At 42.4% G+C, this 72,089-nt stretch overlaps 1 pseudogene; it reads left to right on the plus strand.

Annotated features, from left to right (window-relative positions):
* Positions 1-12,192: 12,192 nt before the first annotated feature.
* Positions 12,193-12,844, plus strand: LOC138848237 (high mobility group protein B2 pseudogene; annotated as a pseudogene).
* The last annotated feature ends 59,245 nt before the right edge of the window (positions 12,845-72,089 follow it).

Consider the following 72,089-nt stretch of genomic DNA (forward strand, 5'->3'; position numbering starts at 1 on the left):
CTATGCTACCAAGTCTTTTCCATTGAACTATGTGTCTGTTATTATATCAGTGCTAACACTTCTTCTTTTTTTTTTTTTGCAGTTTATTTATTTGAAAGGCAGAGTTACAGAGAGGTAGAGGCAGAGAGAGAGAGAGGTCTTCCATCCACTGGTTTACTCCCCAAATGGCCACAATGGCCGGAGCTCTGTTGATCTGAATCCAAGTGTCAGGAGCTTCTTCCAGGTCTCTATGCAGGTGCAGGGGCCCAAAGACTTTGGCCATTTTCTACTTTTTTCTCAGGCTATACCAGAGAGGGGTATAAGAAGTGGAGCAGCTGGGAAACATACTGGCACCCATATGAGATGCCGGCACTGCAGACAGTGACTTTACCTGCTTTGTCATAGTGCTGACCCCTGTAATATGTCTTAAAATATGGTGTGATGTCTCCAGCTTTTTTTTTTGCTTTATAATATTGCTTTAGATGTTAAGCATCTCTCATGTTTCTATGTGAATTTTAGCATCATTTTTTCTAGCTCTGAGAACATCGTTGGTATGTTGATTGGGATTGCATTGAATTTGCAAATTGCTTTTGGTAGTATGGATATTTTGGTATTATTCTTCCCATTCACAAACATAAGTTTTCTGTGAGACTGTCAAAAAGCCTTGACAAAAATTGGACTTTATTACACAAAAATTCATCACTTTTTGGGATCATTTAAATCCATAATTTTGCACTAATATTTGATAAATCATTAAAGACTTTGAGCATTTTAGTAGGAGAAATTAAAATATTTATCAATTTATTCAAATATTGTTTAGATGTGATATTCAAATATTGTTTAGAGCCATTGTCTGTATTCCCTCTAAATTAGGATCTTTTTGCTTTTTGCCTGTTAAACTTGTCCCTTGACTCAACAACCCTTTTTAATGTAATGTAAACTGAAAATGTCATTTCATAAGCTAAAAAAAATGACAAAGAAGGAAAAAGAAGGGAGGGAGGTTGAGTATATAATTATGTTCTCCGAATTTTTTCTATAAAACATATTGAATCATTTAAAAGCTAATTAAAATTAAACTCAAAATTGGACCATTATGACCAATATTTAAAACAAGTGATTAAAAACTGTAGATGTCTTCAATTTTGATTATCATTCTTCTTTAGAATATCTGAAAGAAATCCAGTTTCTCACTTTAAAATATACCAGTGTGTTAGAATTCAGTATTAAATGACTTTGTTTAAAAGTGTTATTTAATCTATTGCTTTAAGTAGTAATACTATGGCCATTGTAAAACAAAATCCTTATCATTTTTCATAAAACAGAAAGGGCCTTTAAAACATCATCACTAAAAATATTAAGAGACCTAAAATATAACATTCTTAAAACCCAAGTGATACCATTCAAAATTTTCAAATATGCAGGGATAGTTCGTGTCAAGTAACTAAATAATTGTTAAGTGTATATATGGAATAGCTTCTATAAATTCTTTTGGCAAGGGCTGGCACTGTGCCATAGTGGGTGAGGCTGCCACCTGCAGTGCTGGTGGCATCAGCACATGCCCATAGGGGCATCAGTTCAAGACCTGGATGCTCCACTTCCTATCCAGCTCTCTCCTATGGCCTGGGAAAGCATTATAAAATGGTCCAAGTGCTTGGGCCCCTGCACCTGCATAGGAGACCAGGAAGAGGCTCCTGGCTCCTGCCTTCCAGTCAGCACAGCTCCAGCCATGGAGGCCAACTGTGGAGTGAACCAGTGAATGGAAGACCACTCTCTCTGCCTATCCTTCTCTCTCTGTGTAATTCTGACTTTCAAATAATATAAATAAATCTTCAAAAAATTCTTTTGGCAAATAGATGAAGCTACTTGTTATACATTTCAAATAAATAGCAAACATACTAGAAAAATATATTGAATAAAATTTAAGCAACTCATAGCTATACACAGAAATTTCTCACCATAACAACATAGCAACCACTAAATTTCCAAATTCAATTTTCCACAACTTAGAATCTTTAACTCCAGATGGACTACAAAATTGACAGAACAGTGGCCTATGTATCAGGATACCTAATGCTAATACAGAATTATCCCTGCCACAACTTACCTATGTGACCTTGAACAGTTCACTTAACTTCTCTGGGCTTGGCATTTAGCATCCTCATGTGATAAAGGAGGCTTGGATAAGATCAGTTGTACTCTATCTTGAGACTTCAATGATCTCTCAGTTTCCAAACAGGCACCTTAAGGGAAAGTAAACCTTTAGATCAAAGCTTACATTTTTAAACATAAATATATTTTAAACTGTCTCTACAACTAGTACAAAACAACACATTCAAATGTGTACCATGCCACTTTTCAATATTTGGGAATAATTAATGCATCATTTTAGAGCATTGTCTTGAGGCCAGTGCTGTGGTGTAGCCAGTAAAGCCACTGCATGCAGTGTGGGCATCCCATATGGAGGCCGGTTCAAGTCCAGGCTGCTCCACTTTCCATTCAGCTGTCTGCTATAGCCTGGGAGAGCAGTAGGAAGTTGGCCCAAGTCCTTGGGCCCCTGAATCTGCATGGGAGACCCTGAAGAGGTCCTGGCTCCTGGTTTCAGATTGGCATATCTCTGACCTTTTAGGCCATCTGGGGAGTGAACCAGCAGATGGAGGACCTCTCTCTCTCTCTCTCTTCCTCTTGTTCAATATCTGTGTAACTCTGACTTCCAAATAAATAAATAAATAAATCTTTTAAAAAATCAAAAGAATATTGTCTGGCACACAGTGAACCACTAAGTACAAGATATTATTAGTAATATTAGATTGAAATGTTGAAATAAAGTAGGCAATAAGCCTTAAGATGCAAATTAATACCAAGAAATATAATCTCAAATTTCTGTGTTCAACAAGGTAGTCTCTTTTCACTACTAACTTTATACTAAATAAGATATTTTGATATTTTGTTAAGAGTAAATTTATCGGGGGCCAGCGCCGTGGCTCACTTGGTTAGTTCTCCACCTGTGGTGCTGGTATCCCTTATGGGCAAAGTGTTCTAGTCCTGGTTGCTCCTGTTTCAGTCCAGCTTTCTGCTATGGCCCAGGAAGGCAGTGGAGGATGGCCCAAGTGCTTGGGCCCTGCACCCGGATGGGAGACCAGGAGAAAGCACCTGACTCCTGGCTTTGGATGGGCACAGCTCCAACTGTGGCAGCCATTTGGGGACTGAACCAATGGAAGGAAGACCTTTCTGATTTCTCACTGTATATAACTCTACCTGTCAAATAAAAAAATTATTAGTTTTTCATAAAAACTGCAGTATTGAAAAAGTTCTAAAATCCCTCTAATTCTAAATGTCTGTGACTGCTAACTCATTAGCACATATTGCATTCTTTACATCTGGGTAATCATGACAATTCACTTTTAAATGATTAACAGATCTGCTGTTATATATAAATACATGCTTTTCCGAAAATCATACAATAAGCAGGCTACATACTGTACTTCAAGTAAAACTGCCATATCCAGTCCTACAATTGTAAATAAGACAGTTTCAATTGTTCAGCATTATCAATTATAAATTCCAATAGTGTAGCAATAGTCATAAGAATAAAGGATCCAATGCTGTGGTGTAGCAAGTAAAGCTGTGGCTTGCAGTGCTGACATCCCACATGGGTGCCAGTTCAAGTCCTGGCTACTCAAATTACTATCCATCTTTTTATGCAAGTAAGACTTACTATCCAGCAGTAGAGGATGGCCCAGGCCCTTGGGCTCCTGCACCTGCATAGGAGACCCAAAAGATGCTGCTAGCTCCTGGCTATGGATTGGCACAGCTCCAGCCATTGTGGCCAAATGGGGAGTGAACTAGTGGTTGGAAGACTGCTCCCTCTCTCTCTCTCCTTCTCTGTGTAACTCTGACTTTCAAGTAAAATAAATGAATCTTTTTTTAAAAAGGATGAAATAAAAAGGAAGATGAAGATTACAAAATTGTTTAATTTTTTTAATAAATATAAATTTCCAAAGTACAGCTTTTGGATTACAGTGGCTTCCCCTCCCCAAAACATCCCTCCCACCCATAATCCTCCTATTTCCTGCTTCCTCTCCCATCCCAGAAGATTACAAAATTGTATGAAGGACATTTGTACAGTAAACAAATATACTGATTTCCAATGCAATATTTGAATACTTGAAGCAGGAACGCTAAGTACTTCTTTGCCAAAATAACATGTTTTGTCCAGTGTAAAACCCATTTGCCATCCCAATACACAAAGGGATTTGGGGCAAGAAGGAAAAAAGAAGTCCACACATGCAGAAATTTTAAGCAAAACAAAATAGAGAATGTATTTAGTTTCATGAAAATCACACAAGAATTAATAGTATTCCACCCATTTCCAACAAATATTTTTAAGTTTAATGAATGAATAAATTTTCAGTTACATAGCAGAAAACTTCTACCCTCTCCCATAAAACTGAAAAAGAAACTTTTTAAAAGTAAAAACTGATGAAAGAATTCTGCAATACATGTTAATGTTAAGTAGCCCAGCAGAGTTTATTTAGAAATACAAACACACACACAGAAAATAAATACATTAAAATCTTACTGAATAGTCCAGTAATAGTTCAGGATCCAATATGTGTGCAAAAGATTCTGGATTTCCCAGTCACTTTGTATAGGAAATGATGTGCTTTGCTATGTAGCATGTACCTTTAGATTCCTGAACACCTCCACTTTGCTTCTTACCCTGAGTCCCAGCAAATACAGGAACACAGCTGTTGAGTCATTCATTTTCTGGATTTGGGAATATCAAAGAATTAATGAGTATAGAAAGTTGTACAGCAGAGACCAAATATCCAAGGGAGTTCAGGAAAATCAATTGAACAAGTCAAACTACTATGAATGTATACTGAATGCTCTGTTTTTAATATGTCTTACTTACCTAAAAAGACATGAGGGCTATTGCTCTCTCTCTTAATACAACTAAGGAGAAGATATCACCAATGCTCAAGAAAAATGAATACACAGCAGAGCTAATACAAAATCCCAAAATTCCAAAATAGAAAAACTGGATATGCACTCCTTACACACACCCTGAAGTGACAATGAAGTAGAACAAATCTAAAATTAGAAAAAATTCTTTTTTTAAAGATTTATTTATTTATTTTAAAGTCAGAGTTGCACAGAGAGAGGCAGAGAAGAGAGAGGGGTCTTCCATCCACTGGTTCTCTCCCCAGTTGGCTGCAATGGCCAGAGTTGTGCCAATCCAAAGCCAGGAGCAAGGAGCTTCTTCCAGGTCTCCCACATGGGTGCAGGGGCCCAGGACTTGGGCCATCTTCTACTGCTTTCCCAGGCTTTAGCAGAGATCTGGATCCATATGAGCTGCCAGCACTGCAAGTGGTGGCTCTACCCACTATGCCACACCACTGGCCTTGAAAATTCTTGTCAAATTAAGAACATTTAACCTTTGTTTTAGAGTGCATTATTAAAATATCTAAACTGGGGGAATACATAATTTCTTTCTTTAGAAATCAGAAGAGAAAAAGAACACTTCAAGCCTACTGTGACACCACACAGAAGGAATGGAGAATCATGACCTCAATTAGCCTAGGGACAGAATAAAAGGGAGGGAAATAGGAACAACAGAATTAAGATGAATAAGCTTTGAGAGCTGAGGGAATCTGAATGTAAAGAAAAGGCATGCAGTTAACTGAAACAATAGAGATAAGTCTGAGAGGAAAAAACATTGTTAAGTCATATTAATGGGGCCAGAGCTGTGACTTAGTAAAGTAAAAAAAAAATCTCAAATTTGTTTTTAAATTATATAATTAAAAAAGATTAAAAAAGATGTTCAATCTTAAGTCTCTACAGCATAAGATATACATCGATTTTCCCAGGTTCTATTTGCATTTATTAACAAAGTTTCATGGGTATAATCACTAAAGTGGCTCCAATAAGTCTTTTTATAAAAATTATTTTTTATTTTGACAGGCAGAGTGGACAGTGAGAGAGACAGAGAGAAAGGTCTTCCTTTTTCTGTTGGTTTACCCCCTAGTGACCGCTGCCGCCAGTGTGCTGCGGCTGGCACATGGCGCTGATCCAAAGCCAGGAGCCAAGTGCTTCCTTCTGGTCTCCCATGCAGGTACGGGGCCCAAGCACTTTGGCCATCCTCCATTGCACTCCTGGGCCATAGCAGAGAGCTGGACTGGAAGAGGAGCAACTGGGACAGAATCTGGCTCTCCCAGCAGGACTAGAACTTGGTGTGCCTGCACCGCAGGTGGAGGATTAGCTTATTGAGCCATGGCGCCTGCCTCCAATAAGTCTTAACCTGGGATGCAACTAAATTTAACAAGGATACTCAATAGGAATTTTAGAAGAATTCCAAAATATGTATCAGAATAAAAATACTTTACTTGGTACATCTCATTTTAACTATACTATTGTCTAAATTTCCAAATGTCAGATGTACTAAAAAAATCCCCAAAGCAGCAGAGTTGGTCCGACATGATGAGGAATAAAATAAAGAAAATGAGAATTCGCAGATCCCAGATTAAAATAACCAAGAAGGCCCAATAACAGAAAACTCAATGTCTTCATACACTAACATTTATTACCTCAGATTTATTTAACAAAAAGGTGATTATTCCAGCTACATCCCATTAGGTAGCCCAATTTTACCTGCTAAATCCATTTAAAAAAAGCACCTCATGATATATTACTAAAATCATATTGCTATATGCCATCCACCATGTCCACTGTACCTTATACCTAATGTTAACAGATTTGATGAAAATCAGTAGATAAATGATGTGTTTTAACCAAGTGTGGGAAATGTCTTTTGTTCAACGTTTTTCCAAAAACCCCTCAGTCTCAGTTTGCCTTCACATTGAAAAGACACTTCTGAGGTTTACTAATCAGTCCAGCTTCTTCGCGCCTCCCTCCAATGAAAGGGGCTAAAATCCATCAAAATAAACTCTAGGCACTGTCCTTGTGCTCCCAGTGACTTTTTCACTCTAGGGGCTCACAAACCTTCTAAATTCTTTAGATCACCTGTGATGTCCATTAGTTCTCAAAGACTATGATGCAAGTAATTTCCCCTCTTGGAACCTTGTTATTAACTGTGCTGTATGAGAAATGAAGTCTCCTACACACCTTGTGCTTACGATTCTCCAAACCATGTTGCCTGCTAGGACTTTGGCCATGAATATAGGACAGCAATACCTGAACATGATTACTGAGATCTCCTTAATAAAGGATAGACTGGGGCCAGCACTGTGGTGCAGTGGTGTAATCCTTTACCTGCAGTGCTGGCACCCCATATGAGCACCAGTTCTAGTCCCCATTTCTCCTTTTCCCATCCAGCTCTCTGCAATAGCCTGGGAAAGCAGTAGAAGCTGTTCCAAGTGCTTTGGTCCCTGCCAAAATGTGGGAGTCCTGGAAGCTCCTAGCTCAGATTGGCCCAGCTGCAGACATTGCAGTCATTAGGGGAGTAAATGAGCATATGGAAGACCTTTCTGTGTCTCTTCTTCTCACTCTCTGTAAGTAAACCTGTCAACTACATAAATGAATTCTTTATATATATATTTACATTTATTTATATATATTTATGTATATAAATATATTCATATATAAAATATATTATGCTTTATCATATAATATATTATATAATATATAATAATTATAAACAGATAATATTATATAATTTACTATAACTATTATATATATTATATATATATATATATTATTGAGATGACTTCAATAGCCAGAGTGTGGCCAGGTTGAAGCCAGGAGCTCCTCCTCCAATGTGTGTGGCAGCAACCCAGGCACTTGGACCATCTTTCACTGCTTTTTCAATCCATTGGTATGGAGCTGGATCAGAAATAATTATATATTTATATATAAATAAATTCATATATAATATTTATATATAATTATATATTATATATTTATGATAATTATATGTAATTCCATATTATGTATAGAAATATATAATATATATTATAATATATAAATATATATACGATGGATCAAAATGCGGCATTCTCCATTTGGCAGAAGAGACAGGCTCCAATATCTACTGTCTATGTCAGTATGTCAGTATATTGCAGGAGGTAACCCCTCTACCAAATAAGAAAAGCTATTTCAGTTCAGCTGGACATCATTCTGCTGACTGTTGACCTTATTACTGTTAGTCTGGATGCTTTCATTGGTTGCAATCCAGAGACCCAATTTTCCCATAGATATAAACATCAGCAAACATGAAAATTTGGTAAGAAAAGCTTAAACTGAGAGTTATGATTAATAACTATTTTAACAAAATTTCTCAGAACCCATCTAATCCAAACCTTGGACAATTGGGAGCTGTTGTACTTAGCCCACCCATAATCAAAATGGATTCTAAATCCTTCAACTGCAAGGAGAGTATCATAGACATTAATGCTCCAAACGGATCCAGTTCCCTGCTAATGTGTCTGGAAAAGCAGCACAGGGTGACTCAAATATTGGGGCTCCTGCACCCATGTGAGAGACCTGGAAGAAGCCCCTGGCTCCTGATATCAGTCTGTCCTAGCCACAGTCATTGCAGCCATTTGAGGAGTGAACAAACCAGGAGGAAGATCCATCTCTCCCACTCTCTCTTTCTAGTGCTGCCTTTCAAATTCATAAATAGACCTTTAAGAAAGTCGATCACTTCAATAAATTTGCCATTGCTCAGTCATGATGACTTTTACTACCTTAAGTTCTTTTTCAAAAGATTTATTTATTGGAAAGCCAGAAAGAGGAGCTGGTGGTTGTGGTGCAGTGGACAAAGTTGCTATCTGTTACATTGGCATCCTGTATGTGCACCAGTTCAAGTACCAGCTATTCCATTTCTGATCCAGCTCCTTACCAATGGACTGAAAAAGCAGGGAAAGATGGCCCAAGTGCTGGGATGCTGCCACGCACATCGGAGGAAAAGCTCCTGGCTTCAACCTGGCCACACTCTGGCTATTAAAGTCATCTCAAAAATGAATTAGGTGGTGGAAGATTTCTGTCTCTCCCTCTCTCTGTAACTCTTTCAAATAAGTAATTAAATATTTTAATATGATAAAAAATGGCAGAGAGACACAGAGACAAAGAGAGAAGGAAAGAGAAGCAGAGAGATCTCCCATCTGCTGGTTCACTTTCTATATGGCTACAACTGTGCAAGACCAGGTTTCAAGTCCCCATTGAGGTTACAGTTCTCCAAATTAGATGACAAGAAGGAAAGATTTTGAGCTATTATCCATTTCTTCCCAGGGATATTAACATGAAACTGATTTGGAAGTGGAGTACCCAAAACTCAGATTAGCACTGCAATATATGATGCGGGCACCTGTTGTGATGGCTAACAAATTGGAAAACCTAGAGGAAAAATCAACAGATTCCTGGACATACACAATATACCAAAATTGAGTCATGAAGACACATAGAAAAGCTAAACAAATCAAAAACCAAGACAGAGATTGGATGAGTAATAAAGACCCTCCCAAGAAAGAAAAGTCCAGGATCAGACAGCCTCACTATTGAATTCTACAAGTCTTTTAAAGAACTAATGCTTCTCAAACTATTCAACACAATTGAAAGAGAGACAATCCTCTCAAACTCCTTCTATTAATCTGACAATGACTGATTCTATCATTTATTTATACATAATGTTGAGAAAATCAGAAGTATTTGTTAGGACTTCTGCTAAAATGCACTAGATTTATAATTTTTAAATACATCTTTCCTAGATGTAATGCAGTCCTTTGCTACTTTAGAGTATCAGAAATTTAAAATGTTGGACTGGTGCTGTGGTGGAGCAGGTTAACACCCTGGCCTGAAGCTCCAGCATCCCATATGGGGGCCAGTTCAATACTCAGCTGCTCCACTTCTGATCCTGCTCTCTGCTATGGCCTGGCAAAGTAGTAGAAGATGGCCCAAGTCCTTGGGCCCCTGTACCGATCTGGGAGACCTGGAACTAGCTCCTGGCTCCTGGCTTCAGATCAGCACAGCTCTGGCAGTTGCAATCAATTAGGGAGTGAACATCAGATGGAAGACCTCTCTCTTTCTCTCTGGCTCTCCTCTCTGTCTGTAACTCGACTTGTAAATAAATAAATAAATAAATCTTTAAAACAATTAAGAAATTTAAAATGTGAAAGGTTTTTAAAAAATGTATTTCTTTATTGTGAGGCAGAGTGACAGATATAGAGAGGAAGAGAAAGAGAGGTCTGCTATCCACTGGTTCACCCCTAAATGGCCAGAATGGCTGGAGCTGGGCCGATCTGAAGCCAGGTGCCAGAAGCCAGGAGTCAGCAGCTTCCTCCAGGTCTCTCACATGGGTGCAGGGGCCCAAGCACTCAGGGCATATTCCACTGCATTCCTAGGCCATTAGCAAAGAGCTGAATTGGAAATGCAGGAGCAGGGACTCAAACTGGTGCCCATGTGGGATGCTGGTGCTGCAGGTGGATGCTTAATCTACTATGCCACAGAGTGGGCCCAGGGAAAGGTTTTAGGAAGACATCTTTCATGTAGACTAGGCTGCAATATTGCAAGGTAAGGTTTAGCTTTTATTTCCACACATCAGTATTCATCTTTTAGCAACTATAAATCCTGAATATCATACATATAAACATAAATATAGGTAACTGCAGATTTTGTTGTCATTCTTTCTAATTCTCTTTTAATGTCTGCTAATAGGCCATCTTATGGATTATTATATTGATGTTACCTGTACACAACCATCAGGCATTTCCACTGTTGAATGTGTTTATGTGTACAGGTAGTTTTGTTTGTGTGTACATGAATGCACATTTGATGGAGATAGCACTGACAGTAATACTGTGAGAACTCCTAATGCTGATTTCAAACTTTCTGTCCTCCGCAGAGATGGCTGTCATTGAAGTAGACCACAGGGCCCCTTTGCTGTTGTGGACTGAAATGTGCCTCCCTAAAACTCAAACACTGAAGTGCTAACCACCAACATAACTCTACCTGAAGAAAGTGCTTTTAAGCAGATCAAATGATAGATGTGTCTGTCACATCAGAGAAGGGCTTCTGGAAAAATCGAGCCTATTAGCATCTTGATCTGATATTTTCAAACTCTACAACTCTGAGAAGTAAAATTCCATGATTTAAATCATATTCTCTGTGGTATTTTCTTAGCAAATTAATATATCCTCATTTCTGCTAGCATTTTCTGCTGTCATCTAGAAGGTCCTTGTGATCAGCAGAGAAATATAGAAAGTAAAAACTATGATTTTAGATTACCAAGTATCTACTAACATAAAAAAGATATCCCAGAAGCAACCTACTACCATCCTCCAGGACCCAGAAAAAAAAAAAAAAACAGGAATGAGTCAAGTTGTGGGGCAGTAGAAAAGTGAATAATGAAAGATCACAGCAGAAGTAAATAAGGAAGGGTTTGATGCTGTGGTGTAGTAGGTTAATGCCTTGTCCTGCTGTGCATGCATCCCATATGTTGTTGCTAGAAGACCAGGTTCTCCACTTCCAATCCAGCTCCCTACTAATGCACCTGGGAAATTGGTGGAAGATGGACCATGTTCTTGGGTGCTGGCACCCACATGAGAGACTTGGAAGAAGCATCTGGCCTTTCAAATAAAGAAATCTTAAAAAAAATAGAAGCAGTGTTAGCACTGTTGGAAAAACAGACACATAGTTCAATGGAAAAAATAGGCAGCTGAAATAAACTGACTTTTCTACAGCCAACCCCTATTTAATAAAGGAAATAAAACAAACAGGAGAAAGAAGAATCCCTTTAGCAAATGGTTTAAAGGAAAGTGATTATCCATATGTAGAAGCCTGAAAAGATACCCCAACACCTCATACACTATGTAAAAGCAACTCAAGGTAAATTAAAAGTCTAAATATAAAACCAAAACCTTGAGAGCTTGTTTTGAGGTTCTAGCAGAGGAGCGCAGCTACTCGTATACCCTTGACCGAAGACCGGTCCTCCTCTAGCGGGGAAGGTCGTCCTCTTCGACCGAGCACACAGCTTTGGGAGGGACGCACGTGGATTGGTGAGGGAGGAAGGGGACACCCGCCTAGCCAGCCAGATCAGCCGAAGCAACCCTGGCGATCAATGGGGTGACAGATGTCGCAGCCAGATCGCCCTCACATCCTGAGTTCATGCCGGAGCTGAGGGAAGGAAGCAATGCCGTCAGATCTGGCCGCTCTGCGGGAGTCTGAGGAACAACTCGCACCAGGTGGCCGCCGTTCCGTTGTCATGGGTAAAGGAGACCCCAACAAGCCGAGGGACAAAATGTCCTCCTATGCCTTCTTCGTGCAGACGTGCCGGGAAGAGCACAAGAAGAAACACCCTGACTCTTCGGTCAGTTTCACAGAATTCTCTAAGAAATGCTCGGAGAGATGGAAGACCATGTCTGCAAAGGAAAAGTCCAAGTTTGAAAATATGGCAAAAAGTGATAAAGCTCGTTATGACAGGGAGATGAAAAATTACGTTCCTCCCAAGGGTGATAAGAAGGGAAAGAAAAAGGATCCTAATGCTCCTAAAAGACCACCATCTGCCTTCTTTCTCTTTTGCTCTGAACATCGCCCAGAGATCAAAAGTGAACACCCTGGCCTGTCCATTGGGGACACTGCAAAAAAATTGGGTGAGATGTGGTCTGAACAGTCAGCCAAAGATAAACAACCATATGAACAGAAAGCAGCTAAGCTAAAGGAGAAATATGAAAAGGATATTGCTGCATACCGTGCCAAGGGCAAAAGTGAAGCGGGAAAGAAGGGCCCTGGTAGGCCCACAGGCTCAAAGAAGAAGAATGAACCTGAAGATGAGGAGGAAGAAGAGGAAGAGGAAGAAGATGAAGATGATGAGGAAGAGGATGAAGATGAAGAATAAATGGCTATCCTGTAATGATGAGTGTGGAGTGTGCGTGTGTGCTCAGGCAGTTGTTTTGCTAAGAATGTGAATTCAAGTGCAGCTCAATATTAGCTTCAGTATAAAAAAAACTGTACAGATTTTTGTATAGCTGATAAGATTCTTTGTAGAGAAAATACTTTTTTTAAAAAATGCAGGTTGTAGCTTTTTGAGGGGCTACTACATACAGTTAGATTTTAAAGCTTCTGATGTTGAATGTTCCTAAATATTTAATGGTTTCTTTAATTTCTTGACTTGTGTATGGTAGCACAGCAAAGTTGTAGGAATTAGTATCATTTGTAAATTTGGATTTTTTGTTAGGATGTTGCATTCTGTGTTGTTTTTTTTAAAAAAAATTTGTAATAAAATTATGTATGTTAAAAAAAACCCAAAACCTAAGTAAACCTATGAGAAACTGTAAAACATTAGCATAGACAACAGTTTTGGGTCAGATTCCAAAAGCACAAGTAACAAAATAAAATATACAAATTTGAGCATATCAAATTAAGATACATCTTCATAACAAAGTAATCAACAGAGTGAAGATACAATGGACAGAATGGCAGGAAACATTGAAAACTCTGACTATGACAAAACATTGATAGCCAGAACATACATATATAGAACTGGAAAAACTCCAAACAAGAAGCAAAATGTACACGTAAGAAATGGGCAATGATCAGAATAGATGTTTCTCAGAAGAAGAAATCTCAATGGTCAAGACATAGATGAACATGCCCAATATCACTAGCCATTAGGGAAATGTAAATCAAAACCAATAGCAGACTCCATCTGTGGGAGAAGACAATGCTTGGGTTTTCATTTGTGCAACAAGTGGGTTTAGAGGACCCTGTTCACCATTAGAGGGCAGAGTCTACATGGAAGTAAAGAATCCTTAATACTTTCCTAATGGGCTTGTTGAATTCTTGACTAATGCCTATTACCTTTGCCACAACCTTTCCAGTCTCACTACTTTCCTTCTTCCTCTTCTCTATAGCTTGCAAAAACAGTATATCTTCTATATACGGAGGATACTTTTGTTTTGTTTTATTCCTTCTGTCTCATGATGTTCCTCTAAGAAATCACAACCCTCCAAATATTCATTCATTTATGCAGTCTGCAGTTTTCATGGGCTACTACATGGCAAAGTACTAGGTTAAAGGAAAGGTATAGGTCAGGAACTGAGCAAAGTTCACAATGATGTAGCCATTGGGGAAATGAACCTGATGGAAGACATCTCTCTCTCTCTCTCTCTCTCTCTCTCTCTCTCTCTCTGTCTCTCCTTCTCTCTCTGTGTAGCTCTGATTTTCAAATAAATAAATAAATCTTTAAAAACTAACTAAATAAATATACTAATAACCTGGTGGCAACACCTTTCTATCAGAACATGTGAAGCACTCAAACACAGTTTGTCCCAGAAAGTCAGCCATAGTTTTCAAGGGCACATCTTCTACTCCATTTGTGGACATCTCTGTGTGGCGTAAGGGGTACTTATTTCTTCCATTCTTCTTTCTTACCACTCTCACAGTTATAACTTCTATTGATGCTTCCACAGAGCAGTCTTTATGAAATTGTAGAACTAATATCCTCCCATTTCAAAAATGTCATGGGTTTAACCACAGAACCCAAAATAAGACAAGTAACTGGCCTTCTTAATTACACAGTGTGGAATGTAAGATTCTCAGTGGATCACTGGGTAACTGTAAAGTACTGGGCAGAGAAAAAGATGTTACTTATCTGTATTTATGATGTTGTAATTCTCCACTTTATGCAAACTCAGATTAAAAGGGCTCCAGTTAGTGGGCAACACTGTTGCATAGTGGGTAAAGCTACTGCCTGCAGTGTCAGCATCCTATCTGGGTGCCGGTTGGGATCCTGGCTGCTGCACTTCCCATCCAGCTCTCTGCTGTGGCCTGGGAAAACAGTAGAAGATGGCCCAAATCCCTCATCTCCTGCACCCACCTATGAGACCTGGACAAAGCTCCTGGCTTCTGGTTTTGGATCCAAACAGCTCCAGCCATCCATCTCTGCTTCTACCACTCTGTAACTCTGCCTTTCAAATAAATAAATAATTATTTTAAAAACCAGCTTCATCCCAGAAGAAGCTCCTGGCTTCAGACTGGCACAGCTCCAGCTGTTGCTGCCAATTGGGGAGTGAACCATCGGACAGAAGACGTCTCTCTCTCTTTCTCTCTCTCTCCTCTCTCTGTGTAACTCTTTCAAATGAATAAATAAATCTTTAAAAAAGTAGCTCCAGTTATTGACAACACAGTAGACTTGCATTAATTTTAGTTCTCTTCTTATTTTGCAAAGGGATCAGTGGCAGGTCAAAACAGTTGACAGCCTTGCTAACAGGAGAAGAAATAGCTGAAGACAGAATATGAAAAGCAGCCAAATACATCATCAAAGAAAGAGAAGTGGACCCCATCCAACACAAACCTTTAAAAGTGGATGCTCACAATTAATGAGTGAAACAGCTGCCCACTGAAATCTTATCTAGGGAGGGAAGATGTCCTAAGTTCTGCTTCTGTAAACTCCAGTCATAAAGCTATCCTAATAAATCTGTCCCTGGCATCTCTTTTACAAACATACTGGACCCCCTGACCATTGGAAATGTGGACCTAAGTCATGAAGGCTGCCATTTAAACCCACCAATGCTGTAACAGCTAAGAAACTTGAATTTGATGCTCAGTTCTCAGGAAATCATTCCAGCTGAGCCTAGGGCCATTAATAGAAACTCCTTGGATCCTCCACTGTCTCTGTGCCTGTTTGAAAGAAGGGAGTTTTCCCACCCCAGGTTTCTGGAACAGCTTCAAATTCCACATTGGAAATATCTGATAATTAATATGAGAGGGATCAATGCACACTTCACACTGCTCCCCACCAGGAAGATGAGGTGCAAGATGAGAGCAGTGGGGCAGATCCTAGTCAGACCCTCCTTCCCACCCCTCTGCTGCCCCAGGCTCCCTGCTGAAGGCCACCCAGCCCCACCCTGCAGGAACCAGCCCAGGAAACATCAAGAGGCCTGGCCAGACTGCATTCTGAGACCACCCACAGTGGGAACCCAGCTTATTTAACTGTGGAGAGCCGGAGTCTTTCTGCCTTCTTTCCCTGCGTGTGCATGTTCCCAGAATGCTGCCCCCTATCTCCTGTAACCACTAAATAAAGCACATTAGGGACAGTTTGGGTGAGGTCCTGCAGGAGAGATTCCAGGCACTGGGAGCCTGGGAAGTGGAGGTGGGAGACAGAACAGCCTGGGTCCCAGTCCTGACCTCGGGGGAAGCTGCCATGATCGATGGCATCCTGGCACCCACCCTTCTCCCACACATGTCCCCGCCCCTTCCTGCATGCCAAACCTGCAGCAGAAAGTCCCTGGAGCAGGTACCCTTTCTTCCGGACACGCGGGGAGCGATTCGGGGAGTGGCGGGAAGAGACTCCCTGGTAAGTGGGACCCACAGGTGGAGGATGAAGAGGGAAGACGCAGCAGGAGGCAGGCTTAGGGTGAGCACTTGGAAACTGCCTGGGATCGCACGTGCAGAGCAGGAAATGGAGTAAATGCCAGAGAAGGAGAAGCACAGCCCCCAGGGCTGACCCTGATCAGGGAATGAACTCCCTCTGTTCCAACTCAGGCCCCAGGGAATGGCAGCAGCACACGCATGTGCACAGGCATTCAGAAGGCATAATACATCCGAGCTCCTGGGAACTCTGGGAAATGGAGTACAGGCCGCAGCATCCCTAGAGACACCAGCTGACCCTCCCAAAGGCTGTAGTCAGGGCTGGGTGCCCACAACCAGAGGGCCTTTGCTTTTATTCAGTCCCTCCTTCCTTTCCTTCCCCCCACCAAAATCTCAGGGATCAGTTGCTTTCTTCCTTTCCTGAATCAAATCTGAAAGAGTGACACTCACTGCTGCTAACTGACCCCAAATCCTGGCTCCCTCATAACCTCTGTCTCTTCCAGAAAAATCTTATTTACTACTTTGGCCCTAGAAATCATAAATGACTATGATAGAATGTAGCTTTTAACAGAGGTGTAGAAGGCATGGTTTAATATCCAGTTTTGAGAATACAATTTTCATTTGTGTTTTATTGATGTTTATAGTTCTTTTAAGATTTATTTATTTATTTGGAAGTCAGAGTTACAGAGAAGGAGAGGCAGAGACAGAGAGAGAGAGAGGTTTACCATCTGCTGGTTCACTCCCCAATTGGCAGCAGCAGCACAGCACCGACCCCTTATAGTTCTTTTCAAATCATTTTAAACTGTCTTTTTATTCATCTAGTACAGAGACAGAAGAATGGACACAGAGCTAACATAGCTGCGTATTCAGAGACAGGTTAAGGGGTTAAATGCCTTATATCATAGCATTTATACCTTAGATTAATTCTGGGGACAGTATTATCTGGAGTTTACAAAATAGAAACTGAATGGAAAGAGCTTAGAAAAGCATGGTGTTTTTTAATATCATAAAAAAGTCTAAGTTAAGGGCCAATCAAGGGGCCAGCACTGTGGCATAGCATGTAAAGCATTGACATTCCATATGGGTGGAGGTTGAACCCGGCTACTCTGCTTTCGATCCAACTCTCTGCTATGGCCAGGGAAAGTGGTGGAAGATGGCCCAAGTCCTTGGGCAGCTGCATCTGTGTGGGAGACCCAGAAGAAGCTCCTGGCTGCTGGCATCAGATCAGTACAGCTCGAGCCATTGTGACCAATTGGTGGGTGAACCAAAAGATGGAAGATGTCTCTCTGTCTCTCTCTCGCCTTCTACTCTGTGTAACTCTGACTTTAAAATAAATAAATAAATCTTTTTTAGAGAGCCAATCAACATATAACACTAGCTTAAAAATCTTTTCTCTTGGGTCTCAGTTTTTAAAATCTGATTTATCAAAAGGAAAAAATGTGAGTGAGATGAAGAGTACCTACAAAAATAATTTACTGTAATTATTTACTGTAATAATTTACTGTAATGATGTACTGTAATTTACTGTAATATTTTACTATAAAGAACCACATAGGATTATAACTTGTCTAGAAAACAAAGGAGATTCAAAGTTGCTATTATTTCATGGTTATTTTTTTCTTATTTTTAATATCAAGATAGTATATAAATATTATGCACTCCTAGGTATTTGTGTGTTGTTTGATATGTTTTATTTTTTAATCAGAAATTCAAAGAGATAACTGGGTAACATGGAGTTCTGTGTTTCTGATTACTTCTCTCAATTAGAGATCATGGGATTAGAGTTAGTGCTAGATTAACAATGCTTCAATCTTTATCCACTGACTTCACACCAGCATTTACTATGTTAAACAATATTCTTTGGGTAGATGGCTCTTTCTTGCCAGACTGTAAACTTCATGGGGTCTAGAAACATATTTGCTTTGACACTAAAACTCAGCATCTTGACAGTCAGTCTTTTAGTTGAATAAATACATGATATACAAAATAAATATTTCTGCCCCTCAAGAACTGCCTAAGAGAGAAGAAAATAGAAATCAATTTGATGACTCTCAGTATTAGGTGAATATATAATTTGTCATTCTGACATAAGCCTTGTCATAAAAAGGGCATATGAATAATCACACAGAGTTGAAGTGTATGAACACCTAGGGCCAAGTGGATTAAAAGTTCAGCCTAGCTATGTAAGGCATTCCATGTCAATAGGAGAGGAAGGAGGAAGAGGGGAGAGAGTGTAGGTGGGAAGGTGGTTATGGTGGGAAGAATCACCATGCTCATTACTTAGCAGCAAAGAGAGAATCTGTGATCATTTGTTGCTTAAGAAAGGGTGATAGGCATTATTTAATTAAAATGCAGGCATCACTGTTCTCCTGTCTCTGAAATAGGAAGTCTATAACTCAGAATTCCTTGCTGTTTCATCAAAAACAATTCAAAACAAAAACCTAATTAAGCATAAGTGGAAGTTGTGCATTAGAAGTCTATTCTAATCTCTAGGAGGTTCAGGGGTTGGAAAATTCATCTAAAATCTTGCTGCCAAATGTCCCACACATTTTCCATGAACACTACCCTTAAGCATAAGCTTTTTTAAAAAAAAGATTTATTTATTTGAAAGTCAGAATTACAGAGAGAGGAGAGGCAGAGAGAGAGAGAGAGAGAGAGAGAGAATCTTCCATCTGCTGGTTTACTCCCCAATTGGATGCAATGGCCAGAGCTGAGCTGATCCAAAGCCAGGAGCTAGGAGCTTCTTCCAGGTCTCCCATGTGGGTTCAGGAGTCCAAGGATGTGGGCAATCTTCTACTGCTTTCTCAGGCCACAGCACACCTGGATTGGAAGTGGAGCAGGCTGTACTCCAACCGGTGACCATATGGGATGCTGGCACTGCAGGAGGCAGCCTTACCTGCTACACCACAGCACCAGCCCCCATAAGCCCTATCTTCTGCAGAACCAGCACCCCAGACACCAGCCACCACATAGCATCCCATGGCACATTCAACCCTGGCAATGTTCTGCAGCTCTTGCTCCTCTCCACTTTCACTGGAAGAATCTGCAACTCCTTGTTTTCATGCAAGTAATTCTGATTCAGATGATGCCCCTGACACAATTGGCTGGCAAGTGCCATGGCATGTGTCCACGGCCTAGCTAAATGCAAAGCTGGAACATTTTAAACTTTTCACTGCCATGGTGAGACACGGACTCCATCTAATGAAGTAGGGGATTTTTCAGGGAGTCTAGAGAATCAAATATGACAAAATGACAAATCTTAACCAAAGAGTGCCATGGTACAGATGAAGAGAACCCAAAATGTATTTTTCTATCTTTTCTTTTCTGAGTTAAGTGCCTAAAAACAAAGCCAATGAGGGTTAAACAGACCCATTCTGAAAATTCCTTAACAACTTCATTTTCATCCAAATTAATATATTACTTGAAGGAAATAAATTTTACATAAATGAAAATGCAGTACCACAGACAATTGTACAGAACATAGCCCTTCAGTTAGCTTCACACCATCTGGGTCCATTAATGTGTTCTTCCAGAACCCAAGCTGCAGTACAATAGAACCACAGCCTCTGACATTCCTCCTCCACCCTGATGGATCTTGGGTTTTCCTCCCACCTCCCCTCTCCTGTGAATACATCAGTAGCAGGATAAATGGAATCCAAAGATACGATGATGTTATTTAACAAGGAATAAACATAGTGTTTTAGTCAGTACAATCCTCAATACTACAATAATAATTCCGAGTTCACTGACTATGAAACTAAGTATATGAAATCTATTCCTAAGTAATCGTACTATCGAGAGCTGAATGTAGACTTTCAGAGTGAAAGAAAGAGAGAATTGTGTAGACATGTGTATCTCTATAATAGAGATTTACCGCTGTACTTTATAGACAGTACACTATGTTTGTATTTTCTTGTTTTTTTTTTTTTTGTTGTTTTTTTTGTTTTTGCAGTCTGGAATAGTTTATTACATCCAGCTTTTCACTTTGGAAATTTTATGATTAGACACTAATATACAACAAATTTTGAATCCTTACAGACAATATAGAGCACCCTAGGCCCTCCCAAGGGCAGAAAACAGACCAAGAGCTCAAAGACTATCTGCAACTGCAAGAAGCAGATGAAGATATCGTCAGAAAGATACATATTCCTGCAGTGTGGCTGCTGAGCAGTTCTGCCCTTATGGATCTCATCTCTGTTTCAGATCATTAAAGAAAGTTACATGCTTTCTGACATTTCTAAAGATTTCAATAATGAGAATCTAATATATGTTCACTATGCTAAGAGCTTCAGAACAGCCCAAAGATGTGGGCCATCTATTGCTTTCCCAGGCCATAGCAGAGAGCTGGATCAGAAGAGGAGCAGCTGGGACTAGAACCGGAGCCCATATGGGATGCTGGCACTTCAGGCCAGTGCTTTAACCTGCTGTGCCACAGCACTGGCCACAACATAGTATTTCTAATAGAAGAGATGGTTAAGTCATTAACTCCTCTAAAATACAAGTTAAGTATTAGTTTTGAAACTCTGATTCATTCATGAGAAAAGCAAAAGGTTAATTTTCACTCTTTGCTTCTGGGTATGTAAATTTTCTTCTAAGAAATTAATCATGACTTTTACATCTCAGACCCTATTATGAGTAAGTAGAGAATATTGTGGGGTCATACGCTCATTCTATCAAAGGAACATTTCTCCAATTAAAGAAAACATTATGGCCATCCCATATGGGCACTGGTTGGAGTCCTTGCTGCTCCACTTCTGATCTAGCTCCTGGCTATGCCCTGGGAAAGCAGTAGAAAATGGCCCAAGTGCTTGGGCCCATGCACATGCATGGGAGAACTTGAAGCTCTTAGCTCCTGGCTTCAGATCAGGGCAGCTCCAGCCATTGCAACCAGCTGGGGAGTAAACCATCAGATGGAAGACCTCTCTCTCTCTCTCTCTCTCTCTCTCTCTCTCTGTGGGTGGGTGTTTGTAACTCTTTCAAATAAATAAACAAATCTTTAAAAAAAAAGCCAGGGGTCAGGGAAATTTCATCCAGGTCTCTCACTTGGGTGCAAGACTCAAGGATTTCTACCATATTCTACTGCTTTCTCAGTATGTTTTCAGAGACCTGCATCAGAAGTAGAACATGCAATGGGGCCCATAGAGGATGCCAGTGCTGCAGGTGTTGCTATAACCCATTTTGCCACAGTGCTTGCCCCGTAACAATTTTTAATTCCTAGGAATTAACAGGGAAGAAAGAAGTATGGCAGGATACCTTTTTTAAAAAAATATTTTATTCATTTGAAAAAGTTATATGGAGAGGTAGAGAGTGAGCTGATCAGAAGCCAGGAGCCAGGAGCTTTTTCTGGGTCACCCACATGAGCAAAAGGGCCCAAGGACTTGGGCCATCCTCTACTGTTTTCCCAGGTGCATTAGCAGGAGGCTGGACTGGAAGTGGAGCAGCTGGGACTCTACCAGCACTCATATGGGATGCCTGTATTTCAGGCCAGGGCTTTAACCTGATGTGCCACAGTGCTGGCTCCAACAGGTGACCTTTTACTCTCAATAATCTCTTCTTGGTATTGGCAGCAGTTTGTAATTTTTTGTTTATTTGCCTTCTTCTTAATCTATATTTTTAAAAAAATTACAAAAAGTTCCAGCACCCTGAGAACCTCCATCACAAGGGCATACAATCAGATGTTTGTCCAGAAAAGGGTGGTGTAGATGCAAGGTGGAAAATGCAAGGTGAGTTGATTCATCTTTCTCAGGCTGTGGTTTCCATGGGCAACTTTTACAACCAACTGCCTTATTTGTTCCTCTTCCACAGAGTGGAAAACATGTTAAGTCATCCTATTTAGCCAAAAGCCAGTGGCAGCACTTCAATACGTCATCAATCCAGGGACAGCATTGTGGCACAAAGGAGTAAGTTGCCAACTGCAACAGCAGGATGCCTTATGGCACTGCTTTGAGACTCACCTCCTTCACTTCTCGTCCAGCTCTTTGCTTGGGAAAGCAGCAAAGATTGCCCAAGAGTTTGGGTTCCTGCACCCACATGGGGGACTGGGACAGAGTTCCAGGGTCCTGGCTTTGGCCTGGCTCACCCCAGCTATTGTGGCCATCTGGAAGTGAGCCATCAGATGAAAGATAGATCTCTCTCTCTCTCTCTCTCTCTCTCTCTCTCTCTCTTCCTTTTACCTAAACATACATTACATACATAAATGAAGATGCATAAATGTAGCAACCTTTTGAGGAAAAGTCTTCTGATTATTGCAGGTACTGTCTCAATGCATAAAAATATTCAGACACAAAAATTATAAACTGATTTATATTTATATTTCTCAACCACATACTTTTCAGAAAAAATTGTCTGCCACTCAGCATCAGGTATCAGTCTGAAAGCATTCATTAAAAAATCAAGTAATTTAACTAAACACAAAAACCTCTAGTATAGGCTGCATATAAACCAGTGGCTTCCATGGGTATACACAGATTGATTTTTGTTAATTTACAGGGATCACTGCACTTCCCTGGCACGGAGCTGTCTGAAGAGTTTAAACACTGATGGGTGTGGCATTATTTCTGATATTTGCTTATTATCCAGAGTGCATTTATTCAATATCTATCATGAACTCCACACTCTATATATAAATCTATTTTAAATATGTTGATATTTAATGGTACTTACACACTTAAAAACTGAGCTAATCCTCCTAACTTCTCTCTGGAATAGCTATGCCTTTGACATTGCCTTTTTTCACACATATGGAAATGCATAATATGCTTCTGTATGGTACTTCAGAATTTATAAAAGGCTTTTCAGGTTAGATTTACATAACATCATGTGAAAGTGGCCAAAGGACACAGTCTTCTCATTACAGAGGGGAGAGGTATGAAGTGACTCTCCGAACAGTTATTCAGATTCTGTCAATCAGGTTCAGAACCTTCTTAGGTATCAGATACACATCTAGATTTTTTTCCCTACTGTCTCTTTGTCAGAATTCCCAGCTTATGAGTGAACTTCAGTCTGAATGAATGCTATTATTCAAAGTTCTAAGTGAAAAAGTTACTGAGGTTTGTATTGGTGAGTAAAGCATGTATCTAAATGTTACTTGATTTAATAGGCCGGCGCCGCGGCTCACTAGGCTAATCCTCCGCCTAGCGGCGCCGGCACACCGGGTTCTAGTCCCGGTCAGGGCGCCGGATTCTGTCCCGGTTGCCCCTCTTCCAGGCCAGCCCTCTGCTGTGGCCAGGGAGTGCAGTGGAGGATGGCCCAGGTGCTTGGGCCCTGCACCCCATGGGAGACCAGGAAAAGCACCTGGCTCCTGGCTCCTGCCATCGGATCAGCGTGGTGCGCCGGCCGCAGCGCGCCTGCCGCGGCGGCCATTGGAGGGTGAACCAACGGCAAAGGAAGACCTTTCTCTCTGTCTCTCTCTCTCACTGTCCACTCTGCCTGTCAAAAAAAAAAAAAAAAAAAAAAAAAAAAAAATAAATGTTACTTGATTTAATAATAAGTATTGAATGATGAAACTGAATATAAGATTATGCAAATTTTTAAGATGAAGAGCATATATTTAAAACCACATTCTTACATTTTGCAAACGTGTTGAAACAGCTTACTGGAGCATGTGTTTGGCATAGTGGTAAAGCCTTCCACATCCCAGTCAGAATGCCCAGGCCTCAAGCCCTAGCCCTGCTTCTGCTTCTGGCTTCCTGCTAACAGAACCCTGGGAGGCAGCAGCTGATGGCTCAAGTACTTGAGTCCCTGCCACCTGTGTGGGAGACCCACACTGAGTTCCTGGCTTCAGCCTGACCCAGCTCTGGTTGGTGCAGACATTTGAGGAATGAGCAGTAAATGGAAGGGCTCTCTCTGCCTTGCAAATAAACAAAAATAAATATACAGACATTTACTTAAGGTGTCTTGTTCACATCTAAATGATTTCCCTTTTCACAGTAAAATGCCTAACTGTCCTCTTTAGTAACAATGCATGTTTTGCTCTCCATGTCCACTCCTGAGCTCCAAGTACTGGCAGCTCACCCTAGCATGCTGACTGGTTCCAATGTTCAAGTACTCATCTCCCATTCTCTTTTGGTGGGTCTACCGGAAAGAAAGGAGAGTATCTACAGTAGTTAATATCTTACTGTTGCTCTTGCTGTCCACCTGCAGGCCTGAAGGATGATCAGCTGAATACACACTGTGATGTTCTGGACGTAGTTTCCAAACTTCAGTCACTTTGCAGCGGAGGGACTCTGTCCTCGTCAATCACCTGATAGCCTGCAGGAGTAGGGAGAAGCTGTGTTTGAAGAATTCACAAATACAGTGCATTGAAGCCAACCACTACCACCCCCACCACACCCCTACTTCAGGGTTCTGGCAAATCCCAAACCAGGAGTTTGGGACCAGCAGTGGTTCAGGAGGTGACCTCAACTCCTTACTCTGAACAGCTCCAAAGTGCCTGGTGCACCCAGCGGGAGCTCAGCACCTCGACCTCCCACCCTCCTGCCCTTGCCACCAGGACGCCCGGCTCCCAGAGCCTCCAGGAGGCCTGCAGCAGACCTGCAGGTCCAGGCGCACTGGGTTGTGCATCCAGAGCAAACCCAAAATACAGGCCCAGCTCAAGTGTCACCTCCCCACAAAGTCTCTGTATCCTACTCCCTCCCGGAAGGCTGCGGGCCAGCACTCAGAACTGGGAGTCGCGGCATTTGGGGTTCACTCATGCTCCCATGAAGGAAGATGCCCCATGGGAACCCCGCTCCACCTGTGGGCAGGGCTGAGGAAGGAAAGGCCGAGTCAGCCTCCACCCTAGGACTGCAGCCTGGGAAAGTCCAGGGCCCCAGCGCCCTTGCCGGGCATGGGGTCTCACTAAGTGTGCTCTGAGCCAGGGCCTCAGCCATCAGCAGCTCTCTTGCTTCCAGAATCTGCTGCAGGACAGCTCAGGCTCCGCCCAGCGGGGGAACCTCAGGCCAATCCTTCCTGCCCTGGGGCAGGACCAGTGCTGCCAGACCCGCCCCATGTAGCCTGGCTATAAAGGCGGTGGTCATTGTTGGGCAGCTGGTAGTTGCGGTGTAGGCCGGTGATGTGGGTCGTTTAACTTCTTGGCTGTTTTGTACCTTGGGGCTAGAATGCAGGTGGAGGCCCCAGAGTCAGGAGGGTCAGAAGAAGAAGAGACAGACCTGGTGAGTGCGACCGCCCACCTCTCCCACCGGCCCTGCTGGCTGAGGCTTGCAGCACGTGCTGCACTTGGGGAAGTAATGAAGACCAAGTCTCATCAGGAAAACCAAGTGTGCGGTGCTGATTTACTCACTGACACAGCATCTGTGTGGTCTGCATGGGCAGACAGGGGGAAAGGTTTCGTAGGAGGGCGCTGTTGGCACACTGGGCCGCATGCAGCTGCCTGCTATAGGCATCCAGGGCAGCAGAGTCCTGCAGGGTCCCTAGAGTCCTGGCCATGCTGTGCCTTCCATCATCCACCCTCCTGCACTGATGCTGGGGGAAGTGCTTCTGCGGTTCATATCTGATTGGAATCCATGTTCATTTTCTCATGATGGGCTGATCTCACACAGTGACAATCATGGGACAAATCACTGTTCTGCAGCATCTTCCTACCAGGAGCATTGCAGGTAGACAGGGGGCAACGGGTGACCAATGGCACCTCCTGTGCATGGTCTCTGGCCCATCCAGGACCGAAGGTGGAAAGGAAAGGAGAGGAGCCGGCTCAAGGCAGTTCTGCTGTGGGTTCCATCAGGTGCAAATTGTCTCCCAATTGCGGTTAACCTTGCAGGGAAATTGTCTCCTTTTGTGGGCCAGAGACAGCATCTGCTTTATTAGCTGTGCAGTGTATTGATAATTAAAATTTGGGCAGTCCTATCTTTAGTCCTCAGAGCGTAGTTACATTCTGAGGAACTGAAGAAACTGCTCAGTACTTCGGGGCTGAGTGTAATATTAGATGGGCAAGCCTGTTGTTGGCTTTTGGTTTATAGCTACTGGGCAACTTTATTTGGTAAAAATACATTCAGGCTCAGTAGTGTATTCAAGGATAACCACTTAGTGAATTGTCTTTTTTTTAAGAATAAGAGTATTGAAGACCAGGTTGAGCTACCTATGGCAAAACTCCACCATTCCTGGGAAGGCCACAATTGGCAAGAAAAGCAGGTAGCAAGCTTTCATCAAGTAAGTTGAGATTCCTGTGTTTGCAATCTGAAGAGCTCACTGCTGAGCTGGGAGGGGAACTGCTCTGAGCACAACTCATTAGAGAACTGCTCTTGCAGACCTTCCCCGAAGGAAGCACTGTTGTGGTCAGAAGCATTCCAGGAGCTGCTGGCCAGCAATTGTGAATTAGGCTTGAATTGAATCCATTGCAGGTATCACAAGAGTGCAGAAAGGCTGTGTCCTCAAATCAGCAGCTCACCAAGGAGAATTTGACTTAACCTAGAAGGTCTGTTTATCTCCATTTATTTTGCAGCATATTCACACCAGGTGGGGAAGATAAATCAGCCTTCAGCTCTGCAATGGCAGTGCTCTTGGTTGAGGCTGAGGATGCTTTTCATTGCATGCAGTGTTTGCAAGAGACTTAGTTCCCTGAGGATTTATGCCTCTCCTGTAAATACATTTTTGGCATTAAAACAAACTGAAGTATTTCTGTTTTAGTACTATGGAACCAACTGAAGTATTTTACCTACAGGCATCTTTGTCTTTAAAGAGCTAAATCCGCAGGATTACAGGGTTGAGTAAAAACTAGAGAATAGCTAATCCTAGTACTAGAAAAGCACAAGGGATTATTTGATCATTAGCTTCCTCATATTCCTCATGTTTCTTTTTATTTTTCTACCTTCTCTTCCCTACATACAGATGGTCTGGCTGTATTGGAGGCTTTTCTAAAAACTGAATTCTGTGAAGAAAATATAGGCTACTGGCTGGCTTGTGAAAACTTCCAAAAATGATCCACCCACCCCAGAACCATCCTTATATGCAAGAAAAATATATACACTCTTCTTAGAAAAAGGCCCAAAAGAGGTAAGACACAATTCCTCATTTCAGCATAAAGAGTACACTCTTGACATCAAGATGCAGCAAAAGAAGTAAAGACATAAGACTAAAGCAAGGGCCAGGGAATCTGAAAAGCTTCCTCTCCTGGTGTCCTGTCTTTCAAATAAGTCTCCCCAGACCTGGCAGGTGGAGCTCATCACACATTACCGCTTCTAATTTTCACTTTCAAAGAGCAGAGCCCCCTTCTCTAACAAAGGATAATGAGTGATCTTTGTCTCAGATGAACATGCTTTCAAACCAAAACTCTTATTATCCAAAATATACAAGAAGCTATGACTCCCAGCTTTACAACTGCCTGGAAAAGGGTGTATTGCTTGATGGAGAATAACTTTCTGAAGTTGTATTTATTTGCAAGGCATAGTTACAGAGAGAAAAAGAGAGGGAAAGACAGAGGTCCATCTGCTGACTCACTCCCTAAATGGCCACAATGGCCAGGGCTGGGCCAGGCTGAAGCCAGCAGCTTCCTCCAGGTCTCCCATGTGGGGGCAGAGGACCAAGTGCTTGGGCCATTCTCTGCTGCTTTACCCAGCAAGGAGCTAGGGAAGAAGCAGAGCAGCTGGGAGTCAAACTGGCATCCATGTGGGATGTTAGTGCTGCAGGCAGCAGTGTAACTTGCTATGCCACAACACCAGCCCCCAGAAAGAACTCTTATCCCTGGTCTTTCTTTTGAGTCAGAATGCTCCCAGGACTTGTGTTGAAAACCAGAGATCACCACAGAACCCCATGAGAAGAAAAAGGAGCCCCAGAGTAGAGGACATGTTCTGTTTCCTAAGGCAGAAGTTTTTGACTGCCAGAGACAAACATTCAGTTCAGCCTGGGTGTTTGGGAAACATCCCTCACAACTGTTGATTCCAGTTCAGGTAGTAAATCAGGAAGCTGGTGACTGTCCAGGAGATGCCTGTATCAGAACAGCTTCCACCACCGTGAAGACATAGGCAGGAAATACGTGGTCTATTTGGGGTGGGTCTCACTGGAAAAGCAGGACTCTGAGATGGAAGATAATGCAATGGAATGCTGTTGTTCTAGACTCACTTAAAATCAATAGGTCTGGGATTCTGTGGCCTTAGCTACCTAGCTCTACATCTTTCCTTAAATCCATCCACATTACCACATGGTTTTAATTCTAGGTTTTAAGTCCAAACTAATGTAACATGTTTATTATGTAGAATCATCCATTCTATTGTTGTGTATTGCTGAAGCTGAAGTGATGTTTGAATTGTTAAATGGTATATAAAATAGTGAGTGCTCATGTGTAGAAAACCACAGTGGCTGTTCCAGTGCCAAAAACTCTTGAAGGCAGTTAAGCTTTGAAGTGGTCTTTGAATATTTGAATACATTTATTTTGATAACTAATGTCATTGAATACTCAGAGTCCAGGTGTGAGTTGATTTGATTTTGGTAACTGGAAATATGACCAACATAAGATCTTTGTAGTAGAGAAGAAGCATGCATTACTGAATCTGTTCAGGGATCACAAAGTGACCTGAATTGACCAGTTTGGGGTGGAAATCCCTAAGGCACGACTGGGCCTGGGCCGGGCTGCTGTCAGTGGGGCAGAAGGAGAGGGGAGATGCCTGGGACCTGTGGGCCAAGGCTGCAGGTGTTCCTATTGGCCCCTGGTCACCCGTGGGGCCTCAGCCCCTCTCACAATGGAACCGCACATGCACCTCAGATCGTTTTTACCCCTAATTCCACTTTAAAGAAAAGTTTATCAAGGCTGGCACCATGGTTTGGGGGTGCAACCAGAACTGCAGGGCCTGCATCACAGTTGCTGATTGAAGTCCTTGCCGCCCAAATTCCTGTCCCACTCCAGCCAACAGGTGCAGTGGTGATGGACAGGTGCTTGGACCCCACACCACATGGGAGATGGGAGGGGGCTCATCGGCCTTCAACCTCACCCAAACATTGGGGGATCAAACCAGCAGATGGAAGACCCCTGTCTCTATGCCTTTCAAATAAATCTCTTAAAATAAATAAAAAAGAAATGCAAAAATAAAAAGAACCAGCTAAATAGAAGTGAACTGTATGGAGACAAACACCAATATTACATTACTCAACTCTCCACTGCTCCAATGAACAAAGAAGACAAATAAGAGGGATATAGGCCTCCCCTTTTTTGTTATGCTTCCCTTGGTTCTAACTAGCATGGGCTTGCAGAAAATGCACAAGGAATCCATTCTCTTCTGTGGTCAATACATGATCTCAGAATTTCCCTTATTCATTTGCGTAACAGATTTTGATTATGTTACTCTAAGGAAAGGGAAGGCAACAAAACTGCCCTTTTCCCCCATTTTAAAAATCTATTATTTATTTGAAATGCAGAGTTACAGAGAAGTGGTAGAGACAGATCTTCCATCTGCTGGTTCACTTCCCAAATTGGCCTCAGCTGAGCCAATCTAAAGCCAGGTGCTTCTTCCAGGCCTCCCACATGAATGCAGTAGTTCAAGCACTTGGGCCACCTTCTGATGCTTTCCCAGGCACATTAGCAGGGAGCTAGATTGGAAGTGGAGCAGCTGGGACTTGAATCAGCACCCATATGGGATGCTGGCACAGCAGGCCATGGCTTTACCCACTGTGTTGGTACTGTGTGTGTGTGTGTGTGTGTGTGTATGTATTTTTATTTCAAAGACTCATTTATTTATTTGAAAGGCAAGGTTAGAGAGGGAGAGACATAAGAAAAGAGATCTTTCAACCTCTGGTTCACTCCCCAAATGTCCACAACAGCAGAGGCTGGGCCAAGCCAAAGCCTGGAGGCTGAACAGCAGATAATCTTTAGTTATTAATTTAAAATGAATAGGCTGTAGCTGGTGCTGTGGCATATAAGGTGAAGCCACCACCTGCAGTGCTGGCATCCCCTATGGGCACTGGTTCATGTCCCAGCTGCTCTGCTTCTAATCTAGCTCCCTGCTAATGTGCCGGGGAAAGCAGCAGGAGATGGCCCAAATACTTGGGTGCCTGAATCCATGTGGGAGAACTGGAAGAAGCACCTGGCTTTGGATTAGCCCAGCTCCAGCTGCTTGCAGCCATGTGGGGAGTAAAACAGCAGACAGAACATCTCTGTCTATTTCTGTGTCTCTCTCTATAATTCTGTCTTTCAAATTAATAAATAAATCTTTAAAAAGGGTTTATTAACATATACTATAATCCAATCCAGGAACAGTAAGAGAAGCATTAAATATTGCTACCTATATTTTTATTTATTTTTTATTTTTTTTAATTTTTTAAACTTTTATTTAGTAAATATAATTTTCCAAAGTACAGTTTATGGATTACAAAGGCTTCCCCCCCATAACTTCCCTCCCACCAGCACCCCTCCCATTTCCCACTCCCTCTCCCATTCCATTCATATCAAGATTAATTTTCAATTATCTTTATACACAGAAGATCGATTCAGTTTATATTAAGTTAAGATTTCATCAGTTTGCAGCACACAGAACATAAAGTGTAAAATACTGTTTGAGTACTAGTTATAGCATTACTTCACATTGGACAACACATTAAGGACAGAGATCCCACATAAGGAGTAAGCACACAGTTATTCCTGTTGTTGACTTAACAATCTGACACTCTTGTTTATGGCATCAGAAATCTCCCTGGGCTCTAGTCATGAGTTGCCAAGGCTATGGAAGCCTCTTGAGTTCACTGAGTTCGATCTTACTTAGACAAGGTCATAGTCAAAGTGGAAGTTCTCTCCTCCCTTCAGAGAAAGGTACCTCCTTCTTTGATGGCCTGTTCTTTCTACTGGGATCTCACTCACAGAGATCTTTTATTTAGGTCCTTTTTTTTTCTTTTTTGCCAGAGTGGCTTTCTGCTGCTCCTCCGCACGCGGAGGAGCCACACCGGACCGGATGCTTGTTGTTCCCTTTTTTTACAAGTCCTTTCTATAGTAAAGTAAGAATAAGTAAACAGCAAACTCCCAAAGCAAGAATGAGTAGAGAGAAGTGAGAAAGAACAAAGTAACGAACTTCCCCACGACTCTCCAACGCACTCTCCAACCAACCCACACCACCATGCTGTCTCTCTCCTCCTATATAGTCCTCTCCACCAATCCGTGCTCTGCTACCCACACGCCAAGCGCGCCGCTCTCCTCCAATCAGGAGCGGCTATTGCAGCTTATCAAGTTGGTAAGGGGCAGCTGGGTAGAAGCTGTACGCTCCTCTCCCAGCACCACATTGTGGGAGAGAAGATGCATAGAATAAGTCTTAATTCCAGTAACAGTATAGTCTGAGTTGCTCCCCACAGATCCCCCTTTCTTTTTATTTTTTTGGCGTTGATACGCGCCTGTGTAAAGTTCAGCGTGATCTTCATGCTATTGACTGTCTTGTTTGTCGTGCTACTTCAGAGTTCGTTGGAAAATGTCCCATATTCAAGATCCCAGGGATTGGTTATTCATTGTTTTTCTTCCTCAAATAGAGTTTTTTTCTTCTAGCTCTTCTGCTGGTAGGTTTACCAACCGAATTCTTCTCTCAGGGGTCCATATTGGTTGTGCCGCACCTGTGGAAAAAAACAAACGGCGCCTCGTATTCTTCTGAGTAAGGGGAATGGGCCTTTCCATTGGTTGTCCTGTAAATCCTTCCACATTACCCCCTGTATTGATTCCTTATCAGCTGATTGAGCATGCATTTCTGCAGGTGTTTTACCGTTCTTTTTCTTGTTCAAAAAATTAATTGTATAAAGAGCTAGGGCCAAGGCATCCTTGTTGGATGTGGCCATTTCCCCTATTCCCCCTTTTTGTTTAATTATTAAATTTTTTAAATATAAGTGAGTGCGTTCTACCACAGCTTGCCCTTGTGGATTGTATGGAATACCGGTAATATGGGAGATTCCGAATTCTTTCAAAAATGCAGCAAAACGAGTTGATGTATATGCTGGTCCGTTATCCATTTTGATCACATGAGGAACTCCCCAGGCTGCAAAAGCCTGCAAGCAGTGTTGGATTACTTGTGTACTCCTTCTTTATTCATGGCTGTGGCCATAACTACACCTGAATATGTATCTACAGTGACGTGAACACAGCTTTGTCGCCCAAAAGAGGGGATATGTGTAACGTCCATCTGCCAGATATGTCCTGGTTTAAGGCCACGGGGATTGACTCCCGCAGGAATCTTTGGAACTATGGTAACAACGCACTTTTCACAGGATCTAATAATATCTTCTGCTTGCTTGCGGGGAATATTAAATTTAAAACTTAAAGTGTGGGTGTTAACATGCCATTTAGAGTGATATTCTTTAGCTTGTTCCAAAGCGGTGCATGCAAGCAAGAATCTTGAATAATGATCTGCCATCATGTTTCCTTGAGTAAGTGGGCCAGGTAAATTAGAATGAGCTCTTATGTGGCCTATGTAAATAGCATGCTCTCTTTGATTTAATAACCCCTGATTTTCACTTAAATAAGAATAGACTGAGGAGGATTTAAGAATAAGGCACTGTGTAGCAAGCATCTGAACTGCATTCACCACATATGCACTATCAGACAAAATATTCATGGGTGCGCTCTCTCTGCGTAATACTGTTGCGATAATAGCTAATTCTGCATGTTGTGGAGAAGGGGATGCTGTTAAGACAAAATATCGTTGATTGTTAAATATAGCTGCTCCTGTTCCGCCTTTAGCTCCATCCGTAAATATGGTAACTGCCCCTTGAATTGGATCCCTTCGCACCTTCTGCGCCCGTTTTATTGAAACCTGTGTGCAGAAGTTAACAAATGGATGGCGAGGGTAGTGATTGTCAATCTCTATTTGTAGAATGAGAACTATGTATGCCCATTGCCAGCATTCCCTTGTAAAGGCTTCTACTGCCTCTTGAGCAAAGGGAACTACACATCGCTTTGGAGTCTTCCCCACCATTTCTGTCACCTTTTTTATTGCTGTTAATATCAAATCAGCCACCGCTATGCCTTGGGTGTATAGTACACGCGGTGCATGTGAATGTGGGTATACAAACAACAAGGGTCCTCCTTGCCAAATGACTGCGAAGGGATACAGCTGTTCCATAAAAATTAATGTTTCTAGGGCTTGTTGTGGATCACATCTTTCAATCTGCATTGCTTTAATTTGTTTTTCGATTTTCTGTAACGCCAAGCGGGCTTCTTTTGTCAATCTACGAGGGGAATCAAGCTGGGCATCTCCTAAAATATTGAATAATGGCATCATATCTTCGGTGGTTAATTTACAATAGGGCCTCAACCAATTTAAATTGCCACATAATTTTTGGAAGTCATTAAGGTTCTGCAACCCATCTATTGCAATTTCAAATTCTAATGGGGTCACCTTTTCAGAAGTTACTTAAAGCCCTAAGTACTGTACTACTTCCCCTTTTTGTATCTTCTCTGGCGCTACTTGTAACCCAACTTTTTCCAAATATAATAGCAGCAGCTTATATGCTTCCATAAGGTGACTTTCACTTTCAGCCGTTATTAACAAATCATCCATGTAGTGTAAAATTTGTACTTTTGGGCACTGTTGTCGAACCGGCTCTACTGCCTGGTCAACATATAGCTGGCATATGGCAGGACTGTTAGTCATTCCTTGGGGAAGCACCTTCCATTCATATCTTTTGTCGGGACCTTGATGATTAATGGAAGGTACGGTGAAAGCAAACCTCTGAATGTCTTGTTCATGTAGAGGTATGCTAAAAAAGCAGTCCTTCAGATCGAGTACTATTAATGGCCAATGCTTTGGGATCATAGTAGGAACCGGGAGTCCGGGTTGTAATGCCCCCATGGGTTGCATCTGCTGATTAACAGCCCGTAAATCATGCAACAACCGGTATTTCCCCGATTTTTTCTTTATCACGAATATTGGCGTATTCCATGGGGAGGTTGATGGTTGCAAATGGCCTGCCTCTAATTGTTGTAACACTATATCATTTACCGCAGCCAACTTTTCCTGGGTAAGGGGCCACTGTGGTATCCACTTTGGCTTGTTGTCCAGCCATGACAATGGCAGCGGCTGCATCTCAGTGGCCCCCACGAAAAACCCGTGTTCTATCCTTTAAAATCGCCTTTGGGCTGGGCTAGGTCCCTTCTGCCTTCTCTGGAGCCTAATCCTCTCTCCTGATATCCCTTTTTATACATAATACGCCATCCTGTAGAACTCTCCAATTGGTCCTCATTTGTTAATGTCAGTCCCAATTGTTCTAAAATGTCTCTTCCCCATAATGTGATGGGGAGTGCACTAACATAAGGTTGCACATTTCCCTTGTTCCCTTCTTGATCCTGCCAATGAAGCACCTGAGCACTTCTTGATGGTGTCATGGCCGCACCTAGGCCTACTAAAGTATTATCTCCTGGCTGAAGGGGCCATGACTTCGGCCAATCATTTTCTGAAATTATACTTACATCTGCACCTGTATCTAGCAGGCCCTGAATCGACTTTCCTCTAATGGTTAAGGTCCACAGAGGTCGATCTGCTAAAGATAAGGACAAGGCTGCAAATTTCTCCCCTTGGGGTCCATGAACATCCTGTGCTCCAATCATGATCAGCATTTGAGCCACAGGTTCTTCTGGCTTGATTTGAATAATACCCTTTGTAGATTGTATTAGCACTTTTAACTTATCAAAAGGTAATTGAATGACTCCGGTAATGACCATTAGGCCTCTTAAAGCATTTGTTTCTTTTCCTATGATTATTCCAAGTCCCTTATGCTCCGCTGAAATTGTTTCTGCCCTCACCTCTATGGCTTGTGGCCCCATTTGAGGTGTTAGTACCGAATATTCGGTGGCTCGTAACTCTGCGCAGTAAATATTTGGTTTTTGTATTGTTGGGACCGTGGCACCCACCGATTGTTTTGGCCCCAGGGTGCAGGGGCCCACATTCCATTTTTTTGCTGTTGTCCATATACACATGATCTTCTTATGGGGCCCGGCTCATTTGGCATCTTCAGGGGATTGCCTGCGCTATTCATTTTAAAGTAACATTCACTGACCCAATGATTCCCTCTTCTACAGCGTGGGCAAAGGCCTGGTCTTCTCGAGTTCTCTATGCCCTGCCGATCTCGGGCTGGAAATTTCGCCCTACATTCCCTCATTAGATGCCCTTCTCGACCACATCTAAAGCATTTTCGTCCCCTCATTTTCTGTCTAAATTGTCGGGTTACAGCTACTGCAGCATGTGATCCAGAAGCTACATCATCCATGACATCCCTACAGATTTTCAAAAAGGTAGGGATGTCTTTATGCTGCCATTTTCTAAGAGCTTCACGACATGTTTTATTGGCCTGTTCATACGCCAATCTTCTGACTAAGGGCATTGCTTCTTCCACAGTTTCAAAAATGTTTCCTGCTGCTTCCATTAATCTGTTCACGAAGTCGCATAAGGTTCAGTAGGGCCCTGTACTATCTTAGTTAGGCTGTGTCTTATTTCTCCTTTTCTGGGTATCACCTTCCAGGCTCTTCTTGCTATCTCTCTCACTTGTAAGAGGACAGCTGTTGGTAATCGGGCCTGCTCATCGGGATTGGCAAATCGCCCTTCTCCATTTAACATTTCCTCATCCCATGCTTGATTCCCTGCTTGATAGTTCTGCTTTGAATATTCTCGCGTGAATTCTTTATAAGCAGCTAACCATAAGAGGAAGTCACCCCCACCCAACACCGCCTTTACTAAGTTTCTCCAATCCTCGGGTATTAGGCCTTGCTGCCCAATGTTATCAAGGATTGCCTGAGTGTAACTTGCATGGGGCCCATACAATTGTACTGATTGTTGCAACTCTTTAAGTAATTTATGGTCAAGAGGCGTCCAACCCCTGTTTCCCTGTTGATCCTGAATTACAGGAAACACCTGGCCTGGTTCCTGGTACTGCTCCCAAGCAGGTTTTCTATAAACAGCTCCCCTTTGCTTGCTTTCGGTTCTCGGCCTTTCTATCTCCTCCTGCATACCTACTCCCTCCATCACTCCTTTTTCCTCCTCCCACTCTTCTTCAATCTCATGTGGAAAAAAGGGGCTTTTCTTTACAGGAGGAAACTTTGGTAGTACTAATGGGCGATACCGGGGTGGTGATTCATCCTTTATGGTTGAATTTGCCAGCCTTGTAGGGCCAGGATATATTCTTGGCATCTCTCTCGGGGGCAAGGTTCCCTCTTCAGCTTCCTTCTCCCCCACGTAAGCTTCCTGGCTCTCTAAATCCTTCTTTGATTTTCTTCTCACCTGTTTGTTACAATAGCTGCTCGCCTGGCTGCCCTGCCATAATTCTTCCTGCAATTCACTCCCCTCATTAAGCAACAACTCGATCCCTTCCGTGGGGTCCTGAAGCACCTGATCAACGAGTTGCCACAGCTTCAGCACTTCTATCGATTCCCCAGCCTCACGTAATTTCCGTCCCACCTGCCTCCACTGCTGTAGAAACCAGGGGGACGTCTCCACGACTGCTCTTACGAATGCATGAATTTTCCTGCCCCCTCGTTTCCCTCGCTTAGAAGAAAAGCTGCGAGGAGGTGGGGAGTAGGAAGAGAGAGAAACCACATTCAGCCCACAATGGATGATCTTTAGGGAGAAATAGAGAATGGTGCCTAGCAGGAGGAAGAGGTAGCCAGTGGGCAAAGAGTAGCCAAAGAACTCCATTGTCTGTACCGTCTGTGACATGTTGGAGCGGTGGGCGTAATGGAAGACTGAGTCTCCCAGACGTTCCCAGTTAATACCTCTTTCCTAGCTTCTAATTTTCTTCCCCCATGGCTTTTTTCCTGGGTTCTAACTAGCTTTTCACCGGCACTCTTTCCGTCCGGCCTTCCCCTAGGCTCTTTGCTAGTCTCTCTCTCCGGTAATTTCCCACTTCTTCCCGTTTTTTCCCTCCTAGGTTTCCTATCTGAGTCACGGCACCATTTGCTGCTCCTCCGCACACGGAGGAGCCGCACCGGACTGGACGCTTGTTGTTCCCTTTTTTTACAAGTCCTTTCTATAGTAAAGTAAGAATAAGTAAACAGCAAACTCCCAAAGCAAGAATGAGTAGAGAGAAGTGAGAAAGAATGAAGTAACGAACTTCCCTGCGAACTCTCCAACGCACTCTCCAACCAACCCACACCACCATGCCGTCTCTCTCCTCCTATATAGTCCTCTCCACCAATCCGTGCTCTGCTACTCACATGCCGAGCGCGCCACTCTCCTCCAATCAGGAGCTGCTCTTGCAGCTTATCAATTTGGTAAGGGGCAGCTGGGTAGAAGCTGTACGCTCCTCTCCCAGCACCACATTGTGGGAGAGCAGATGCATAGAATAAGTCTTAATTCCAGTAACAGTATAGTCCGAGTTGCTCCCCACAGCTTTCCATACGTAAAATACTCTCATGGGCTCTTCAGCCAGATCTGAGTGCCTTAAGGGCTGATTCTGAGGCCAGAGTGCTGTTTAGGACATCTGCCATTCTACAAGACTGCTGTGTATCGCACTTCCCATGCTACCTATATTTTATATAGTCTAAGTATTGTATAAACTAAAATATACAACACTAGGAGTATGCTATCAGTAATTACACTACCAATCTCAGTGATTATAAATAAGAATTTTAGCAACTATACTGATTCTGAACAGTGATTCAATGTTTCTGTTTTTAAATTTAAAAATGCCCCTGAACTTGAATGTTTCTGTGTAGCTCCTCATAGAACTACAAGCCTTAGAAGTTCTATGCTGTTTAACATTTCATCTTCGGTGCCAACTTGATTTTTACACTGCCAGTTTATAAAACACTTCACAGTCATGTGAACCTTACCATAAGATAGGACTGTGTAGAATAAATCCTTTAACTACAAAGACAATCTTATCTCACAAGGGAGGAAGATCCAGAGGGGTCAAATGACTTGCTAATGTCACTTAGCTCTGTTGGCACAGAAACAAGGAAAGCTCTCAGCTTCCTGCCACCTCCCCTTACACCACCTGCCTCAACTAGATGAGCCTGTAATTTTAAGGACGCTCAGGCCCCATGAGTTTAAATGAATTTTTCAAGGTTACATGACAAGTACCAAAGCCAGAAGTAAAAATTATTGCTTCCATCTTTCTCTTCCTTGTCCACAATGGAAGTTTGATGTACACTTATGCATTATTCAAATATCATTTACAACCAAGAAGCATTATTTTTCCCCAAAAATAACAATGACACTACTTTTTTTCCATTGAGGAAGTTATTTTAATGGATCATGCAAACATACTTGTTTTGTTTTTTAATTGGAGATGCAAAGAAATGAACAAGGAGACAGAGAAGTGGTATTCACCCTCTAGTTCACTGCTGAAATGTCCACAGCAGTCAGGGCTGGCCCAGGAGCAGGGAACCTAATAATCTGAACCATCACTTGCTAGCTACCAGGGTCTACATTATCTGAAAGTTGGAGTCAGGGAATCAAACCCAAAAACTCCAATGTGGGACACAGACATCTGAACCATAAGGCTGCACCCTGGCTTCCAGACTTGTTTTTTCACCAGTCCTCTGAAAATTAAAGTTAATTACAACCTGAAATCCAAGACTAAGTAGTCCTCAAGTGTGTGTGTCTATGCAAGTTTATGCATGAGAGTTACTTAGGTTGCCCAAGAGTCTGCAGTTTAGAGAGAACATAAGAGTGAAACATGTGTCAGAGGATGTCAGCATTGGAGAGGTGGCTGTGCTCTAGTCAGAGGCTGAGGAGGACAAGTCCACAGAGAGCAGCAGCACCAAGGGAGAATGCTATACTAGCAAGTAAGGAGAAAAAATGTTGAAAAGCAAATATGTGAAAAGGATTTATTTATCTGGAAGACGGAGTTATAAAGAAGGAGAGACAGGGAGGGGGAGAGAGAGATCTTCCATCTGCAGGTCAACCCACCAAATACTCACAATGGCTGGGACTGGGTCAGATCAAAGCCAGGATCTGGAACTCCACCCAAGTCTCCCTCATGGGTGGCAGGGACTCAAGAACTTGGGTTGTCTGCTGCTTTCTCAGATGCATTGGCAGAGAGCTGGATGGGAAGTACAGCAGCTGAGACACAAACAGTGGCCATATGGGATGCCAGCATCAGTGGCAACAGATTATCCTAATGCATCACAACACTGGCTCCAACAAATGAACTTAGGTAATCAAGTCCAAATGCCAGGGAAACATCAGATAAAATGCCAAGGATGAGCATTGTGGTGCAGCAGGGTAAACCACTACTTAGGAGGCATACCTCATTCTTAAGTATGAGGATGTCTTTTAACCACTTTTGTACAAGAGAGTACAAGCCAGAACACCATAGCATCTTCCAGATTCGGCACTGCCTGTTCTCAGGGGGGCCCCCACAAACTCCTGTGGTTCCCCTGGGCAGTTTGTTTTGGCTGGAGCCAGCCAGAACCCTGGGGTCATTGGAGTAGGAAATGGGATTAAAGGATTTCATGCTGAAAAACTGCTCCAAGCCAGTTTTTTCACTGAGAGACAGAGACCCAGAATGACCTCCCCGGAGCTCACAAGACCATGCCTGGACACCTGGCAGGGAAAAAGTTGGAAAAAAAAAATCCAGATTCTGGAATCTTCTGGAGCATTCTAGAATATTCTAGAATTTTCCCAGAATGTCCTAGAGATTTTGTAGGATGTTCCAGAATGTTCCAAAATGCCACCTAGTGATCCTAGGGTTATTCTGGGATGCAGGTCTGAGTGGAAATTCCCCAGCCAGGTGCGGCGGGTGTCCTGGTGCTGTGCCCAGCCCGGCTGACATTTACACAGCACACATAGCCTAAGCACCTGCACACATGGGAGGAGAGTCAATGGGGTGTGGCCACTCCAGGACATCCTGTGCTGATCTCTGGGGGCCGTAGTAATTTCCAGCCCATCAGAAGAGGTCCTCGGCCCCCCAAGATGGTCACCGGGCAATCTGGAATGTTCTAGGACATTCTACAAAAATCTAGAAATACTGAGAACATTCTAAAAAATTCCAGGACCCCCAAAGACTTTCACTGCATGTTCTGGGAACATTCTAGAAAATTCTGAGAATATTCACCATTGTTTCTAGAACATTTCTAAAACCCCAATGATGCCTACCTGGTGTTCAGGAAAAATTCCAAGAACATTCTGGAAACATTCTGGAAAAATTTCTGAGAGCATTCTTGAAAATTCTGAGTGTATTCTAGAACGTTTTAGTAAATTCTATGACCCCTGAAGACACTCAGCAGGTATTCTAGAAAAAGTTCTAAGAACATTCTAGAAAGTTCTAAAAAAAAACTCCATAAAATTCTAGAATATTCTAAGACCTGAGAAACACTCGCCTAGTGTCCTTGAAACATTCTAGAAAATTCTGGAAAATCCCTAGCCCCAGAGAATCCATAATGGAAGCTCCTGGAAGCTCCTGGAACATTCTGGAATGCCCCGGGACCTCATCCCATCCCAGTGCCAACCTGGATGTTTGCACAACCTCAGCCCTGCCCACTTCTCCCAAGCCCTGGCTATAAAGAGATGCCTGGTAGCAGCCGGTTCCAGACGACGAAAAGACGATGATGAAGGCTCTCATTCTTGCCCTTGTGGTGGGCGTGGCCTGTGCCCAGGTATCAATCACTCGCATCATTTGTGCAATGTTCCATAATGTCCTAGAATGTTCCAGAATGTTCCAGATGATTGCAATAGACTCTCTAGCAGGCCCTACGGGAGCAACTGGAATGTTCCAGAATATTCCAGGATGTTCTAGAACACATCCAGACAATTCCACAATGTTCTAGAATGTTCCAGAATCTATCCAATTTTGTTTCTAACAATTCTAGGATGTTCTGGAATGTTCTAGAATCTCTCCCCCAGAATATTACAGAACATTCCGGAATGTTACAGACAGTCCCAGTAGACTCTAGCAGGCCCTAGGGAAGCATCCAGAGTGTTCCAGAAAAATTCCATAATGTTCTAGAATGTTCCAGAATGTTCTAGAAAATGCTTCTGGAACTTCCCAGCATGCCCTAGGATGTCCCAGCATGCTCCACAATGCCCTGAAACATTCCACATGTTCCAGCATGCCCTGGCACACCCTGAATGCCCACCTCTCCCCCTGAAGTTGAAGGCCAGAACTACTTCAAGTTCCTGGTGCAAGAGAATGGCCACATCTTCTTTCTCAATCAGAATGTGGGCACCGATGGCACTGCCACCTGCGTCACCCTTACTGCTGGTGAGCCCCCTGCACACACATGTGGATACAGCCAGCACCTGCTAGAAAGAGAGTCTGACCCTGACTGTATACACAGACCCTGAGTGTATGCAGCCAGTCCAGAGCTTGACCCTGACTGTATACATGGATCCTGAGTGTATACAGTCGGCTCCTACTAGAGACACACATTGCAACCTGAAAGCCTGACCCTGCTGTATACAGTTAGCACCCACTAGAGAGAGATACATTCTGACCGTGACCATATACAGTCAGTGCCTACTATGCAGAATAACTTTGACCCTGGTGCATCCTAGAGGGGCTTGGCCAGCTGTATACTGGTGGCACACACTAGAGAGAGAGCCTGACCCTGGCTGTGTTCAGGCAGCACCTACTAAATACAAGATCCTCAACCCCAGCACACCCTAGAGGGGGACTCGGCCAGCTGTATACAGTCAGTGCATACTAAGTAGATCCCATCCTGTCCGGGGTGGGCTTGGCTGACTGTATACAGTCAGCACCCACTAGATGGGGCAAGCACATACAGTCAGCACCTACTAGATATCTGGGGCAGGTTTTGCTGAATGTATACAGTCAGTGCTTACTGAACAGAACCATCCAAGCCCCATCCTATCCTGGGTGATTTTGGTTGACTGTATACAGTCAGCACACACTAGAAGGAGCCATCCTGACTGTGACTGTATACAGTTGGTGCAGACCCAGTGGTAGTTAGTGGGCACCCTCTAGACAGAGGCACCCTCGGTGTACACAGCACGGAGCCCATGCTGCCTGAGGTGCATCTGGCTGGCTGTATACAGTCAGCGCCCACTAGACAGGGCAAGTGTATACAGCTGGCGCCACCCACAGCCCAGGACCAGGAGCTGAGCGATGAGCACCTGGCACAGTTCTTGGTGTTAATGAAGGAGAACGGGATCCCCGGGAGAACATGGAGTGTGTGGCCAGCATGGGTGAGCTGGGGGTGTGGCCAGTGTGGAGGGTTCATGGCCAGGATGGGCATGGCTGTCATGAGTGAGCCAGGGGTGTGGCCAGGGTGGAGGCATGGCTGTGAGCTGGGGGCATGGCTGACATGGATGAGAATCAGGTGTGGTCTGGGTGGAGGGGAATGAACTGGTGGGTGTGGCCTGGGTGGAACATTCCAGGGGGTTCCAGAAAAATCTAGAAAACTCTAGAACGTTCCATGGAGCCACCAGGCCATCCTGTGCTGACTCAGCCAATTTCTCCTCCCTGACAGACACCTGTCCCCAGTGATGATGCTGACGCCCAGGTGAGCAGTGTGGTGCCAGCCAGTCCTCACACCTTCCCAGGGGAACATTCTAGAGTGTTTCCGAAATATCCCAGAATGTTCTAGATGTTCAGGCAACAGGAATATTCTGGAACATTCCAGAGCATTCTGCGACATTTCCAGAATGCTCCACATTTTTTTTTCTCATCCCCAACAGGTAAAAAGCCAACGTCTCCCTGCCCCTCACTTGCAATCTCTGCTGGAAGCTTCTGGAATGTTCTGGGATGTTTTCAGAATGTTCCAGAATGTTCTGGAATGTCCCATAAGCCTCTGTCCCCAGCTCGCTCTCAGTTTCTCTTTCTCATTGATGTCATAAACTGATTGCACACGACTGTGGATTCTGTGGTCTCTCTGGAATGCTCCCACATCTGGCTCCCAGAGGCCCTTGGGGCCCCCATGTCTGGCTCAGAATCCCCTGGGAGAAGCCACGCCCTCACTTCTGGCTCCCAGAAACCCCTAGGTCCCCTACTCCAGAGCCATCTTCCCCACCACCCACACCTTGTGGGAACATGGGGTTGGGGATCAGGACTATCAATCACCATAGCCCTGCCCATTTCCAGGCCCCAAGCCTGCACCAGGGGCTGCATTGGTGTCTCTAAAGCTCCATACAGGTCTCCATCTGGGTCTCAAAGGCTCCATATGGGTCCCCAGGGGCTCCATACGGGTCTCTAGGGCTTCATCCGGGTCTCCAGAGCTCTATCCAAGTCCCCATGGCTCCATCCATATCTCCAGGGGCTCCATCCAGATCTCTAAGGCTCCATCCAGGTCTCTAGCAGGTGCATGGGCCCACCAGGAGCTCCATCCAGGTCTCTAGGGCTCCATCTGGGTCTCGGGGGCTACAACCAGTTCTCTAACAGGTGCACAGGGTTCCATCCGGGTCCCCATGGCTCCATCCATATCTCTAGAGGCTCCATCTGAGTCTCTAGCAGGTGCCTGGGGCTCCCAGGAGCCCCATCTGGGTCTTTAGGGCTCCATCTGGGTCTCCAGGGGCTGCATCTGGGTCTCTAACAAGTGCACAGGGGCTCCATCTGAGTCTCTAGGGGCTCCATCTGGGTCTCCAGGGATCCATCCAGGTCTCTAAGGCTCCATCTGGGTCCCCAAGGCTCTACCCATATCTCTAGGGGCTCAATCTGGGTCTCTAGGGGCTCCATCCAGATCTCTAACAGGTGCATTGGGCCCCAAGGAGCTCCATCCAGGTCTCTAGGGCTCCATCTGGGTCTCTAGCAAGTGCCTGGGGCTCCCAGGAGCTCCATCCAGGTCTTTAAGGCTCCATCTGAGTCTGCAGGCACTCCATCTGGGTCTCCAGGGATTCATCCAGGTCTCTAAGGCTCCATCTGGGTCCCCAAGGCTCTACCCATATCTCTAGGGGCTCCATCTGGGTCTCTAGAGGCTCCATCTGGGTCTCTAGCAGGTGCCGGGGCCTCCCAGGAGCTCCTTCCAGGTCTTTAGGGCTCCATCCAGGTCTCCAGGGGCTCCATCTGGGTATCTAGGGGCTCCATACAGGTCTCCAGGGCTCCATTGGGTCTCCAGGGGTTGCATCCAGGTCTCTAGCAAGTGCACCGGGCCTCCATCTGGGTCCCCAGGGCTTCATCCAGGTCCCCAGCAGGTGCCCAGGGCCCCCAGGAGCTCCATTTCCAGTCCAGCTGGAACCCTTCCCCCAAAGCTGGGGACCCCCAAGGCCCCTGGGCCAGAACCGTGGAAAATGCAGAGACTGTGGGAACATGGCTAGGCAACTCCATGAAGGCATCCTCCACGCCTCTGGCTTTCTCTCGTTGCTAGGCAACCCCGTGCAGGCTTGCCCGGGGCTGCGGGGCTTAACCCAGTTGCTAGGCAATCCCTCAAAGGTGCGTTCAGGGCCTCTGGCTTAAGCAAGTTGCTAGGCAATCCCACTCATGCACACTAATTATTTAATTATTTTTTAAATTAATTTTAAAAGAATTTTAATGAATTTTTTTTTTAATTTTTTGACAGGCAGAGTGGGCAGTGAGAGAGCGAGACAGAGAGAAAGGTCTTCCTTTGCCATTGGTTCACCCTCCAATGGCTGCTGCCGCCAGCGCGCTGCGGCCGGCGCACCACGCTGATCCGATGGCAGGTGCCAGGTACTTCTCCTGGTCTCCCATGGGGTGCAGGGCCCAAGCACTTGGGCCATCCTCCACTGCACTCCTGGGCCACAGCAGAGAGATGGACTGGAAGAGGGGCAACTGGGACAGAATCCGGTGCCCCGACTGGGACTAGAACCCGGTGTGCTGGTGCTGAAAGGCGGAGGATCAGCCTAGTGTGCCGCGGCGCCGGCCAATTTTAATGAATTTTTAAATGGAATTTGAATGTCTTTTTACATTTTTAATTTTTACTTAATTTTTAATTTTTAATGAATTTTTAAATGAAATTTTTAAGAAATGTATTTTTAGATTTTCTGATGACAGCCATATTGGAGTCTGGCAAATTCTCGTTCTGACATCAGCGGCAGAATGTTGGATCCTGGCAAATTCTCATTATGACAGGAATGACAGGCATCTTGGAGGCTGGCAAATTTTTCTGACAGGAGTGGCAGCCATGTTGGAGTGTGGCAGTGTGTTTTCTGATGTCAGTGGTGGCCATCTTGGATTCTGGCAATTGTTTTGACAGGAGCTATAGCCATATTGGATCCTGACAAATTTTCTCTTACAAAAACTCAAGGGAGTCCCTGTAAGAAAAGGTGTCTTTCAGACCCAGGACCAATTTCCTGACAGAAACTTGTATGAGAATTAAAATGTTTTTCCTGAGTGACAGGTCTATTCTGAGTGATGGACAGGTTTCTGAGTGATGGACAAGGGTGATTGGGTGATGGACAGGTGTCCCCGCCAAGAGCCCTGGGACCCCCAGAGACCCTCAGAGACCCCCAGAGATGCTGAAAGACACTGAGAGAACCCGAGAGACAACTGGGACCCACAGAGACCCCCAGGGACCAACAGAGACCCTCTGGGAAGTGACTATAAGAACCTGGAAGTACACCAGAAGTACCCAAAAGTGGGTATAAACAGAACCAAAGTGACTGAAAATGGGTATACAATGGCCGGAAGTGGACCGGAAGTGACTTAGGAACCCAGAAGTAGACTAAAGTGAGTCTGAGAACCCCGAAGTGACATAAATTAGCTGGAAGTTAGTGACTGTAGGAATCGGGAAGTTGACTGGAATTGACTCTGGGAATGCAGAAGTGGACTGGAAGTGGGTCTAGAATGACCAGAAGTGGGTTTAGGAAATTGAAAGTGGACCAGAAATGAATGCAAAGAGGGGAGGGAAGGAAGGAAGGGATGAGTCATGCTGAGACTCCTGCTGAGTCATCAGGAAATTCTGCTGAATCATCACTAGCACACACCTCGTGAGCCATCATTATACATACCCACTTAATCCTCATTATCCCAGACCTGGTGAGTCATTGAGAAACTTCTGCTGAGTCACCATTTTATACCTGCTGAGTCATCATTACCTACCAGGCATCCTTACCCACAAAGGTAGACAACTACACCTGCCAAGTCATACTCTTAGGCCAGTGAGTCGCACTTCTAAAATTGCCGAATCATGCTTCCAGACCTCCTGAGTCGTGCTTCTAAACTTGGTGAGTCATGCTTCAAACATGAACCCTAACCTGAATCCCATCCCCACCCTAACCTTGACATCAAACCTAACCTGCTGAGTCATGGCACCAGGCCAGCTGAGTCATGCTTCTACCCCTAAATCTAACCCAAGGTTGCAAGGAAGGAAGGAGGGGCCCCTTGCACCTGCTGGGACTGGATGGAGGTCCTGAGGACCCCATGCACCTGCTGGAAACCAGGATGGAGCCCCTGGGGACCCAAATTGAGCTCTGGAGACCCAGATGGAGCACTGGAGAACCAGATGGAGCCATGGAAACCCAGATGAGGCTCCTAGAGACTGTATGGATCCCTGTGCACCTGCTAGAGACCCGGATGGAGCCCTAGAGACCTGGATGGAGGCCCCGGTGCCTGGATGGAGGACCTGGGGACCTGGCTGGAGGCCTGGAGACCCAGATGGGGCAATGTATACCTGCTAGAGACCAGGATGGAGTTGCTGGGGACCACCCTATCTCTCAGGACCCCTTGACAGGGCTCAGGTCTCTAAAGAGAACATGTGGGGACCAGGTAGGTGGTAATGATGAGTCAGCAGAAATTTCATGATGACTCAGAAGGTATGGTAATGATGACCCAGCAGAAATTTCATGATGACTCAGCATAAATGGATGGTGCTGACTCAGGAGTGAGGAAATGGATGCACAGGAGGAAGTGGTGGCCCTTTGTGAACTTCTGGCTGTGGGAGACCCTGAGGAAGTGTGCTCCCAGCACTGAAGGATGCAGGATCTCTGTACTTGCGAACTCCAGATAGCTGGGTCTGGGGAGAGTGCAGGGGTGACCTGTGCAGGCCCTGCTGCAGCCACCCTGGGACCTTGAGGCCAACCCATGGGTGCCACAGGGCCCCTCAGGGTCTCTCCCAGCCAGTGCTGTGCCAATCCTCCCTTCTTATCTGTGGCTCTCAACTGATTCTGGGATTTTTCCAACCCGGAGGTGGGGGCACCAGACCAGAGGTCAGGGAATGGTGGGGGGTGAGGGCCACCAGGTGCCCCGTACACCCTGTGGGAGCCAACCCATGACCCCACCACATGGCTGTGGAGGAAGGCTGGCTGCAGGGTTTCTGGAGGCCCCAGGGCTGGGAGTGAACCCTAGTACACACGCCTGCTGGAGGGCACAGAGAATGCAGCTACTCCCCCTCAGTGTGCCTACCAAGGGTGGAAGCAGATGCTGAGCTAGTCTTAGAGCACTGCTCTCTCCAGTCCTGTTATCCATGGGTTCTCAGTCTGGGAAGACAGGTTTCAAAGTGTTTTCAGAAGACTTGGCATCCTAAGAACTGCTGGAAACTCACAGTCAGCAGTCAGTGTCATTCTAGAGCAAAGGTGCATTCGATGTGAATAACCAGGTTTGTGTTTTGAGTCTGCAATCCTTTCAGTCTATATGTTAGGTCCCTATGTTGTTACCTGTTTCCAAGTGATTGCAAGACATTGCTGTGAAAATTAAAAAAAAAAAAGAAGTGATAGGAAATAAATTGAGATATTAAATTTTGTGTTTTTTATTTTTATTTTTTGGCAAAGTTAGACAGTGAGAGAGAGACAGAAAAATCTTCCTTCCATTGGTTCACCCCCCAAATGGCTGCTACAGCCAGTGTGCAGCACTGATCCAAATCCAGCTGCCAGATACCTCCTCATGGTCTCTCATATGGGTGCAGGGCCCAGGCAGTTCGGCCATCTTCCACTGCCTTCCCAGGCCACAGCAGAGAGCTGGACTGCAAGAGGAGCAGCCAGGACTAGAACCCGGTGCCCATATAAGATGCTGGCACTACATGTGGAGGATTAACCAAGTGAGCCACGGCACTGGCCCCAATTTTGTGTTTTTCCACACCCCCTGGTCCCTCAGTCTTCCAGAGGCAGTCACAGATTTTGTTATGATTATCTGTACTTCTTACTTCTAAAGTAGGCTTTACGGACACATATTAGCCTCAGAGACAAGGAGTCTGTCACGTGGCATCTTTAAATGGTGGTTGCTCAAAGGGAGGCTTTATCATGACAAACAGACAGTGGAGAAGTAGAATTCTGATGCCTGAATGGCCTCCCTAGACACAGTCTTATTCCATGTGCCTTCATAAGTCTCCATCCCCTGTGTCTCCAGCACCTCTTTTTAAAAAAAGATTTATTTGAAAATTACATAGAGGGCCAGTGCCATGGCTCACTAGGCTAATCCTCTGGCTGTGGCACTGGCACTCTAGGTTCTAGTCCTGGTTGCTCCACTTCCAGTCCATTTCTCTGCTGTGGCCCGGGAAGGCAGTGGAGGATGGCTCAACTTACTTGGACCCTGCACCCGCATGGAGACCAGGAGGGAACACCTGGCTCCTGGCTTTGGATTGCCACTATGCACTGGCCGTGGCAACCATTTGGGGTGTGAATCAATGGAAGGAAGATCTTTATCTCTCTGTCGCTGCCTAACTCTGTCCAAAAAAACCCCATGAAATTTAATATCTCAAGTTATTTCCTTATCACATAGAGGGAGAGACAGAGACATAGAGAGACAGAAAGGGCTTCCATCCTCTGGCTCACTCCCCAATTGGTTGCAATGGCCAGGGTTGGGCCCCTCTGAAGCCAGGAGTCAGGCCTTTGGAGCTTCTTCTGGGTCTCCTACGTGGGTGGCAGAGGACAAAACAGTAAGGCCATCTTCCACTGCTTTCCCAGGTCTTTGGCAGGGAGCTGGATCTGAACGGGAACAGCCAGCATACAAACCAGCACCCATATGGAATGCCAACATTATAGGTAGTGGTGTAACCCACTGCACCACAATGCCAGACCCTCCATCACATCTTTCCTTGAGTGTCCATCTGTGCCTGCATCCCAAGCCAGCTGTCAGGTCCTCCAGCCCCTCTGCATGAAGCCGTGATCTCCCATCAGTTATCTGCATCTCTACTCCGGAGTATTATCCTGCTACCCTGGAGTGACTTCATAGCCTGAGCCTTCAGCTCATGGCAGCCTTCAGATACCTCTCTGCCCTTTGCTTGAAGTCATTGTCTTCCTTGGGCTTCTAGATCCCCTATGACTTCAGCCTCGGCTTTTTTCTTGTGTCCCCATGCTAAATGCCTGCACCCTAAACATCTCATGTGTCTTCATCTCCTGTTCTCTTCCCAGGGTCTCCATGCACTTTGAAGGTTTGGTTATGTGGTTAACTGTTGAGGAACAATGTGGTTTTCTATGAGATTTAGCCATTGTGAATAAAGCTGCTATATATATTTTCATGTCAGCTTTTATCAAGGCATACGTTTTCACACCAGCTCTGTAAATATATTAGAACATGTATGGTGTATGACACGGTGTTGGATTCCTAATAACATGCCAAGATGTCTGATAAAGCATCTAGCCCATGATGCATTCTCACCAGGAATGAATGAGATGTCCTGCTACTCTATCTTTGAAAGCATTTTTAATGTGTGTTTTTAAGTGTAACCATCCTGATACACAGTGTATCCATCTTGTTGCTGTCTAAATGTGCTCTTCCTTTATGTACAGTACATTTCTTTTTCTCAGAATTCTCTAATATTCAGATTGGTTTATATGCTTTTTTATTTATTTGACAGATAGAGTTAGACAGTGAGAAAGAAAGAGAGAGACAGAGAGAAAGGTCTTCCTTCCATTGGTGCATCCTCCAATGGCCACTATGGCTGGAACTATGCTGATCCGAAGCCAGGAGCCAGGTGCTTCCTCCTGGTCTCTGATGTGGGTGCAGAGCCCAAGCACTTGGGCCATCCTCCACTGCACTCCCAGGCCACAACAGAGAGCTGGACTGGAAGAGGAGCAACTGGGACTAGAACCCTGTGCCCATATGGGATGCCAGCACTACAAGTGGAGGATTAACCAAATGAGCCATGGTGCCAGCCCCGTATATGTTTATTTTATTATGCATTTTACGTGTGTCTCTATGTATTCTGGCAGTAGTTAAATTTGAAGGCATTTATTTTCCTGTTACTGAGTTCTCCAAGTTTTTGTTAAATTTGCATAAAATTCCTTCAAGTGTGTATTTTTCTTTTTTATACGATTAATTTATTTATTTGAAAGGAACAGTTACAAAGAGGGAGACACATAGTGAGACAGAGAGACAGATCTTTCATCACTGGTTCACTCTACAAATGACCACAATGGCTGGTCTGTGCCAGACTGAAGCCAGAAGCCTGGAACTCCATCTGGGTCTCCCATGTGGATGACAGGGGCCCAAGCACTTGGGTCACCTTATGCTGCTTCCCCAGACACATTAGCAGGGAGCTGGATGGGATGTGGAGTTGAACTAGTGCTCATATGGGATGACAGTGTCACAGAGCATGGCTTAACCTGCTGTGTGACAATGCCAGCCACTGTTTTGTCTTTGATAATAGGCATTCTAACTGGAGTAACTTGGTGTCTAATTGTGGTTTTGATTTGTATTTGTATTTCCCTGTTAATTAGTGATGCTGAACATTTTTCATGTACTTCTTGGCCATTTGTATGCCTTTCTTTGACAAATGAGCATTTAGATCTAATGCCAATTTTAAAATCTGTTCATTTTTCATTGAGTTTTTAAAATGTCTTAAAGGGTGTATACACCTTAATAGGTGTATATTTTCTAAATATTTTCTCCAATTTCATATTGTCTCTTTGTTATGTTGATTATTTTGTTTGCTTTGCAGAAGTTTTTTAATTTGGTAAAATTCCAGGGCCAGTGCCGTGGCTCACTTGCTGCAGTGCCGGCATTCCATATGGGCACTGGGTTCTAGTCCCAGTTGCTCCTCTTCCAGTCCAGCTCTCTGCTGCATCCCAGAATGGCAGTGGAGGATGGCCCAAGTGTTTGGGCCCTGCACCCATATGGGAGACCACAAGGAAGCACCTTGCTCCTGGCTTTGCTCCTGGCACGGCGCCAGCCATAGTGGCCATTTGGGGAGTGAACCAATGGAAGGAAGACCTTTCTCTTTGTCTCTGTCTCTCACTGTCTATAACTCTACCTGTTAAATAAATAAAAAAGTCCATTTGACTATTTTTGCTTTTTTCTTCTAGTGCTTTGTTGTCGTATCCTTCAAATACTTACTCAATCCAATGTCCTGAAGCATTTTTTCCTAGTACTTTCACATCTTACATTTAAGTCTTTAAATAATTTTGAATTGAGTGTAAAATTATTTATTTGAGAGCAGATAAACAAAAAGAGAGAGCTCTCATATTGATTGACTCCACAAATGCCCACAAAGGACAGGACTGGGCCAAACAGAAGCCAATAGTGTGGAATTCAACCCAGCTTTCCTGCATGTACTTGAGTTATCCCTACTCCCTCCCAGTATCTGCATTAGCAGGAAACTGGAGTCAGGAGTCAGAGCTGGGTATCTACTAGGTACTTTGATATGAGACACTAGCATCTTAACTGACATCTTAATGCCTAGGGTAAATGAACACCTTTGAGTTCAGTTTTGTATATGATGAGAGATAAAGTTTAAATCTTCTATGTGTGAATATTCAATATTCAAAGCACCATTCGTTGAAAAGACTGTCCTTTCTGCAGTGAATATTCTTAGCATTTCTGCTGAAGATCAGCTCGTAGGAGATGTTTACCTTTAGGCTCTCCAAAATTTTTTATTAATATAAAGAGAACAGATATCATGTATTTTATAAATACAATGCTAAGAAGATATCCATAGTCCCCTCACTCCCTCCATCAATCCCCATTCACCTTTCCTTTTTCTCTATAATTTTTGCAAAAACATAAATTCAAAAAAACATGATTTCACAATTTTCTTTTGAACCTTGGGTTTAGTGCACCACTAACCATACTATTCAACAAATAAAAAAAAATCCAAAACCACAGTTTGACTAGAGTATTCACAAGGGCTAAAAACAATAATCAAATCATAAATCCATTTCATTCTTATTTATTCTTGTATCCTATATTAATCAGAACTTATCAGGGAAGAAATGACATTTATCTTTCTTGAATTGCTCATTTCAATAAGCATAATGGTTTGCAGTTGCATTCATGTATTGCAAAGACAGGGTTTCATTCTTTTTTATGACTGAGCAGTATTCCATACTACTCATTTTCTTTTTCCAGACATCAGTTAATGGGAATCTGATTTGATTGCTTATCTTAATTATTGCCAATTGAGGTGCAGTAAACATGGGGGTTATAAATAACTCTTCCAAAGCCTGATTTCATCTTGTTTGGGTAAATTCCCATGGGTGGGATGGCTGGGTCATATAGTAGATCTATTTTCAGATTTCTGAGGAATATCCTTACTGTCTTCCATAATGGTTGTACTACTTTACATTCCTATGAACAGCGTATAAGTGTGCCTTTTCTCCAACATCCTTACCAGCATTTATTATTTTTTTCATTTTTGGATGATAGACATTCTAACTGGGATGAGATGAAACTTTATGGTGTTTTTGCATTTCCCTGATGGTTAGTGATGTTGAGTATCTTTTCATGTGTCTGTAGGCCATTTGTATTGATTGCATCCTTTGAAAATTTTCTGTGCATGTCCTTTGCCCATTTCTTAACTGCATTATTTTATTGAAGTTGAGTCTCTTAAGATCTTTATGAACATCAGATTGTTGTACCTGAGTGAGTGCAAACAAAAGAGCTCCACAGATTGATAAAATTTGGTGGTCCTTTATTGCGGGTGGTGGAGAGTGGGCTCATGCCCTAAAGAACTCTCGACCCTGAAGCCCAAAGCAACAGGGTTTACAAAGGCAAAAACCACAAAATCGGGAGGGGAATTCATGGTTGCTAGGAATAGGGGGGAATACATGGTTACTGGTTACTGGTTACTGACCTAAAACCTATGTGAAACTAGTATCAATTATAATCTACTATCAATAAGCTAGTATCAATAAGCTAGTATCAATTATAATATTGACAATACCAGTTACAATCTTAACAATTCCAATTATAATCTTGACATTAATCCAGGTATTGGTTTTAATCATACGTAGGACTTAGACAAATTACATTTTTTATCATTAACCCAGGTGTAGTCTATCCACTTCCAAGCTTGAGCGATCATGCTAGGGGGTTTCTGTGCTCTGCCAAGTGAGATGTAGTAGACTGCTATTATTCAACTGTTTTAGATCATAGTCTCAGACCAGAGTCTCATGGTGTGGGGGGGGCACCTTCCCAGAATGGAGTCTCAAGTGCTCCAAAATGGAGCCCCTACTGTCAAGGTGTTACTTCAAGATATTAACCCTTTATCAGTTATATAGTTTGCAAATATTTTCTACCACTCTTCACTTTGCTTAGTGTTTCCTTTGCAGCACAAATCTTCTAAGCTTGATGTAATCCCTTTTGTCTCTTTCTGCTTTCATTGCCTGTGCTTCTGTGGTCTTTACCAAGAAGTCTTTCCTATGATAATATCTTGCAGTTTTCCCAATATTTTCCTCTAGTAATTTGTTGATATCAGGCCATAGATTTAGAGTCATGATCAGTTGTGAGTTGATTTTTGTATGGGTGTAAGTACAGGTTTTGTTTCATATGTCTGCATGTTGAGATCCAATTTTCCCAACACTATTTGTTGAAGAGACTGTCCTTTCTCCAGGGATTGATTTTAGCTCATTTGTCAAAGACTAGTTGGTTGTAGCTGCATGGATTAATTTTTTTGGTTTATATTTTGTTTCATTGGTATACATGTCTTTTTCTGTTCCAGTCCCAGGCTGTTTTGTTTGTAACTGCCCTGTAGTATGTCTTGAAATCTGGTCTTCTGATACTTCCAACTTTTTCTTGTTTAATGTTGCTTTAGTTATTTGGGGGTCTCTTGTGTTTCTACACAAATTTAAGCATTCTTTTTTTCTAGATCTTAGAAGAATGTTCTTGGAGTTTTGATTGGGGTCTCATTGAATCTATAAATCGCTTTGGGTAGTATGAACATTTTGATGATATTATTTTTTCCAGTGCACAAACATGAAATATTTTTCCATTTTTGTGTGTGTTCTTCTATTTCTTCCTTTAATATTTTGTAATTTTCATTGTGAAGATCTTTCAAATTCTTAGTTAAATTTATTCCAAGGTATTTAATTTTTTAGTAGGTATTATGGTTGGTATTATACTTACAAGTTCTCAGCCTGAATTCATCAAATACAAATATATTTAGCTTATCCAATTCCCAAAGGATTCAAAGTTCACTTTTTTGGTACATTATAAAAATTGTATAAGGAGTTGTTAATTATCCATCCCAGATAATAATTCCTGTCAGATCCTTCATAGAAAGATACAATTATAAATGTGGATGTTAGTTATAAGTGTAGGTGTTGATGAATCTGCCATAGTTTACTGTGGTATTTTTGGTTAAATTTTAAGTCATTCCTGATTACAAACTGATGAGTATCATAACATTTGTGGCAGTGAAGTGTGTTCATAACTTACATTCCTACTTTCTCTGAATTCTGAATGGTTCAAGCTGGACATGGAAAGAAGTCAAAATGTAAGCTTTCTAGCCCACAGAGTTGTTGGTCTTGGTGCTTAGCAACAAAAATTCCTTTCCATTGCCCTAGTACATTACATTGCATCCTTACCTAGTCACTTACAGAGCACAGGTTTTTTGCTAAATTTACAGTATAAAAAAGGGCAGACAAGAACCCATGTTCTCATAGGCATCCTAGAAAAGTGCTAAATAAAGAAAAGGGGGGTTGGTAGCTCATTGCCTCTTTCATCTCTCCATTCATGCAAGTCATTCATAAATCCCACATAGAGGAACAAGTGAGCAGGGGTCAGGAGCAGTGCTCTAATGTTTAGGCATTTTACTTTGTGGTGGGGGTTGTATCCTTGTCAGCCTACATTCAAAAAAGATACTCTGTCCCAGGAAAACAAGAAGACTAGGAAAGTCAGCATACCCAAATTGTTTCTTTTAATTTTAAAGACTCTCTTGTGTCCAACTGTGGTCACTATGCTAAAAGGAATATTTCGAAGACTGTGAACATTTTGAATGTTGAGCAAGGAGTTGCTCTCCTATGACATGGGTGAATCTATTGTAAGAACAATATGCATGAGTACATTCTTATAGAATATTTCTGCAGTGGTTTTTGAGTTCTTACAGATTTGAGTTTTATAAAATGATGCCAAATCATTATATTTACTTGTTTACTCAAGAGACACAAATATTTTTCTTTAAAGTGAAGAAACAAATTGTAAATGTTGAGAAGCAATTAATTTTGGGATGTGGTAATTTGCAATAACCAGTAAGGATGGCTAATATATATATATATATATATATATATGTACAAATTTAAAATGCAAACCAAGAAGTGAAAAATGTTTTTGTTACTTTAAAAATGAACGTTATAAATTCTCTCTTTAAACTATATTTCACCGGGTACGTGGCTCACAAGGCTAATCCTCCGCCTGCAGTGCTGGCACCCCAGGTTCTAGTCCCGGTTGCTCCTCTTCCAGTCCATCTCTCTGCTGTGGCCCAGGAGAGCAATGGAGGATGGCCCAAGTGCTTGGGCCCTGCACCCACATGGGAGATCGGGAGGCCATGGTGGCCATTTGGTGGGTGAACCAATGGAAGGAAGACCTTTCTCTCTGTCTCTCTCACTGTCTAACTCTGCCTGGCAAAAAATAAATAAATAAATAAATAAATTTTGCCTTGTACACTCTCAGTTCTTATTCTGAAGATGTTAAAGTGTATCACATTTTTATTGAGAAGCAAAGAAAAATGTTCCATTTTAGAATATTAAAAACATACAATTTAAATTTTGCTGAACAGCTTGTAATAGTTGAATTTGTATTTTTAGGCATAAATATGTTTTCTTCTTGATGTATCATGACAGATATATTATTTTCATGGTAGTGGAATGTATGAGGTAAATGATCCAACAGATTTGCTTTCATTAGATCAAACTTTCCATCGGGTACCTAAACTTAGAATGAGTTTGATATCACAACACTATTTACATTCTCTGTAAGAAAAATAAAGGACATTTGTCCCTAGATTTCAAATCACAGAATGAGATAGTCCAATTTATTTTTGGTTCTCAGTGAGGTATTGCTCTGTTTTATAACACCATGCTTTCATGAAAAATAGATTTTTATTCAAAAGTTCACATTTTTACCACATTTTTTTTCTGTAGGTCTAAAATTTTTCTAAAGGTCAATCTTTCTATAAAAAAGTTCATATGTGTTGCCTGATGTAATCAATTTCTTTTTTTCTAGATTTATTTTTATTTATTTGAAAGACAGAGTTATATAGAGAGGTAGAGACAGAGAGAAAAGTCTTCAATCTGCTGGTTCTCTTCCCAATTGGCTGCAAAAGCCGGAGCTGAGCTGATCTGAAGCCCGGAGCCAGGAGCTTTTCTCAGGTCTCCCACACAGGTGCAGGGGCCCAAGGACTTGAGCCATCCTCTGATGCTTTCCCAGGTGCATTAGCAAGGAGCCAGATCAGAAGTGGAGCAACTGGAACTCAAACCAGCACCCATATGGGATGCTGGCACCCTAGGTTGGGGTTTTAACATGCTGTGCCCTGTAATCAATTTCTAAAGTGTATACACTGACAAGAAGAATTACACAAAGTACACTCATCTAACAAGGCATATCTTTGCTAAATTTAAAGACAATGGCTTTACCTGCTACACATAATGCTAGCCTCAAGTATTTGCTTTGGAGCAATACTCCTCTGCAGTTTTCATAGGTTTTATCAGAAAGTATCATTTGATAGTAAATCCTTTTAGTGAATATATGAAATAGATCAAACATTGAATTTGTGAAAAAAAAATGGCTGCCATTCAGATCATGCCAAGTCTAAGGCTTTGCCACTTCATGATTATATATCCTTGGGCAAACCAGTTACTTACCTCTTCATGCCTCAGTTGCATTTTCTTTAAAGTTAAAATAACAGGAGCTACCTCCATTTTTCTGGAAACATAAAATTCAGGAAACATCACCTGGTATAAAATAAATGTTAGCAATTATTATTATTATCTATTCACATTTTCCTAAATAAAGGTATTTAAATATCTGTGCCTTTATGCTTAATGTTGTAGTGTACACATTTAGATACAACTCAAAATTTATTTGAAATTATATACATTCAAGTTTTGTAAAACTTCATATTTTGCTTGACATGGTAACTCAAACTAGATTCAATTCCTTTTAATTTGATGAGTGAGCCATTTCTTATCTAATTCCCTGGATAATGTAACTTATTCACTCATTTGTGCTTTGCGATGATACCTGCCTCTTTGTCAAAACAGTAACTAAACTGCATCATTTTTGGTCAAAAATAAATCAATAGAGTAAATTGGTATTTAAAGAAAGGGACCATTCTTTGGCAGTAATCTTAAACTAGCACATTGATGCACTTTGGTAAATGCATTGGAGACTTGCTGATTGTGTATGTACATTTGTGAATGTATGTATGGTACATGGGTGTGTGTGTGTGTGTGTGTGTGTGCTCAATTTAAAGCTACAATAAAATTGTAGCATTATCCAAAGAAATAATTCTAGAAAATCATAGTTTGCAATGATTTTTGCTCTTTGGAGATTATGATGTTTAGATGATGCCTAAAGTTTCTGTGAATTTTTTTCAGAATTCTAGTAATATACAACACTGAAATTCATAAAGAAGGGGAAAATAGTTGGGTTCAAAGATATCATTAGACTACAGAACCAATCAGCCATAATTCAGGCCTCCAAATTAAACTACTTGTATGAGAAAATTTAAGTAGTTGTATTGATGTCACATATTGTTTGCAAACAAATGTATCTTTTTAAAAATTACTTATCTATTTACTTATTTATTTGAAAGCCAGAGTTACTCAGAGAGAGAAGAGGCAGAAAGGAGAGAGGGAGGTCTTCCATCTGCTGGTTCACTCCCCAATTGGCTGCAATGACTAGAGCTGCACCGACCCAAAGCCAGAAGCCAGAAGCATCTTCTGGGTCCCCCATGCGAGTTCTGGGGCTCATGGACTTGGACCATCTTCCAGTGCTTTCCCAGGCCTTAGCAGAGAGGTGGCCCAGAAATGGAGCAGCTGGGACTCAAACTGGCATCCATTTGGGATGCTAGCACTGCCAGGCTGCAGCTTTACCCGCTATGCCACAGTGCCAACCCCAAATGTATATTAACATTACTGTATTTGGTAAATACATAACATTAGTGTTGAAAGAATAAATAATTATAAACCTCAGTGAAGGCAATTTGTCATTAGGTAACAAATCCATGCAACGCATTCAATTGATTTCTAGTCTAGATATTTTTTCATAAAGAAATTTTAAACAAAATTATATTGATGCCAAAATATTCACAATAGAATGATTCCCTGAAGTGCAAACATATGGTAATCATTTACATTGGATGATTGCTTGATAAAATACATCGATAAATTTCATGTAGTCTATCATTTAATAAATCCTTTAAATTAATTGAATTAGTTTGAGGATATGCTTTGAAGAGTGTCTATAAAAAGTGTAGGGCAATAATTTATGCTGACAATCATAACTTCCCCCCCACCCATAACCCTCCTATTTCCTGCTCCCTCTCACATCCCGGAATATTACAAAATTGTATGAAGGACATTTGTACAGTAAACAAATATACTGATTTCTAATGCAATATTTGAATACTTGAAGCAGGAAGGCTAAGTACTTCTTTGCCAAAATAACATGTTTTCTCCAGTGTAAAACCCATTTACCATCCCAATACACAAAGAGATCTGGGGCAAGAAGGAAAAAAGAAGTCCACACATGCAGAAATTTTAAGCAAAACAAAATAGAGAATGTATTTAGTTTCATGAAAATCACACAAGAATTAATAGTATTCCACCCATTTCCAACAAATATTTTTACTTTAATGAATGAATGAATTTTCAGTTACATAGCAGAAAGCTTCTACCCTCTCCCATAAAACTGAAAGAGAAATTTTTTAAAAGTAAAAACTGATGAAAGAATTCTGCAATACATGTTAATGTTAAGTAGCCCAGCAGAGTTTATTTAGAAATACAAACACAAACACAGAAAATAAATACAATAAAATCTTACTGAATAGGTCAGTAATAGTTCAGGATCCAATATAGTATGCAAAAGATTCTGGATTTCCCAGTCACTTTGTATAGGAAATGATGTGCTTTGCTATGTAGCATGTACCTTTAGATTCCTGAACACCTCCACTTTGCTTCTTACCCTGAGTCCCAGCAAATACAGGAACACCGCTGTTGAATCATTCATTTTCTGGATTTGGGAATATCAAAGAATTAATGAGTATAGAAAGTTGTACAGCAGAGACCAAGAATGTCCAAGGGAGGTCACGTAAATCAATTGAACAAGTCAAACTACTATGAATGTATACTGAATGCTCTGTTTTTAATATGTCTTACTTACCTAAAAAGACATGAGGGCTATTGCTCTCTCTCTTAATACAACTAAGGAGAAGATATCACCAATGCTCGAGAAAAATGAATACACAGCAGAGCTAATACAAAATCCCAAAAATCCAAAATAGAAAAACTGGATATGCACTCTTTACACACACCCTGAAGTGACAATGAAGGAGAACAATTCTAAAATTAGAAAAAATTCTTTTTTTAAAGATTTATTTATTTTAAAGTCAGAATTACACAGAGAGAGGCAGAGAAGAGAGAGGGGTCTTCCATCCACTGGTTCACTCCCCAGTTGGCTGCAATGGCCAGAGTTGTGCCAATCCAAAGCCAGGAGCAAGGAGCTTCTTCCAGGTCTCCCACATGGGTGCAGGGGCCCAGGACTTGTGCCATCTTCTACTGCTTTCTCAGGCTTTAGCAGAGATCTGGATCCATATGAGCTGCCAGCACTGCAAGTGGTGGCTCTACCCACTATGCCACACCACTGGCCCTGAAAATTCTTGTCAAATTAAGAACATTTAACCTTTGTTTTAGAGTGCATTATTAAAATATCTAAACTGGGGGAATACATAATTTCTTTCTTTAGAAATCAGAAGAGAAAAAGAACACTTCAAGCCTACTGTGACACCACACAGAAGGAATGGAGAATCATGACCTCAATTAGCCTAGGGACAGAATAAAATGGAAGGAAATAGGAACAACAGAATTAAGATGAATAAGCTTTGACAGCTGAGAGAATCTGAATGTAAAGAAAAGACATGCAGTTAACTGAACCAATAGAGATAAGTCTGAGAGGAAAAAACATTGTTAAGACATATTAATGGGGCCAGAGCTGTGGCTTAGTAAAGTCAAAAAAAATCTAAAATTTGTTTTTAAATTATATAATTAAAAAAGATAAAAAAGATGTTCAATCTTAAGTCTCTACAGCATAAGATATACATCAATTTTCCCAGGTTCTATTTGCATTAATTAACAAAGTTTCATGGGTATAATCACTAGAGTGGCTCCAATAAGTCTTTTTTATAAAAATTATTTTTTATTTTGACAGGCAGAGTGGACAGTGAGAGAGAGACAGAGAGAAAGGTCTTCCTTTTTCTGTTGGTTTACCCCCCAGTGGCCGCTGTGGCCAGTGTGCTGCGGCCGGCACACTGTGCTGATACAAAAGCAGGAGCCAGGTGCTTCCTCCTGATCTCCCATGCAGGTGCAGGGCCCAAGCACTTGGGCCATCCTCCACTGCACTCCTGGGCCATAGCAGAGAGCTGGACTGGAAGAGGAGCAACTGGGACAGAATCTGGCTCTCTCAGCAGGACTAGAACTCGGTGTGCCTGCACCGCTGGTGGAGGATTAGCCTATTGAGCCATGGCACCTGTCTCCAATAAGTCTTAACCTGGGATGCAACTAAATTTAACAAGGATACTCAATAGGAATTTTAGAAGAATTCCAAAATATGTATCAGAATAAAAATAAATACTTTACTTGGTACATCTCATTTTAACTATACTATTGTCTAAATTTCCAATTGTCAGATGTACTAAAAAAATCCCCAAAGCAGCAGAGTTGGTCTGACATGATGAGGAATAAAATAAAGAAAATGAGAATTCGCAGATCCCAGATTAAAATAACCAAGAAGGCCCAATAACAGAAAACTCAATGTCTTCATACACTAACATTTATTACCTCAGATTTATTTAACAAAAAGGTGATTATTCCAGCTACATCCCATTAGGTAGCCCAATTTTACCTGCTAAATCCACTAAAAATAAAAGCACCTCATGATATATTACTAAAATCATATTGCTATATGCCATCCACCATGTCCCCTGTACCTTATACTTAATGTTAACAGATCTGATGAAATCAATAGATAAATGATGTGTCTTAAGCAAGTGTGGCAAATGCATTTTGTTCCAAGTTTTTCCAGAAACCCCTCAGTCTCAGTTTGCCTTCACCTTGAAAAGACACTTCTGAGGTTTACAAATCAGTCCAGCTTCACTGGGCTTCCCTCCAATGAAAGGGGCTAAAATCCATCAAAATAAACTCTAGGCACTGTCCTTGTGCTCCCAGCAGTCATTAGGGGAGTAAATAAGCATATGGAAGACCTTTCTCTGTCTCTTCCTCTCACTGTCTGTAAGTACACCTGTCAAATACATAAATAAATAATTTATATATATATACATTTATTTATATATTTATGTATATAAATATATTCAATATAAAATATATTATAATTTAACATACAATATATTATATAATATATAATAATTATAAACAGATATTATATAATTTATTATTAATATTATATATAATATACATATATATTATTGAGAAGACTTCAAAAGCCAGCGTGTGGCCAGTTTGAAACCAGGAGCTTCTCCTCCGCTCTGTGTCACAGTAACCCAGGCACTTGGACCATCTTTCATGGCTTTTTCAATCCATTGGTAAGGAGCTGGATCAGAAATAATTATATATTTTATATAAATAATAAATTCATATATAATTATATATTTATAATAATTATATGTAATTCTATATTATGTATAGAAATATATAATATAATATATATTATAATATATAAATATATATATGATGGACCAAAATGTAGTATTCTCCATTTGGCAGAAGGGACAGGCTCCAATATCTACTGTCTATGTCAGTATGTCAGCATAATGCAGGAGGTAACCCCTCTACCAAATAAGAAAAGCTATTTCAGTTCAGCTGGACATCATTCTGCTGACTGTTGACCTTATTACTGTTAGTCTGGATGCTTTCATTGGTTGCAATCCAGAGACCCAATTTTCCCATAGATATAAACATCAGCAAATATGAAAATTTGGTAAGAAAAGCTTAAGCTCAGAGTTATGATTAATAACTATTTTAACAAAATTTCTCAGAACCCATCTAATCCACATCTTGGACAATTGGAAGATGTTGTACTTGGCCCACCCATAATCGAAATGGATTCTAAATCCTTCAACTGCAAGGAGAGTATCATAGACATTAATGCTCCAAATGGATCCAGTTCCCTGCTAATGTGTCTGGAAAAGCAGCACAGGGTGACTCAAATATTGGGGCTCCTGCACCCATGTGAGAGACCTGGAAGAAGCCCCTGGCTCCTGGTATCAGTCTGGCCTAGCCGCAGCCATTGCAGCCATTTGAGGAGTGAACAAACCAGGAGGAAGATCCATCTCTCCCACTCTCTCTTTCTAGTGCTGCCTTTCAAATTCATAAATAGATCTTTAAGAAAGTCGATCACTTCAATAAATTTGCCATTGCTCAGTCATGATGACTTTTACTACCTTAAGTTCTTTTTCAAAAGATTTATTTATTGGAAAGGCAGAAAGAGGAGCTGGTGGTTGTGGTGCAGTGGACAAAGTTGCTATCTGTTACATTGGCATCCTGTATGTGCACCAGTTCAAGTACCAGCTATTCCATTTCTGATCCAGCTCCTTACCAATGGACTGAAAAAGCAGGGAAAGATGGCCCAAGTGCTGGGATGCTGCCACGCACATCGGAGGAAAAGCTCCTGGCTTCAACCTGGCCACACTCTGGCTATTAAAGTCATCTCAAAAATGAATTAGGTGGTGGAAGATTTCTGTCTCTCCCTCTCTCTGTAACTCTTTCAAATAAGTAATTAAATATTTTAATATGATAAAAAAGGCAGAGAGACACAGAGACAAAGAGAGAAGGAAAGAGAAGCAGAGAGGTCTCCCATCTGCTGGTTCACTTTCTATATGGCTACAACTGTGCAAGACCAGGTTCTCAAGTCCCCATTGAGGTTACAGTTCTCCAAATTAGATGACAAGAAGGAAAGAATTTGAGCTATTATCCATTGCTTCCTAGGGGTATTAACATGAAATTGATTTGGAAGTCGAGTACCCAAAACTCAGATTAGCACTGCAATATAGGATGTGGGTATTTGTTGTGATGGCTAACAAATTGGAAATCCTAGAGGAAAAATCAACAGATTCCTGGACATACACAATATACCAAAATTAAGTCATGAAGACACATAGAAAAGCTAAACAAATCAAAAACCAAGACAGAGATTGGATGAGTAATAAAGACCCTCCCAACAAGGAAAAGTCCAGGATCAGACAGCCTCACTATTGAATTCTACAGGACTTTTAAAGAACTAATTCCAGTATTTCTGAAACTATTCAACTCAATTGAAAGAGAGACAATCCTCTCAAACTCCTTCGATTAATCCTGCATCACCTTAATTCTTCAACTAGAAAAAGATACAGTGGAGAGAGAGTACTATAGAAAAATATCCCTGATGGGGGCCAGTGCTGTGGCACACTGGGTTGATCCTCCACCCATTGAGCTGGCATCCCCTATGGGTGCCAGTTCTGGTCCCGGTTGCTCCTCTTCCAGTCCAGCTTTATGCACTGGACTGGGAGGGCAGTGGAGGATGGCCCAAGTGCCTGGGTCCCTGCACCCACTTGGGTGACCAGGGAGATGCTCCTAACTCTGGCTTCCGATTGGACCAGCACCACCTGTTGTGCCATATGGAGAATAAACAAGCAGATAAAATACTTATGTCTCTCTGCCTCTGCCTCTGCCTCTCCCTATAAGTAACTCTACCTTTCAAATAAATAATTCTTTGGAAAAAGTCAACAAACAATAAAGGCTGGTGGAGAGGGAGAGAAAAAGGTACCCTAACCCACTGTTGGTGGGAATGAAGCTAGTACAGCCATTATGGAAGGCAGTATCAAAGTTCCTCAGAAATCTGAAAACAAACATACCATATGATCCTGCCATCTGACTCCTAGGAATTTATCCACATGAAATGAAATAGAATATGCATAGGCATGAGTTATCTGTACCTCATGTTTATTACAACTCAATTCACAATAGCTAACATGGAATCAACCCAGAAGTCCATGAACTGGTGACTGGAAAAAGAATATGAGCTATAAATACAGTGTAAAATACTATTCAGCCATAATTGAGAATGAAATCCTATCTTTTGTAACTAAATGGATGAACTGGAAAGAAGTATGCTTCATGAAAGAAGCCAGTCCCCAAAAGACAAATACCATATGTTTTCTCTGACTGGTGGTAATTAATATATAGATAACGAAAAGTAGCATATGAGTTAATATGACATTTTGAGATTTGAGTATTGTTCATAGCACTTTTCTGTACTCTTTGATAGAGTAAACAACATATACTCATTGATATTTCTTCTACTACTTGCTGAATTCTTTATTTTGTAGAGGGTTAAAGCTTGTGATTCTAAAATAAAATCAAAGCATGCAGCTGTCAAAATTAAAAGAAAATAAAATGAGAAGGAGCGAGTTGGAAATATGAGACCAAGGGAAGACAGGATAGGATGTTATCAGTTTGCTCTTCAAACTGTATATGTAAATTACATGAAATTTGTTCACTTTATATGCATTTAAAAATATAAACTTAACACTGGAAGAAAAAGACCAGAGATCAGTGTTTTCTGGATTACCACTAATAAAATTTAGTCTTCATTTATGTCTGACCATATTTAATTTCTTATTTATTTATTTTATAAGAAAATTAACATCACCATTCCTAACAAGTCCATCCTGCTTCATCCATATCTATCAGTTCCCACAATGCTAATAATTTCTCATGAACTTAAATCCAAATCATCTTAAAGAGATGCAATGTGGAGCTGGTGCTGTGGCATAGCAGATAAAGTTGCTGCCTGCAGTGCTGGCAAGCCATATGGGTGCCAGTTCAAGTTGTGGCTGCTCCACTTCTGAAGCAGCTCTCTGCTATGGCCTGGGAAAGCAGTAGAAGGTGGCCCAAGTCCTTGGGGCCTTGCACACATGAGAGATCCAGAAGTAGCTCCTGGCTTCGGATTGACACAGACCACCCATTGCGGCCAACTGGGAGTAAACCAGCAGATGGAAGACCTCTCTGTCTCTGTCTGTCTGTCTCTCTCTCTCTACCTCTCCTCTATTTGTGCAACTCTTTCAAATAAATAAATTAATATTTAAGAAAAAAGCCTGATTCATGTTATTATTTATGTGTTTTTGAGGCTTTGCAGATGTTGATTACATGTGCCATGAAAACCAATTAAAATGCAAATCCTATAAGAGGCAACACACTGTGCACTAAACTGGTAAAATCCAGTGCATGTGTTGAGAAAAACACACTAGCAATACATTTCAAAAAGCTGTGAAATATTATAAGTGGCTGTCAAAAGCTAAAAATCTGACAATGACTCATTATGTCATTTATTTATACATAATGCTGAGAAAATCAGAAGTATTTGTTAACACTTCTGCTAAAATGCACTAGATTTATAATTTTTAAATGCATCTTTCCTAGATATAATGCAGTCCTGTGCTACTTTAGAGTATCAGAAATTTAAAATGTTGGACTGGTGCTGTGGTGGAGCAGGTTAACACCCTGGACTGAAGTGCCAGCATCCCATATGGGGGCTGGTTCAATACTCAGCTGCTCCACTTCTGATCCTACTCTCTGCTATGGCCTGGCAAAGTAGTACAAGATGGCCCAAGTCTTTGGGCCCCTGTACCCATCTGGGAGACCTGGAACTAGCTCCTGGCTCCTGGCTTCAGATCAGCACAGCTCTGGCAGTTGCAATCAATTAGGGAGTGAACATCAGATGGAAGACCTCTCTCTTTCTCTCTGGCTCTCCTCTCTGTCTGTAACTCGACTTGTAAATAAATAAATAAATGAATCTTTAAAACAATTAAGAAATTTAAAATGTGAAAGGTTTTTAAAAAATGCATTTATTTATTGTGAGGCAGAGTGACAGATATAGAGAGGAAGAGAAAGAGAGGTCTTCTATCGACTGGTTCACCCCTAAATGGCCAGAATGGCTGGAGCTGGGCTGATCTGAAGCCAGGTGCCAGAGGCCAGGAGTCAGCAGCTTCCTCCAGGTCTCTCACATGGGTGCAGGGGCCCAAGCACTCAGGGCATATTCCACAGCTTTCCTAGGCCATTAGCAAAGAGCTGAATTGGAAATGCAGGAGCAGGGACTCAAACTGGTGCCCATGTGGGATGCTGGTGCTGCAGGTGGATGCTTAATCTACTATGCCACAGAGTGGGCCCAGGGAAAGGTTTTAGGAAAACATCTTTCATGTAGACTAGGCTGCAATATTGCAAGGTAAGGTTTAGCTCTTATTCCCACACATCAGTATTCATCTTTTAGCAACTATAAATACTGAATATCATACATATAGACATAAATATAGGTAACTGCAGATTTTGTTGTCATTCTTTCTAATTCTCTTTTTAATGTCTGCTAATAGGCCATCTTATGGATTATTATATTGATGTTACCTGTACACAACCATCAGGCATTTCCACTGTTGAATGTGTTTATGTGTACAGGTAGTTTTGTTTGTGTGTACATGAATGCACATTTGATGGAGATAGCAGACAGTAATACTGTGAGAACTCCTAATGCTGATTTCAAACTTTCTGTCCTCCGCAGAGATGGCTGTCATTGAAGTAGACCACAGGGACCCTTTTGCTGTTGTGGACTGAAATGTGCCTCCCTAAAACTCAAACACTGAAGTGCTAACCACCAACATGACTCTACCTGAAGAAAGTACTTTTAAGTAGATCAAATGATAGATGTGTCTGTCACATCGGAGAAACACTTCTGGAAAAATCGAGCCTATTTAAGCACCTTGATCTGATATTTTCAAGCTCTACAACTCTGAGAAGTAAAATTCCATGATTTACATCATATTCTCTGTGGTATTTTCTTAGCAAATTAATATATCCTCATTTCTGCCAGCATTTTCTGCTGTCATCTAGAAGGTCCTTGTGATAGCAGAGAAATATAGAAACTAAAAACTGTGATTTTAGATTACCAAGTATCTACTAACACAAAAAAGATATCCCAGAAGCAACCTACTGGCATCCTCCAGAACCCAGAAAAAAACAGGAATGAGTCAAGATGCAGGGCAGTAGAAAAAAGTGAATAATGAAAGATCACAGCAGAAGTAAATAAGGAAAGGTTTGGTGCTGTGGTGTAGTGGGTTAAAGCCTTGACCTGCTGTGCATGCATCCCATATGTTGCTGCTAGGAGACCAGGTGCTCCACTTCCAATCCAGCTCCCTACTAATGCACCTGGGAAATTGGTGGTAGATGGACTGTGTTCTACGGTTTTGGCACCCACATGAGAGACTTGGAAGAAGCATCTGGCCTTGCAAATAAATAAATAAATCTTAAAAAGAATAGAAGCAGTGTTAGCACTGTTGGAAAAAAAGACACATAGTTCAATGGAAAAGAATAGGCATCTGAAATAAACCGACTTTTCTACAGGCAACTCCTATTTAACAAAGGAAAGAAAACAAACAGGAAAAAGAAAAATCCCTTTAGCAAATGGTTTAAAGGAAAGTGATTATCCATATGTAGAAGCCTGAAAAGATACCCCAACACCTCATACACTATGTAAAAGCAACTCAAGGTGAATTAAAAGTCTAAATATAAAACCAAAAACTAAGTAAACATATGAGAAACTGTAAAACATTAGCATAGACAACAGTTTTGGGTCAGATTCCAAAAGCACAAGTAACAAAATAAAATATACAAATTTGAGCATATCAAATTAAGATACACCTTCACAACAAAGTAATCAACAGAGTGAACATACAATGGACGCAATGGCAGGAAACATTGAAAACTCTGACTATGACAAAAGATTGATAGCCAAAACATACTTATATAGAACTGGAAAAACTCCAAACAAGAAGCAAAATGTACAGTTCAGAAATGGAGAATGATCTGAATAGATGTTTCTCAGAAGAGGAAATCTCAATGGTCAAGACATAGATGAACATGCCCAATATCACTAGCCATTAGGGAAATGTAAATCAAAACCAATAGCAGACTCCATCTGTGGGAGAAGACAATGCTTGGGTTTTCATTTGTGCAACAAGTGGGTTTAGAGGACGCCTTTTAACATTATAGTGCAGAGTCTACATGGAAGTAAGGAAACCTTAATATTTCCTAATGGGCTTGTTAAATTCTTGACCAGTGCCTATTTCCTTTGCCGCAAACTTCCCAGTCTCACTACTTTAGTTCTTCTTCCTCTTCTCTGTGGCTTGTAAAAACAGTATACCTTCTATACACGGAGGATACTTTTGTTTTGTTTTATTCCTTCTGTCTCATGATGTTCCTCTAAGAAATCACAACCCTCCAAGTATTCATTCATTTGTGCAGTCTGCAGTTTTCATGGGCTACTACATGGCAAAGTACTAGGTTAAAGGAAAGGTATAGGTCAGGAACTGAGCAAAGTTCACAATGATGAAGCCATTGGGGAAATGAACCTGATGGAAGACCCCTCTCTCTCTCTCTCTCTCTCTCTGTCTCTCCTTCTCTCTCTGTGAAACTTTGATTTTCAAATACATAAATAAATCTTTAAAAACTAAATATACTAATAACCTGGTGGCAACACCTTTCTATAAGAACATGTGAAGCACTCAAACACAGTTTGTCCCAGAAAGTCAGCCATAGTTTTCAAGGGCACATCTTCTATTCCATTTGTGGACACCTCTGTGTGGCGTAAGGGGTACTTATTTCTTCCATTCTTCTTTCTTACCACTCTCACAGTTATAACTTCCATCGATGCTTCCACAGACCAGTCTCTATGAAATTGTAGAACTAATATCCTCCCATTTCAAAAATGTCATGGGTTTAAACACAGAACCCAAAATAAGACAATTAACTGACCTTCTTAATTACACAGTGTGGAAAGTAAGATTCTCAGTGGATCACTGGGAACTGTAAAGTACTGCGCAGAGAAAAACTGTAACTTATATGTATTTATGATGCTGTAATTCTCCACTTTATGCATACTCAGATTAAAAGAGCTCCCGTTAGTGGGCAGCACTGTTGCATAGTGGGTAAAGCTACTGCCTGCAGTGTCAGCATCCTATATGGGTGCCGGTTGGGATCCTGGCTGCTGCACTTCCCATCCAGCTCTCTGCTGTGGCCTGGGAAAACAGTAGAAGATGGCCCAAATCCCTCATCTCCTGCACCCACCTATGAGACCTGGACAAAGCTCCTGGCTTCTGGTTTTGGATCCAAACAGCTCCAGCCATTGATCTCTGTTTCTGCCACTCTGTAACTATGCCTTTCAAATAAATAAATAATTATTTAAAAAAACAGCTTCATCCCAGAAGAAGCTCCTGGCTACTGGCTTCAGACTGGCACAGCTCCAACTGTTGCTACCAATTGGGGAGGGAACAATCGGATGGAAGGTGTCTCTCTCTCTCTCTCTCTCTCTCTCTCTCTCTCTCTCTCTCTCTCTCTCCTCTCTCTGTGTAACTCTTTCAAATGAATAAATAAATCTTTAAAAAAGTAGCTCCAGTTATTGACAACACAGTAGACTTGCATTAATTTTAGTTCCCTTCTCACTTTGCAAAGGGATCAGCGTCAGGTAAAAACAGTTGAGAGCCTTGCTAACAGGAGAAGAAATAGCTGAAGACAGAAAATGAAAAGCAGCCAAATACATCATCAAAGAAAGAGAAGTGGACCTCATCCAACACAAACCTTCAAAAGTGGATGCTCACAATTAATGAGTGAAACAGCTGCCCACTGAAATCTTATCTAGGGAGGGAAGATGTCCTAAGTTCTGCTTCTGTAAACTCCAGTCATAAATCTGTCCTAATAAATCTGTCCCCGGCATCTCTTCTACAAACATACTGGACCCACTGACCATTGGAAATGTGGTCCTGAAGGGTTAAAAAGTTAAAAGCTGCTCCCCCCACCAACCTCCTCTGGTGAACTTTCCTGACCTCCTTAGACTTGCTCTGCATAGCCATTCTCTATAAAGTTAATTAGTCAGTAAATTACCCCAATGTGAGCGTAACCTTAGTTTCACCTAAGTAAGATAGAAGAAGTCACCATATATCTCTTTGCCTCCTGGACCCCTGACCCCACCATGTGTCCCTTATCGCCATTCAGCTGCATTCCTAGGTATCATCAAGGCAGTTCCTGCAACCTTGTTATGTTTGTTGTGTGGCCCTCCCTTTTGGCAATAGGAGGCTTTTTGATACTCCCTGTATAGGCCATATGGTTCTCTGAGGTCTAATCGGGCCCTTACTCGATATCCTGTACTCCCTGTATTCATAAATCAACTGGTTGTAAAATCACTTAACTTGTATCAATTGTTTACTCTATACCTCTGTCTGATCTATGCAATGATTGATTTTCTTTGTTTAAACATGTATAAAAACCCTAACCCAAGACTATTTGGGGCCGCTCGCCTGTACTGGGACGGGGGTCCCGACATGTCAGCTCATCAATAAACCTTACCCTTTGTTAATTGCACGAGAGAAGGTCTCTTGGAGCATTTTGGGGGTGGCAAGAGCAATCCAACTCTAACAGTCCTAAGTCATGTAGGCTGCCATCTAAACCCACCAATGCTGTAACAGCTAAGAAACTTGAATTTGATGCTCAGTTCTCAGGAAATCATTCCAGCTGAGCCTAGGGCCATTAATAGAGACTCCTTGGATCCTCCCCTGTCTCTGTGCCTGTTTGAAAGAAGGGAGTTTTCCCACCCCAGGTTTCTGTAACAGCTTCAAATTCCACATTGGAAAAGTCTGATAATTAATACTTGAGAGGGATCAATGCACAAAGCAGCTATCCATGCTTCACACTGCTCCCCACCAGGAAGATGAGGTGCAGGATGAGAGCAGTGGGGCAGATCCTTGTCAGATCCTTCTTCCCACCCCTCTGCTGCCACAGGCTCCCTGCTGAAGGCCATACAGCCCCACCCTGCAGGAACCAACAGCCCAGAAAACATCAAGAGGCCCAGCCCAACTGCATTCTGAGACCACCCACAGTGGGAACCCAGCTTATTTAACTGTGGAGAGTGGGAGTCTTTCCGCCTTCCTTCTCTGCATGTGCAGGTTCCCAGAACGCTGCCCTCTCTCTCCTGTAACCACTAAATAAAGCACATTAGGGACAGTTTGGGTAAGGTTCTGCAGGAGAGAGTCCAGGCACTGGGAGCCTGGGAAGCAGAGGTGGGAGACAGAACAGCCCAGGTCCCAGCCCTGACCTCGGGGGAAACTGCCAAGATCTCTGGTGCCCTGGCACCCACCCTTCTCCCACACATGTTGCCGCCCCTTCCTGCATTCCAAACCTGCAGCAGAAAGTCCCAGAGCAGGTACACTTTCTTCCAGAAACACGGGGAGCAAAGCAGGGAGTGTGGGGAACAGAGTCCCTGGTAACTGGGACCCACAGGTGGACAATGAAGAGGGAAGAAGCAGCAGGAGGCAGGCTCGGGGTGAGCACTCAGAAACTGCCTGGGATTGCACGTGCAGAGCAGGAGATGCAGTAAATGCCAGAGAAGGACAGCACAGCCCCCAGGGCTGACCCTGATCAGGGAATGAACTCCCTCTGGTCCAACTTAGAGCCCCAGCGACTGGCTGTAGCAGGCGAATGGGCACAGCCATTCAGAAGGCAGAATATGTTGGAGCTCCTGGGAACTCAGGGAAACTGAGTCCAGGCCGCAACATCCATAGAGACACCAGCTGGCCCTCCCCAAAGGCTGCA

Source organism: Oryctolagus cuniculus, unplaced genomic scaffold (genome assembly GCF_964237555.1).
Source record: "Oryctolagus cuniculus unplaced genomic scaffold, mOryCun1.1 SCAFFOLD_74, whole genome shotgun sequence".
NCBI lineage: Eukaryota > Metazoa > Chordata > Mammalia > Lagomorpha > Leporidae > Oryctolagus > Oryctolagus cuniculus.